Source organism: Lactuca sativa, chromosome 4 (genome assembly GCF_002870075.4).
Source record: "Lactuca sativa cultivar Salinas chromosome 4, Lsat_Salinas_v11, whole genome shotgun sequence".
Lineage (NCBI taxonomy): Eukaryota > Viridiplantae > Streptophyta > Magnoliopsida > Asterales > Asteraceae > Lactuca > Lactuca sativa.
In genome coordinates, this window is record NC_056626.2 from 67,214,863 (window position 1) to 67,286,951 (window position 72,089).

Genomic DNA, 72,089 nt, shown 5'->3' on the forward strand with positions numbered 1-72,089 from the left:
TCAAAAAGTTAAAGCTGTTATATTAGGTAGCAGAGTGCAATCGCCTTCTGCATCGATGATGTAACAGTCTGCTTTGCTTTCTGCATAGGTTTGAAGATTCATTCTCTATAAGGTAATAATTTTTTTTGCAATATGTGTGTGGTTCATTTGTTTCTATCATCTATGTTTATTATTCGGTTTCATCCATATTCTTCAACAAATTCTATCCAAATTTGAAATTTCTTAACTAAATAAATCCCAATTTACATCATAAATAAATGATATGAGACCCAAATCTTCAATATCTTCAACGAAGACTCCAAGAATCAAAAGATAAACGCCATGCAACGATGTGTAATCATCCACTATATTGTCTTCATAACGTTCTTATATCATCGGTATTTTATTTCATCGATTTCAGGTTTATTTAGTAAAGGCGGCAGACGGTGTTGTATAATTCTATTGTTGTGAAGGTATCAATTTTCCTGCTATGCTCTATTATTTTTGGTGCCTTTCTCTATCATTTTTACTGCTATGTTGTTTTATTATTTTGCGACCAAAATAAATGGTAGCTTTCAGAGTGTATAAACTCGCACCAATCAATTTAGCATTTTGTGTACGTATATACAATTCTTTGGCCATTTACTAAAATTGATTGAAATCTACATTTAGTCCCTGCAATTGTTTATGGTTTTTTTTTTCTCTATATATACTTAACATGTTTATTAAAAGTCCTCATGACATTTTACTACTTTAAAGATATAGTGTTATTAGTTTATAGACTAATATGTAAATTACCATTCCACATTTTTATTTTCTTCAAGGGGTTTATCTTGATTGTTGCATACACAACTTTGGCCTAAACAACATTGATCAAACAGAGGTACGCATCTAGGTTTTTTAATTTGTTTAAGAGGTTTAAAAATAAGATACGCATCTAGGTTTTTTAATTTGTTTAAGAGGTTTAAAAATAAGAATCTTACTTTATGTAATTTACTATTTTACATTTTCTTGTCGTATAAATTTATTTATAATTAAGGAAAAAAAGAAGCCCACAATACAAAAAATGACTCAATCTTATCATGGAAACAAACATAGGAATAGACACCGTCAGATAAGGAAATAATATGAAAATTTGATTTTCCATATTATTCTCATTTTTTGAATTTTAAATTCCAATCTTATAAAAAATTGTGATATATTGTGAGGCTTTTAGAATTTGTTTTGATTATTTCCCTATGCAAAATAAAATCTATGTGATCACTTTGTGTTTGTTTATGTAATCGTATTTCTGTAGTGGCTAACCTTGAAATTGAGATATTTATGTGCATTAAATTTTATGAAATATAATATGGACCTATTAATTTGGTATTGACTTGCATTTTTTATTCTCATGAATAACCAACTGATTGAATTTCCTATACGCTTAGAAAGGATTTTGCTTCATTGGCGAAGAGAAACAGTACAACCAACAAAGAGTACGCACCCTTCATCATTTTTTTTGGTTTCAGGGCCATTTAATTTAGAGATTAACATAAGCATGAATTTTCTTACAAATACGATACAAAAATCAAAAGTAGGATAACATATCAAATGGTCCATGCTTATAGGTTGTTATTACCAATCTTGAGGCCAGTTCAAAGAGTGCAAAGAAATGGTCCGATGAATATCAATTTCATTAATTGATTTATCTTTTTATTTCAAAATAATCAAATTAAAACTCATTAGTTTATTTTGTTTATTTATTTAAATTTAAAAGATAAAAAATCAATTTTAATAATTCATTATTTTTCTTATTTTCTTATAAATCCAAAATTCTTAAATATTTAGACATTTATATTTATTTTTTTAGTTAACCTATATAATATATTGGTCTTATACCTAGTTGTATAATATATTAACAATAAAAGCAACAAAAAGATCATTAACAAATATTAAAGTACTTTCCATGTGGGAAATAAGAGTTTCATGATACATTTTAAATTTGCTTAAATGCAAATTGGATTAAAAATATTTCTATTTATATTTTGTCTTTATTTTTCAATGTTTGATCATCAAACAGTTCAATTCATAAAAGGCGAGTGATGCAACATATCACATATATAAACATATAACCTAAATGAACTAGTACCATGGATCAATTGTTCGTCATATATATGATTCCATAAAAATCTGTTAGCTAAGCTAATATGATAGTTAATCAGATTTAACTACCAAGGGTAGTTTTGTCATTTTCTTATTCTTAGTTTGTTACAAGTTAGTTAGACACTCTTGATACGTAATGTTATTTATTATACATATGTGTAATAGTTTAGTAGCAGTTCAGAAGAGTAATAAGAAAGAAGTTTCTTCTCAATCATTCTTTCTTCTCGAATTGATCTTTTGAACATGCACATGGTATCAAATTTGATCCTTTTCTTCCGCATCTCTTTCAAATTTCCAATTGTTTGATTCAATTGATCGATTATTTCTTCATTCTATCATGTCTTCATTTGAAATTTCCCAAAATTCATCCAATTCTATTGACATTTCTAATCCATATCATCTTGGATCTTCGGATAATTCAAGCTCTGTTTTAGTTTCCAATGTTTTCTCTAGTGTTGGCTTCTCAGTGTGGAAACAATCTATGATCATTGCTTTATCAGCCAAGAACATGCTTGGAATCGTCGATGGTTCAATTTCTCAGCCATTTTCTACATCCTCTACATACGCTAACTGGTATCGTGTTAATTTCATGGTCACCAGTAAGATTCTCAATTCTCTACATCGCAATATCGCTGAAAGTGTTTTGTTTCTTTAATCTGCTCACGAAATTTGGAAAGAATTAACTCAACGATTTGAACAATCCGATGGTGCTCTCATTTATCAGTTCCAACAACAACTTTACTCTTTATCTCAGGGATCGGATGACTTTTCAACCTACTTCACTAAACTCACGAAGATTTGGGATGAACTTCGTATAGTTCAAGGAATTCCAGAGTGTATATGTGCTGCTTCTGCAGGAATTCTCAAATATTTGGATGATCAACGTCTAATTCAACTCTTGATGGGATTAAATGATAGCTATAATGTGCTTCGAGGTCAGATCTTAATGATGAAGCCTTTACCTTCTTTTTCAACTGTCTATTCAATGATAATTCAAGAGGAACGCCAAAGAGACATTAATATGTCATCTGCTGTTAGTGTAGATGCTATTGTAATGAATGTTTTAACTAATCATTCATCTAATTCTTCAAAGAAATCTCTTGTTTGTGCTCATTGCAAGAAGAATGGCCATTCCAAATCTCAGTCTATCGCTTAATTGGTTTCCCATCCAACTTCAAGTTTACTAAGCCACGAAAGGAAGAGCCAAAGTCATCTGTACAACTTGCCACTGCTGAACCTATTTCTTCTCTTTCTCAAGAACAATATCAACAGCTAATTCAACGACTCAGTCAAACAAGTGTTCAACCATCTGTTTCTTGTTTTGTTAATTCATCTGTGACAGAAGGTGCCATGAATAATGATGGTAAACCCTTCTCTTTTGCACATTTTGCTTCTAATGTGTATAATCTTCTGCATATATTCAACTACATTTATCTTTTATCATTGATATTGGAGCCAAAGATCATATGTGCTCTAACAGTGATCTTTTCTTATCCATGTCTAAATTTCTACAACCTCATTCAATTGGGCTGCCTAATGGTCATCATCTCTCCATTTCTCATTATGGTGATTTCAAAATTCATGAATCTATTGTATTGCAGAATGTATTATCCGTCCCTTCATTTCAATACAATCCTGTTTCTGTTACAAAACTCACTTCCTAATTACAAACCTTTTTTTTTGTTTACTGATGAGCATTGTCTCATGCAAGACCCTTCATCGAAGAGTAGCATTTCTCTTGGAATTCTGGGGAAAAGAATCAATGATCTCTATGTTTTTTATTTTCATCATCTTACACAAAATCTTTCTTATTGTCTTTCTGTTTCCAGTCTGTTTCACAAACCAGTGTCTCATGTATTCAGTTCTTATTCCAATAATATGTTGTGGCATAATAGATTTGGACATGTACCTTTGTTGAAACTCAAATCTCTATTGTCTCTTCCTTCACATACTGATGATGTTTCTATTGAACATTGTTTGAGTTGTGCTCAAGCTAAGCAATCTCGATTACCTTTCCCACATAGTGTTTCTACTTCTAAAGCTCCGTTTGATTTAATACATGTGGATATATGGGGACCTTATAAACATTACACTCATGATGGCTATAAGTATTTTTTAACCATTGTTGATGATTTCACTCGTCATACATGGGTTCATTTACTTAATCAAAAGAGTTATTCTTTTAATTTGCTTCAAGCTTTCATTCGAATGATTAAAACTCAATTTCATGTTGTGGTTAAGTGTGTTCGCACTGATAATGCAATGAAGCTTGGTTCTAGTAATGTTGGGCAATTATTTTTTCAAGAACAGGGCATACTGCATCAAAAGTCTACTGCTTATACACCTCAACAAACTGGATTGGTTGAGAGAAAGCATAGACACATTTTGGAAGTGGCACGATATTATATTTCCAATTAGGTGTTAGGACTGCTTTTTGGGGCGAATGTGTGAAAACTGCAGTATACTTGATTAATCGCACACCATCTAGTGTTCTTCATAACAAGACTCCATTTGAACTCTTGTTTAATACTACACCTTCATGGGAATTTCTTAAAACCTTTGGATGCTTGTGTTTTACCTCATCAATTCCAGCTGGACGTGACAAATTTACAAGTAAAGCTCATCCACGTGTCTTTATAGGCTATCCTTTTGGTCGAAAAGCCTATAAATTACTCAATCTCATCAACAAAACAATCATCATTTCCCAAGATTTAACATTTTTTGAGACTATTTTTCCACTTCATAATCTCAAAAATTCCTCATTTAAACATAATCCACCATCCTACATTGTAACACCAAGAATTTTAAAGATAATTTTTCGCATTTAATAAAAACAAACTTCATTTAATATTCATAAAAACATCATTGTTTATAATTTATTTCACAACATATATAAAACCCCAAGATCCCATAATATAAAATCCCGCATGTGTGCACTGATCAGGCCGGCACCTTCCCGCGATCCTCACTAGTTCCTGAAACAAATAACACCAACACTATAAGCATAAAGCTTAGTGAGTTCCCCAAAATACCATAATACACATATTAGCCACTCGAGGCTATAACTCTGTGGGTCCGTGCACCCATACTCTGTGAACCCTCAGGTTCTAACTCTGGGACCCTTTCGGTTCCAACTCTATAAGCATGCGCAACATAAATCACATTGAAGAATGCAATGCAACACATAGCATACACATAATATACACATACTCTATCACATAACTCTGATTACCTACTCAAGGTAAAGTATAGTGAGAAGACTCACCTCGCGTGTCTCGATATCTCACAACCTGGAAATCCCTCGTGCCCGATTCTCCGAGTTCTAATCCTCCTATAATATCATAATGTCCCTAGTTACTACTTTATATCTCTAATATTGACTATCCCTAAGAAGTCAACACTGGTCCACTCTGGTCAACGGTCAACGGTCAACTTTGACCGGACTCGGCGAGTGCTAGGGCGACTCGGCGAGTCTAGACGTCCTCACCAATTCTCTAAATTTCCCTTTCTACTCGTCGAGTATCTCTCCTGACTTGACGAGTTCCTCCTGGAAGAATCGCGGGGCCACCCCGACTCAACTCGCCGAGTCTGAAGAACAACTCGACGAGTCCCAATTAATCTTCAAGCTACTCGCCGAGTCTGTTCATCGGACTCGGCGAGTCCATGCCATGCAACCGCTCAAACTGCTTCCTAAGGTCAGAACTGCTCCGACAACTCACAGGTCTGGCCTTCCTAAACTGGTTCATCACGTAAAGGCCTCATTTCGGTGCTCATAATACACCCCAAGACTCATAATTTACATTTTGACCTAAGGCATAAGGATTCCAATCCAAAACCTCCATTGATTCACGAATTGCTCAGGCATGGGACATTCTGGACTTCCAAGGATCCCAATACAGGGTTCCAATCGTTTAGGGGACCAAGGTATCACTCAATCTAGCCACAAAAGGGTTCAATAAACCCTAAATCCATATACACATCAATCATAGAAGGATGAAGTTCGAAATATTACCTGAATAGTGTGTTCTCTGTGTCCCCAATTCCTAGAACGTGGCTTCCCTTGCTGATCCCTCAACCAAGTCTTCTCTTCCTTGCAAAACAACACTTCCAAATCAACAATGGTCTTCCACCTTGCTCCAGATGCTCACAAACGACTTAGGTTTTCTCTCAGAGGACTAGGGTGAATAATGACGGCCATAAAGTCCCTCATATATGTCCCAAACCTAAACGGTTAGGGTTTTCGCTAAACAGCGCAGACTCGCCGAGTCCATATCCGGACTCGTCGAGTCCAGTCGTGAACCCGCGACCAGATCCGCGATCCTACTCGGCGAGTCTAGGCTCCAACTCGCCGAGTCCCCTCTTAAAACACCCAAAACATAATTATAACGATACCTGGAATTCCGGGCTGTTACATACATGCCTATGAATGAACCAGACAAATTTTCTTCTCCAACATCTTCTGTTGATCATGGTAGTAATGCTCTAGCTCCAAGAAGAACCACTCGAATTCGCGGACCACCATCTTATTTGCAAGATTACATTTGCAATAATGTTATTTACAATGTTGATCATGCTTTTTGTGCTCATACAATTACCAATTATTGTATTAATCCACAAATTCCAAAAATACCCTTTTGTCCCATTTCTCTTAAAACATCCTATGCTTTTCATACTTCAACTATTGATCCTAAACTAGCTTTTTACCATTAAGCTAAAGGGATTCCTCATTGGGAAACTGCAATGAAACTTGAGTTAGATGCTTTGCAAGCTAATCGCACATGGGAAGTTGTTAAGCTACCAAAGGGAAAAAGGCCAATTGCTTGTAGATGGATTTATAAAGTGAAGTACCGTGCTAATGATTCTATTGAAAGACACAAATCCAGATTAGTTGCTAAAGGTTTTACACAGAAAGAAGGTATAGGCTACCATGAAACCTTTTCTCATGTAGTCAAATTTACAACAGTTCCGAGTCTTATTGCTTTAGTTGTCAAGAATAAATGGGACATACATCAATTTGATGTTAATAATGAATTTTTGCATGGAGAGCTACATGAAGAAGTTTACATGAAGCTTCCACCTGGTTATGAAGCTTCATCTCCTTCTCTTGTATGTCGCTTAAAGAAGTCACTTTATTTAAAACAGGCCAGCCGACAATGGTATTCTAAACTATCTTCTGTTATTTGGGTGCAAGGTTTTTCTCATTCTCACAATGATCATTCTCTTTTTCTAAAGAAAACTGTTTCCTCCATTTTCATTGTTGCCATTTATGTTGATGACATATTAGTTACTAGAAATAACATTGAGGAAATTCAAAGTTTAAAAACTTTTCTCGATCAACAATTCAAAATCAAGGATTTGGGTCTTATTCATTATTTTTTGGGGATAGAGTTCGACAAGGTTGACACAGGAATGGTGGTACATTAAACAAAATTTATCAATCAATTGTTAGCATATTATGATATGCTTGATTCTACACCCAAATTAACTCCTTTACCACTTAGTATTAAATTGCTTCCTGTTATGAATGATCCTCTTCCTGATGCAACTGTCTATAGATAATTGGTGGGGAAACTTAATTTTTTGCTTCATACACACCCTGATCTTGATTTTAATCAATACCTTAGTCAATTCAACAAAACTCCATGCCAAGAACATTATCAAGCTGCATTACATGTTCTTCAATATTTGAAAGGCACCATTGATTAAGCACTTAACTTTAACAATATGCCTTCTTATCAAATCGAAGCTTATTGTGATTATGATTGGGTAGCTTGTCCTGTTACTCGAAGGTCTGTAAGTGGATATTTTATAATGTTTAGCTGCTCACCTTTTCATGGAAGTCTAAAAAGCAAGTCACCATTTAATTGTCATCAGCTGAAGCAGAATATCGCTCAATGCGCAGAGTTACATCAGAACTTGCATGGATTAGTCGACTTTATGAAGAATTGGAGGTTCCAAATATCACTCCCATTCCTCTAAAGTGTGATAATATGGCTTCTATATACATCACTTCTATTCCTGTTTATCATGAAAGAACTAAACAAATCGAAATAGATTTCCATTTTGTTCGTGAAAAAGTACAATCTGGTCTTATCATCTTGTCTCATGTTTCTACAAATGATCAATAGGCTGACATTCTCACCTAATCTCTTCCTGGACACAAATACATTGATGCTACATCCAAGCTTGGTTTTGCTCAACGGGATCCAAGCTTGCGGGGGCTGTTAGCTAAGCTAATATGATAGTTAATCAGTTTTAACTACCAAGGGTAGTTTTGTCATTTTCATATTCTTATTATGTTACAAGTTAGTTAGACACTCTTGATACATAATGTTATTTATTATACATATGTGTAAAAGTTTAGTAGCAGTTCAGAAGAGTAATAAGAAAGAAGTTTCTTCTCAATCATTCTTTCTTCTCGAATTGATCTTTTGAACACGAACAAAATCTTGATATTTAATCTTACACGTGCTTTTGAAAAAATATTTGGTCATATTATATAATTGACAAAACTACAAATTTGGTCCCTGTTGTATTCAAAAAACTTTGGATGCGGTCCAAAAAGTTTTCAACTTGCATGGAAGGTCCAAAATTAAGGGTTTTCTGGGTTTTTGGTCCAAAAAAAGTTAGGAAGACGGTTATGCCCTTTTGATTTCTTTTTTCCTTTTTCTATAAGTATTTTAATTTTATTTTGATTTAAAAAAATCCACCCCACCCCCACCGTTCTCTCTCTTTCTCTCTGACTCCTCTCTCTCTCTCTCTCTCTCTCTCTCTCTCTCTCTCTCTCTCTCTCTTTCTCTTTCTCTTTCTTTTTCCATCTTCTTCTTCCTCATTTATCGAATTCGGGAAAAAAACCCAAATTTTTTGCTACTTGGCTACCAGATTATACAGACTGGTTTGTTAGAATCTCGATCAACGACATGAATGAAATCATCATAATGTGTAACAGGTTACAGTATCAGAATGTTGATCTTAAATGCCCATGTTGTTACAAGAAGGTCAAGAAATCCTCTATAATTCTCTCGTGAGTTAATTCCACCTTGCATCTCCTTAAGTATACACAACATCTTGTTTGATTAGTTTCTATATTTTTGTTGGATTTATGTCTAAGTCCATAACTATAATTGGTAAGACTTGACCCGACCCGGCATGGTCCATTTGGGTTACATGGCATCATGCATTTGGATAGACTATAATGAGAGAAATAACACTTAATTTGTTAATATATTATAAGTTCTAATATATTAATAAGATTATTTAATTAGTATTGATTAAGAATTAATCTAGGATTAATTAAGTGATCAAAAGAAGACTAATTAAATATATGGGTTGATTGTGTAAATCATCCATACTTGTATAGTGGGCTAAGACTCCATGGATTATCAAGTTGGGCTAAAACCCATAAGATGCTCCATGGATGCTCCATGGTATATTTGAACCCATGGATCCAAGGAAATAGAAAGCCATGACAATTAGGATTCACCCTAATTGTCACTAACTATATAAGCATCTTATTGTTGACAAAATCGGTCACTACGTGTGAGAGAAAGGGCTAGCCGATTTTCATGAAGTGTGGATTTCTCTCTAATCTTTTCCAAGTGTATTTGGTGTTGTGTGAACCATTTGAGGTGTCACACTTGGGGCACTAGGCACTCAAGCTTCATGAAGACATTCTACATCAAAGAGGTATGTTATTTTAACTTGATATATTCATAATTCATATGAATCAATGTTATTATGCTAGTTAGGATGAATACCTTGGAAAGTTCATATGTGCATGTATAATAGAGAAAACATAGATCCAAGGTATTTAGGGTTGCATGTACACTTAGGAGTGTTAGAATACTCAAAACCCAACAGTGGTATCAAAGCCTAGGCTTGTTTTCTTGTTATACTTGCAAAATTGGCTAGGGATGAGCATGAGTCGGTTTGGGTCGGTTTTTGGCTAAAACCAAACCAAACCGTAGAAAGTCGGTTTTTCGGTTTTTAAAACCATATAGGTTCGGTTTTTGCATGGGTCGGTTTTTCGGTTTTCCGGGTTGGGTTTATGGGTTTTTGGTTTTAAACCGTGGGTTTATGAGCTCCTATTTTTTTTTCTAGTTTTTTGGTTCAAACCTAGTGAAAATACGTCGCGATAAATAGTATTGTATCTACTTTAAATATACTAAAATAAAGAGTATGAATTCAAGTATTATAAAAGCATAAAAGTGTTCAAAAGATCAAAGTTTAACACCAGTAACAGTTTGTTGAAAATAAACATAAAGTATTAAAGAGATAAAGTCTAAAGTCTAAAACTAAAAGCTTAAATCATAATATAAATAATGTATATGTGGGTCGGTTCGGTTTTTATGGGCGGTTTTATACGTCAAAACCGAACCAAACCGTTATTTTTCGGTTTTTATAAAATTCAAACCTAAACCGTCGGTTATTGCTTTGGTTTCGGTTATGTCGGTTTTTTTCGGTTTTTCGGTTTTCGATTCGGTTTTTGCTCATCCCTAAAATTGGCTTTCAAATCGAATTTTGGTGCTGTCTGCACAACAGAATCGCCAAGTCCAAGGCTAAAATCATCCAACTCGCCGAGTTGGTTCATGCACTCGACGAGTTGGACCCCCAGACATCATATATTCAACTGTTTTGGCTAGAAATGGACTAGGAACATTACCCTAAGATGTTTTTGGACTTATAAACTTGTTGTTGATGAGGTAATGTTCATGCTAATCCAATTACAAAGATAATTGTCAATTGATTCATGTTTTGTATTAGTTTAAAAGTTATGTTAATTACATGAAAAAGTTTGATGTGAATTATCTTTGTTCATATGAGTTGCTTAGATTAATAGATAAGTTAATTGATTATGTGTTTTCAATCCATTTTAATCTAAGAGATGATTCTAAAATGTGTTTGTGTAAATTGTCCTCAAGTTACATGAAAGATCACATTCAAGTTTCTTAAAACTCATAAAAGATGGCAAAGGTTACAAAATGAAGCGTCTTGTCCTCATTAAATGATTTTATGACTCCATAACTTGTCCTCAAGTTATGGAGGTTCAAGAGTCACTTCATTAAGTAATAAAATGTGTAACCTTAATTAATTCCATAAGTTACAAAATAAAGAAAAGTTACAGTCTTTAATAGTTTAAAGTCTTCCATAACTTGTCCTCAAGTTATGGAACTTGAAGAGTTTTTTAATTAAAACTACTTTAAACTCATAAGTTATGGAATTAATTAGTTTTGAATAGTTTCAAAACTTGCCCTCAAGTTTTGGAATTTGAAAGTTTTCTCTTATGAATACTTTAATTCCAAGTTAAGCCCTAAGAATTTTAAAAGTTAAAATTCAACCCTTATACTTTATAATATTATAAGTTAATAATATATATATATATATATATATATATATATATATATATATATAAGAGCAAGTCAGTATTACCGTTAGTAGGTCTCATTCACAAAGCCGGTCTATAAGGGGGTATAAGGTTGTTGCCTATAAAATGGCAGCTTAATGGGTGTCCACTCTCACCCACCGCTTCTTTGACTGGTGGAGGGTCGTTAGCCGAACGGGTAGGACAAGGACTAGAATTCTCCCTTCATTAAAAGTATTAATGATAAATACTAAGTAACTAAACCTTTCATAAATACCCAATCTTAGTTACTTAGGAAAATGTGAATAAGGTGCTAATCCATGAAATTACACTTTGCACTTTGTTTAAGTCGGTTAGTGGAGCATGTGTGGTTAACCGACACACTAACCTGGACTTAACAAGGTAGGCAAAAGGTAACTTAATGTTTATCATAGTATCGATTGAGCGTGTGTGGTTAACCGACACATCGATTAAGGGGTAAACACTTAAGAGTACCAAGTAATTTGCATGGTTACTTCACACCTTGTTTTGTGATCCTCGGCATCCCAGTCACAAAACCTGAAGGGCACACTCGAGATTGAAACATGCCATTGAAAAGTTCAATGAATCTTAAAGATCTAGGAGTTTCAAAACCAATTAAAACCTAATAATACATTTCGTTTATCTTGGTGGAAATTGGTGAATCGTCATTCACCTACCTTCAAATATTTTATAGCTTGGATTACGACATCCCTCTTCTAAGTTATTGTAACATCCAAAATTTCAAAACAATTAAAACTTTTCAAAATCACCCATTTTATTAACATTGTTACAAAAAGGTTTTCAATACATTCTTTAACAGAGTAATTTCCCAGGTTCATAACATAAAACACCAACGCGAGGAACGGTACGATCACGCCTTTGCCTTGCCACAGATTCTTGAGAACCTGAAACATAAAACCACAACTGTAAGCCCGAAAGCTTAGTGAGATACCCCCAGAATACCAACCGCATATATGCCTTCCGGCCCATAACATATCGCCTTCCGGCCCATAACATATCGCCTTCCGGCCCATAACATATCGCCTTCCGGCCCATAAGCATAAAATGCATATATAACATAACAAATAATCATATCGCAGTTCAAAGACAACAATCGATCAACAGATCACATATCATAGCATTACTCTAAACAAGATACCGATCTAGCCGGTCACTAGCATAACACTACCCTACGAATCAGTCAACATACTAAATGCATACATACGCCTTTCCAGGCCATGACCTTCCGGTCCACATAGCAATGCCTTCCGGCCCATAACATGTAATGCCTTCCGGCCTATATCATAACAATGACAACTACCCGGATTTCCATCCGACAAACAGGGTCGGCCTTGGTGCCATAAACCCTAGCGATATAGTGAGGATAACTCACCTCGAAACTGCCGACTGAACAGATAGCTCAAGCTGCTCCGATCACTGATACGATCTCCACCTCTGGACAGTCACCAATGCACTGAACTCGAACAATGACAACAATTACCAAAATACCCCTGGAACCACTGGTAAATCCTTGGTCAAAGACAAGGTCAAGGTCAACCCCTGACTGACCCTACTCGCCGAGTCAACCCTATGACTCGTCGAGTCCCCATATTCAGAACTTCACTCAACCCGCGATCTAACTCGCCGAGTCACCCCAAGACTCGCCGAGTTCAACGACTCTGAGTCCACTCGCCCTTAACTCACCGTTCCTTAAGACACCCTTTCTACACGTCGAGTATCCCCTTTTACTCGACGAGTTCCTCCTGGAAGAATCGCAGGGCCACCCCGACTCAACTCGCCGAGTCTGAAGAACAACTCGACGAGTCCTAGTTAATCTTCAAGCTACTCGCCGAGTCTGAAGAACAACTCGGCGAGTCCAGGCCATGCAGGCGAGCAACTGCTTCCTAAATTACGTATGGTCCCGAGATATACAATCATGGGACTTTCTGGACTTCTAAACATCTTATTACTGGGGTATAAACGTCTGGGTAATAACATAATAACCCATCTAATCACTAAGTGGGTTTCATAAACCCTAGATTCGTATACACATCAAAATAACAGAAATGGTCCGAGTATTACCTGAAAACGCACTCTATGTGTCCCCCAAACCTCAGGACTCGATCCTCTTTGATATTCCTTTGGCCAAATTCTTCTTCTTCTTGCCTAATAAGTTCCTCCAAGTTCCAATAGCTTTCTCTCCTGCTCTAGACGTCCACAACGATTAGGGTTCTTCTCAATCGACCAAAAGACGGACCATGACGGCCTAAGAGGCGTTATATATGATCCAAAACCGAACGGTTAGGGTTTCTGCTGAACAGCGTCGACTCGCCGAGTCCATATCTGGACTCGTCGAGTCCAGTCGCGAACCCGCGACCAAGTCTGCGATCCTACTCGGCGAGTCTAGGATCCAACTCGCCGAGTCCCCTCTTAAATCACCCCCAAAAACATAATTATTATAATACTTGAAATTCCGGGCTGTTACAATTCTCCCCCACTAGGATTAGACTTCGCCCTCGAAGTCTCACTCTGGAAATAGTTCCAGATGCTGCTCCCGCATCTCACGTTCCGGCTCCCAAGTCATTTCCGATCCCTTCCGATGTTGCCACTGAACCAATACCAGAGGTACCTCCTTGTTCCTCAGAACCTTGATCTTCCGATCCCTGATGGCCACTGGTCTCTCAGCATAATTCAGGCTCGCATGCGACACATGAAAAATGTCGTGGGTTTGTCTAAAATCCGTGGGCAACTCCGAACGATAGACCACCCGGCCTACCCCCGCAATCACATGAAAAGGTCCAATATACCGAGGCCCCAACTTGCCCCTCTTCCTGAATCGAATCACTCCTCTCCAAGGAGAGGCCTGCAGGAATACGAAGTCACCGACCTGAAACTCAAGCTCGGGCCGGCGTCTGTCTGCATAACTTTCCTGTCGGCTTTGGGCGGTCAATAACCTCTGTCTAATCTGCTGAATCTGCTCTGTCGACTGAAGCACGATCTATGTACTGCACATCACTCTCTGTAACCGAAAATTACCCATGATGCAACTCTGCTCTAAATCTCGACGATCACTCGACCCATAAGGGTTAGGAAACCATGAACCACCGGATCCCCGATCCAAAGCCCACTTTGTCCATTCCGAACCGACTGAGAGGTCCATTCTCACTCTCAGAGCAACCCTCACAAGTTCTCCTCTTGCCATCACATACACATACTGAACTAGCCCCAACACCCGCAGGTTGGAAGGCCCGATACACTGATGATATCCTCGAACATCTTCCAAGATGAACCACTACATCCACCCTACACTCTGATCAGAATCACACTGAGAATTCAAGATTCTCTCTTCCCCTGCATCCCTTCTGAGTCTCGTCAGGCATCCCAAACCGGATGGGTTCCTACTTCGCTGCCGCGAACACGATGCTCATAACCATACTCGAAATACTCTAGCCATAACTCTGCTCTGCAGCTTTCACTTTCGTGAACTTGCACCCCCTTCGGAGTTACACACCTTCCTCTTTTCCTTTTCCAAGGAACCCTCTTGGCCATAATGCCACTCCAACCGGTGCTACGGTGCTTGCCCCAAGCGACACCACCCTTTTTGCGTAACCGCTATTCACATACCCTGGTTCTCATTGCAGGGGCTCTCAATCCCATGCACTCTCTCCACTCATCAAAATCACTGCCTCAGCTAAACAAGATCACTAACCCGGGGCCAGACCTTCCAATGCAATCACACTGCAACATACACGATCCGCAATCTCAAACTGATCCAGCAATACCAACAGAGTCTCCAGCATGACTGGACCGACTCTCATAACACATACTAGCCACTCGAGGCTATATCTCTGTGGGTCCGTACACCCAACTCTGCGAACCCTCAGGTTCTAACTCTGGGAACCTTCCGGTTCCAGCTCTAGAAACATGCACAACATAATCCCGTGGGATTAATGCAGTACAACCCATCACGTACCTCAAACATACCAATACTCTGATCGCATAACCCCGGTTACTTACTCAAGCTTGATCCCGGCCTTCTCTCAGGCCTCCACAATCAAATACCCTAGGTCTGTATCCCGCCCCGCATACCCGACACTCGCTCTTGTCGGCCTATACTTTGCGCTGACAAACACTGCTGAATCCCAACAGCTAAGCACCCTCACATACTCATCGATCTCCCGGAGAATTCTCCAATTCTCCCCCACTAAGGCACTGACTAACTGTCACCGATCGTCATTAACGACCTTTCAGAACAACCTTGCACAAAGAGAACATTTACGCACTGACTGCTTCCCACAAGCATAAGCAACCCTCAACAAAACACATCTCCTCCCTGATCAAACCACTCAAAGAATCCGGTCTTTCAATTATCCACTCTACGACTGCAGATGCTACCCGACATTCAACCCAGTGCCGCATCTCCACTAACAACCCTCACGAACGATAACCAACGGAATTCCCAACAATAACCCGTAACCAAACCCACAACCTGCCAAAGGATGAATACCACATCGAAAACCGTACAAGGCTACCGGCACCAAAACACCAAACTATAACCATACCAAACCATCAGGGAACAACGAATGCCAAAGCGAAAACCTGAAGCACCAATCCATAACCATGCCAAACCCCCGAAACAACGAATACCGCATCGAAATCCACACAAGATACCCGCATAAACAATACGCCACAATCAATGCAAGCCAATCAAGACATCAAGAAAGCATCATACCAGCAGCTGCCTCCGGCACTGCTCCGTTTCCCTCTGCCGCAAGCCGATAAGCACGACCCTGAGCCCTTGGGGCTCTGCTCCATCCTGTCCTCCTCTTGAACTCCTCAAGGTGGTTGATGCTAGAGCCTGCACCGGTCCTACAGAAAGCTGTGGACAGTTGACCCTCAAATGTCCAACCTGCCGACACTGATAACAAATCCTCAAATCCCGAATTGGCACTGACTGCCGACAATCCCGTGCACCGTGCCCCTCCTTTCCGCATTTGCGGCATGCACCACCGAACCAACAAGCTCCGGTGTAACCCCTCCCACACTTCCCACAAGTGTGGCCGCTCCGATCCCCCCATTCTAACATCTACGGTCCTGGACCGTTTCGGCGCCGACTGCGACTGCATCGGAGCCTGCCTCAGCTCACGCAACTGCAACTCAACCTCTAACTCACGCTACATGATGGCCTCCTGCAACTCCAACAAGGTCTCACACCTCTGCGCAGACACGAACTGTCTGATATCCCTCTTGAGCATACTCAGATATCAGGACATCTGAGCCTGCTCCGAAGCGAACTCAGGGCAAAACATCGCTCTCTCAATAAACATCCTAGTGATCTCAGTCACCGACTCCAAATCCTGCTTCAGCTCAAAGAACTCCCGAGCCAATCTCTCCTTTTCATCCCGCGGAACATAGCGAGTACTGAACATCTCTCTGAATTGATCCCATGAAACCGCAGTCCTCTGCGCATCGGGAAAATGACCTCGTAGTCAATCTCCACCAATCCTTCGCTCCTAGCCTCAAAAGGGTTCAGAGCACATCTCACCCTCTGATCAGCAGGGCATAAACTCGTGGAGAAATACCCCTCCACGTCTGATAACCATCTCATAGCAACAATCGGGTCCTGAACTCCATCGAATGTGGGAGGCTTCGTATAATAGAAGTCCCGATACTGGAAACCACGACTAGCTCCTCCCCTTGCCGCTGCTACAGCCGCTGTAGCCACCGCGGCATCCATCTCTGTGAGAGCCGCATATCGCTCATCGAAATGCTCAATCATGGCGGTCTTGATCGACCCAATCAACTCCGGCAACTCAGTCCGGAACAATACAGCAACCCCATCACGCAGGATCTCACGAATCCTCGCATCCTGCTCACTCGTGCTCATCCGACTGATAACCTTCGACGGCACCGATCCACCCAGAACTCGCTCTCCAGCTCCCGATCCCGATCCGGATCCACTATCATCATGCTTCGAGATCTCCATACCAAAGACACCATACCAATCTCAGACACTTCCCACAATCCTGGGATCCAACTCTCGCAGCCCTACCCTAGAGACCATGGTTTCCCTGATACGCGTATGGGTCCTGTGCTTTCAGTAGTACGGGCCCATACTACCTTCCACACCTACCCATATTTGTATGAAGTACTACCACAATACCCTAGGGAACATGCATAACAACTATCAACCCTCACCACTAGGGGAACACTGAGAACATCCCATAGGGGACCCTAGGCTACAGGCATCACATATCAGGCAACATTATCATGAATTCCTGAAGATCCCTAGCCTAACTCTAGCATGCTGTTCTATCGAGATCAATAAACAAATATCATGTATGGTATCTTGGGGTTACTTACTGGCTCTGGCTGATCGTACCTCCGCGTCCTCCTTTTACTTAATTTGAAAACCAATTTAATTTCTCATTTTAATTTTTTTTTTTTTTAAATCCTCCTCGATTTGAGACTGGAGTCACACGAATGTTTCCCCAATTCACTCAAACCAAGGCTCTGATACCAACTTGTAACATCCAAAATTTCAAAACAATTAAAACTTTTCAAAATCACCCATTTTATTAACATTGTTACAAAAAGGTTTTCAATACATTCTTTAACAGAGTAATTTCCCAGGTTCATAACATAAAACACCAACGCGAGGAACGGTACGATCACGCCTTTGCCTTGCCACAGATTCTTGAGAACCTGAAACATAAAACCACAACTGTAAGCCCGAAAGCTTAGTGAGATACCCCCAGAATACCAACCGCATATATGCCTTCCGGCCCATAACATATCGCCTTCCGGCCCATAACATATCGCCTTCCGGCCCATAAGCATAAAATGCATATATAACATAACAAATAATCATATCGCAGTTCAAAGACAACAATCGATCAACAGATCACATATCATAGCATTACTCTAAACAAGATACCGATCTAGCCGGTCACTAGCATAACACTACCCTACGAATCAGTCAACATACTAAATGCATACATACGCCTTTCCAGGCCATGACCTTCCGGTCCACATAGCAATGCCTTCCGGCCCATAACATGTAATGCCTTCCGGCCTATATCATAACAATGACAACTACCCGGATTTCCATCCGACAAACAGGGTCGGCCTTGGTGCCATAAACCCTAGCGATATAGTGAGGATAACTCACCTCGAAACTGCCGACTGAACAGATAGCTCAAGCTGCTCCGATCACTGATACGATCTCCACCTCTGGACAGTCACCAATGCACTGAACTCGAACAATGACAACAATTACCAAAATACCCCTGGAACCACTGGTAAATCCTTGGTCAAAGACAAGGTCAAGGTCAACCCCTGACTGACCCTACTCGCCGAGTCAACCCTATGACTCGTCGAGTCCCCATATTCAGAACTTCACTCAACCCGCGATCTAACTCGCCGAGTCACCCCAAGACTCGCCGAGTTCAACGACTCTGAGTCCACTCGCCCTTAACTCACCGTTCCTTAAGACACCCTTTCTACACGTCGAGTATCCCCTTTTACTCGACGAGTTCCTCCTGGAAGAATCGCAGGGCCACCCCGACTCAACTCGCCGAGTCTGAAGAACAACTCGACGAGTCCTAGTTAATCTTCAAGCTACTCGCCGAGTCTGAAGAACAACTCGGCGAGTCCAGGCCATGCAGGCGAGCAACTGCTTCCTAAATTACGTATGGTCCCGAGATATACAATCATGGGACTTTCTGGACTTCTAAACATCTTATTACTGGGGTATAAACGTCTGGGTAATAACATAATAACCCATCTAATCACTAAGTGGGTTTCATAAACCCTAGATTCGTATACACATCAAAATAACAGAAATGGTCCGAGTATTACCTGAAAACGCACTCTATGTGTCCCCCAAACCTCAGGACTCGATCCTCTTTGATATTCCTTTGGCCAAATTCTTCTTCTTCTTGCCTAATAAGTTCCTCCAAGTTCCAATAGCTTTCTCTCCTGCTCTAGACGTCCACAACGATTAGGGTTCTTCTCAATCGACCAAAAGACGGACCATGACGGCCTAAGAGGCGTTATATATGATCCAAAACCGAACGGTTAGGGTTTCTGCTGAACAGCGTCGACTCGCCGAGTCCATATCTGGACTCGTCGAGTCCAGTCGCGAACCCGCGACCAAGTCTGCGATCCTACTCGGCGAGTCTAGGATCCAACTCGCCGAGTCCCCTCTTAAATCACCCCCAAAAACATAATTATTATAATACTTGAAATTCCGGGCTGTTACAATTCTCCCCCACTAGGATTAGACTTCGCCCTCGAAGTCTCACTCTGGAAATAGTTCCAGATGCTGCTCCCGCATCTCACGTTCCGGCTCCCAAGTCATTTCCGATCCCTTCCGATGTTGCCACTGAACCAATACCAGAGGTACCTCCTTGTTCCTCAGAACCTTGATCTTCCGATCCCTGATGGCCACTGGTCTCTCAGCATAATTCAGGCTCGCATGCGACACATGAAAAATGTCGTGGGTTTGTCTAAAATCCGTGGGCAACTCCGAACGATAGACCACCCGGCCTACCCCCGCAATCACATGAAAAGGTCCAATATACCGAGGCCCCAACTTGCCCCTCTTCCTGAATCGAATCACTCCTCTCCAAGGAGAGGCCTGCAGGAATACGAAGTCACCGACCTGAAACTCAAGCTCGGGCCGGCGTCTGTCTGCATAACTTTCCTGTCGGCTTTGGGCGGTCAATAACCTCTGTCTAATCTGTTGAATCTGCTCTGTCGACTGAAGCACGATCTATGTACTGCACATCACTCTCTGTAACCGAAAATTACCCATGATGCAACTCTGCTCTAAATCTCGACGATCACTCGACCCATAAGGGTTAGGAAACCATGAACCACCGGATCCCCGATCCAAAGCCCACTTTGTCCATTCCGAACCGACTGAGAGGTCCATTCTCACTCTCAGAGCAACCCTCACAAGTTCTCCTCTTGCCATCACATACACATACTGAACTAGCCCCAACACCCGCAGGTTGGAAGGCCCGATACACTGATGATATCCTCGAACATCTTCCAAGATGAACCACTACATCCACCCTACACTCTGATCAGAATCACACTGAGAATTCAAGATTCTCTCTTCCCCTGCATCCCTTCTGAGTCTCGTCAGGCATCCCAAACCGGATGGGTTCCTACTTCGCTGCCGCGAACACGATGCTCATAACCATACTCGAAATACTCTAGCCATAACTCTGCTCTGCAGCTTTCACTTTCGTGAACTTGCACCCCCTTCGGAGTTACACACCTTCCTCTTTTCCTTTTCCAAGGAACCCTCTTGGCCATAATGCCACTCCAACCGGTGCTACGGTGCTTGCCCCAAGCGACACCACCCTTTTTGCGTAACCGCTATTCACATACCCTGGTTCTCATTGCAGGGGCTCTCAATCCCATGCACTCTCTCCACTCATCAAAATCACTGCCTCAGCTAAACAAGATCACTAACCCGGGGCCAGACCTTCCAATGCAATCACACTGCAACATACACGATCCGCAATCTCAAACTGATCCAGCAATACCAACAGAGTCTCCAGCATGACTGGACCGACTCTCATAACACATACTAGCCACTCGAGGCTATATCTCTGTGGGTCCGTACACCCAACTCTGCGAACCCTCAGGTTCTAACTCTGGGAACCTTCCGGTTCCAGCTCTAGAAACATGCACAACATAATCCCGTGGGATTAATGCAGTACAACCCATCACGTACCTCAAACATACCAATACTCTGATCGCATAACCCCGGTTACTTACTCAAGCTTGATCCCGGCCTTCTCTCAGGCCTCCACAATCAAATACCCTAGGTCTGTATCCCGCCCCGCATACCCGACACTCGCTCTTGTCGGCCTATACTTTGCGCTGACAAACACTGCTGAATCCCAACAGCTAAGCACCCTCACATACTCATCGATCTCCCGGAGAATTCTCCAATTCTCCCCCACTAAGGCACTGACTAACTGTCACCGATCGTCATTAACGACCTTTCAGAACAACCTTGCACAAAGAGAACATTTACGCACTGACTGCTTCCCACAAGCATAAGCAACCCTCAACAAAACACATCTCCTCCCTGATCAAACCACTCAAAGAATCCGGTCTTTCAATTATCCACTCTACGACTGCAGATGCTACCCGACATTCAACCCAGTGCCGCATCTCCACTAACAACCCTCACGAACGATAACCAACGGAATTCCCAACAATAACCCGTAACCAAACCCACAACCTGCCAAAGGATGAATACCACATCGAAAACCGTACAAGGCTACCGGCACCAAAACACCAAACTATAACCATACCAAACCATCAGGGAACAACGAATGCCAAAGCGAAAACCTGAAGCACCAATCCATAACCATGCCAAACCCCCGAAACAACGAATACCGCATCGAAATCCACACAAGATACCCGCATAAACAATACGCCACAATCAATGCAAGCCAATCAAGACATCAAGAAAGCATCATACCAGCAGCTGCCTCCGGTACTGCTCCGTTTCCCTCTGCCGCAAGCCGATAAGCACGACCCTGAGCCCTTGGGGCTCTGCTCCATCCTGTCCTCCTCTTGAACTCCTCAAGGTGGTTGATGCTAGAGCCTGCACCGGTCCTACAGAAAGCTGTGGACAGTTGACCCTCAAATGTCCAACCTGCCGACACTGATAACAAATCCTCAAATCCCGAATTGGCACTGACTGCCGACAATCCCGTGCACCGTGCCCCTCCTTTCCGCATTTGCGGCATGCACCACCGAACCAACAAGCTCCGGTGTAACCCCTCCCACACTTCCCACAAGTGTGGCCGCTCCGATCCCCCCATTCTAACATCTACGGTCCTGGACCGTTTCGGCGCCGACTGCGACTGCATCGGAGCCTGCCTCAGCTCACGCAACTGCAACTCAACCTCTAACTCACGCTACATGATGGCCTCCTGCAACTCCAACAAGGTCTCACACCTCTGCGCAGACACGAACTGTCTGATATCCCTCTTGAGCATACTCAGATATCAGGACATCTGAGCCTGCTCCGAAGCGAACTCAGGGCAAAACATCGCTCTCTCAATAAACATCCTAGTGATCTCAGTCACCGACTCCAAATCCTGCTTCAGCTCAAAGAACTCCCGAGCCAATCTCTCCTTTTCATCCCGCGGAACATAGCGAGTACTGAACATCTCTCTGAATTGATCCCATGAAACCGCAGTCCTCTGCGCATCGGGAAAATGACCTCGTAGTCAATCTCCACCAATCCTTCGCTCCTAGCCTCAAAAGGGTTCAGAGCACATCTCACCCTCTGATCAGCAGGGCATAAACTCGTGGAGAAATACCCCTCCACGTCTGATAACCATCTCATAGCAACAATCGGGTCCTGAACTCCATCGAATGTGGGAGGCTTCGTATAATAGAAGTCCCGATACTGGAAACCACGACTAGCTCCTCCCCTTGCCGCTGCTACAGCCGCTGTAGCCACCGCGGCATCCATCTCTGTGAGAGCCGCATATCGCTCATCGAAATGCTCAATCATGGCGGTCTTGATCGACCCAATCAACTCCGGCAACTCAGCCCGGAACAATACAGCAACCCCATCACGCAGGATCTCACGAATCCTCGCATCCTGCTCACTCGTGCTCATCCGACTGATAACCTTCGACGGCACCGATCCACCCAGAACTCGCTCTCCAGCTCCCGATCCCGATCCGGATCCACTATCATCATGCTTCGAGATCTCCATACCAAAGACACCATACCAATCTCAGACACTTCCCACAATCCTGGGATCCAACTCTCGCAGCCCTACCCTAGAGACCATGGTTTCCCTGATACGCGTATGGGTCCTGTGCTTTCAGTAGTACGGGCACATACTACCTTCCACACCTACCCATATTTGTATGAAGTACTACCACAATACCCTAGGGAACATGCATCACAACTATCAACCCTCACCACTAGGGGAACACTGAGAACATCCCATAGGGGACCCTAGGCTACAGGCATCACATATCAGGCAACATTATCATGAATTCCTGAAGATCCCTAGCCTAACTCTAGCATGCTGTTCTATCGAGATCAATAAACAAATATCATGTATGGTATCTTGGGGTTACTTACTGGCTCTGGCTGATCGTACCTCCGCGTCCTCCTTTTACTTAATTTGAAAACCAATTTAATTTCTCATTTTAATTTTTTTTTTTTTTAAATCCTCCTCGATTTGAGACTGGAGTCACACGAATGTTTCCCCAATTCACTCAAACCAAGGCTCTGATACCAACTTGTAACATCCAAAATTTCAAAACAATTAAAACTTTTCAAAATCACCCATTTTATTAACATTGTTACAAAAAGGTTTTCAATACATTCTTTAACAGAGTAATTTCCCAGGTTCATAACATAAAACACCAACGCGAGGAACGGTACGATCACGCCTTTGCCTTGCCACAGACTCTTGAGAACCTGAAACATAAAACCACAACTGTAAGCCCGAAAGCTTAGTGAGATACCCCCAGAATACCAACCACATATACGCCTTCCGGCCCATAACATATCGCCTTCTGGCCCATAACATATTGCCTTCCGGCCCATAACATATTGCCTTCCGGCCCATAAGCATAAAATGCCTATATAACATAACAAATAATCATATCGCAGTTCAAAGACAACAATCGATCAACAGATCACATATCATAGCATTACTCTAAACAAGATACCGATCTAGCCGGTCACTAGCATAACACTACCCTACGAATCAGTCAACATACTAAATGCATACATACGCCTTTCCAGGCCATGACCTTCCGGTCCACATAGCAATGCCTTCCGGCCCATAACATGTAATGCCTTCCGGCCTATATCATAACAATGACAACTACCCGGATTTCCATCCGACAAACAGGGTCGGCCTTGGTGCCATAAACCCTAGCGATATAGTGAGGATAACTCACCTCGAAACTGCCGACTGAACAGATAGCTCAAGCTGCTCCGATCACTGATACGATCTCCACCTCTGGACAGTCACCAATGCACTGAACTCGAACAATGACAACAATTACCAAAATACCCCTGGAACCACTGGTAAATCCTTGGTCAAAGACAAGGTCAAGGTCAACCCCTGACTGACCCTACTCGCCGAGTCAACCCTATGACTCGTCGAGTCCCCATATTCAGAACTTCACTCAACCCGCGATCTAACTCGCCGAGTCACCCCAAGACTCGCCGAGTTCAACGACTCTGAGTCCACTCGCCCTTAACTCACCGTTCCTTAAGACACCCTTTCTACACGTCGAGTATCCCCTTTTACTCGACGAGTTCCTCCTGGAAGAATCGCAGGGCCACCCCGACTCAACTCGCCGAGTCTGAAGAACAACTCGACGAGTCCTAGTTAATCTTCAAGCTACTCGCCGAGTCTGAAGAACAACTCGGCGAGTCCAGGCCATGCAGGCGAGCAACTGCTTCCTAAATTACGTATGGTCCCGAGATATACAATCATGGGACTTTCTGGACTTCTAAACATCTTATTACTGGGGTATAAACGTCTGGGTAATAACATAATAACCCATCTAATCACTAAGTGGGTTTCATAAACCCTAGATTCGTATACACATCAAAATAACAGAAATGGTCCAAGTATTACCTGAAAACGCACTCTCTGTGTCCCCCAAACCTCAGGACTCGATCCTCTTTGATATTCCTTTGGCCAAATTCTTCTTCTTCTTGCCTAATAAGTTCCTCCAAGTTCCAATAGCTTTCTCTCCTGCTCTAGATGTCCACAACGATTAGGGTTCTTCTCAATCGACCAAAAGACGGACCATGACGGCCTAAGAGGCGTTATATACGATCCAAAACCGAACGGTTAGGGTTTCTGCTGAACAGCGTCGACTCGCCGAGTCCATATCTGGACTCGTCGAGTCCAGTCGCGAACCCGCGACCAAGTCTGCGATCCTACTCGGCGAGTCTAGGCTCCAACTCGCCGAGTCCCCTCTTAAATCACCCCCAAAAACATAATTATTACAATACTTGAAATTCCGGGCTGTTACAGTTATAAAATAGTTTGTTGGGTCCTAACCTTAATATTTCATATTGGATGTCATATTAAGGACTTTAGATCAACTATCTTTGATATCTCCCAAAAGATGTCTAAGTTCAGACATCTGTGATCTTCCTAAATCTCTTGGAACTTCACTTCCTCCACCTCCTCTAATTATTCTCCTTAACCCACAAGTTCAAGGTCACTCAAGCCCTATTGGAAAGCAAAGGTCTATGTGTGATCACATCTTGGAGATGTAGTCATATATTGACAAGTCGGGATAGTTGGGTGTCAAAGTCTAGAGGAAGTTGATGATCAATCACTTTCTAAGTCACATAGTGAGTTCCTTTGGGACACCTATGAAATAGAATATGGCAAGACCCTTAATGATCTTATCTATTTGCTAAGATCAACTTCATAAAACTTTATGGACATTGACAATGATGACATTGGATATCTAGTAATGCTCTCTCTTCCCAATGGAAAGGTATCGGCCATAGTCAACTCGGTTGACCAAATGGTAAAGAGAGAGGCTAAGTCTGAGATAGTCCCATTATTAAGGGTTCATTGCCAAAGGAAGGGGCATTGGTTGCGAAGCTGCCAAATTTACCTAAGGATGTTAAAGTCAATAAGTTTGACTCTACTTCAGGTAAAATCCGTTGTCTAACTCTGTTAAGCTCCTATTTGGAGATTCTTATTACATAATGTGACTGAGTCACATGGTGATGCTATAAGAATCAAAGAAAAGAGAGAAAGCTTAAAGCAAGTATATGCTGCTTCTGATCGCAAAGATGGACTTCGATCGCATCAGAATTTTGAAGCTGTTACTTAGGAGTTATGACACATTGCTTAGGAATATATAACAACAAGGTTTTCATATGGATTCTAAGGATAGTTTTTCAGCAAAGTTTTTAAAATAAAAGGAAAATTTTTAATTTTATTTATTTTTTAAAATATCCTTACAATGGCATTTGTGAAAAATTTTGTTGCTTATAAGATTCCATTAAGAGCAAGAGTGGAAATATGAATTTGATTCTTTTATTTGTGGTAGTGTCTAAATTTACCAAATAAGAAAAGATTCTCATCACCCAAGTTTCAATTGGACCGAAACTTGGAATCATGCAAGTTGTATAGTATGAAGAATGAGAACTTTCAAGCATTGGAAAAATTAAGACTAATTACTTGTTCACATGGATGTATGGGTCAAGTAAAGGACTAAGGGATCGGGTACACACTCTTGTGCACTGGTCAGAGTCCACCACAAAAGATCGATAAGACTATTCGTCATTATTTACTAAGGTTTAGTAAATATGGTTATACTTACAAGCTTAAGTATAAGTTCTGAAACATTGGAAAAGATCCAATGTATGGCAGAGCAAATAAGAAAAATCAAATTAGGCAGAAGGATAAAAGTTTCTCAAATCTGAAAAGATGGGAGAGTACTTTAGTATCAGTTTTTTATGATCATCTTAATGATTAAGAAACCATATCACAATTAGTTCTATAAGGAAATCTTAGTGCATTCTTATGGCTAAGAAGAGGAATCTTGAATTGTTGGAATGGTTAAATCAAGAAGATGAGTCATACTTTGTTCCAATACAAGTCTTAGAGTCATACTCCAAGATTGTAACTTGAGTGACATGTCTTAAAGAAGGTTTAAAACACTTGTCAAATGTAAGAGTAAAAGTTTTCTACTCTTGTACATTTGAAATTGGTAGGTTGTGATGTTTTGGATAAAACAAAGACCAACTAAGGCCAATTGTGTGAAGTGTTTGTCTTGATTAGAATCCACACTATCTCTTGAATATTTGACAAGAGAGTCTTATATGTCAAGAGGATAGTGGGAGTCTTAAAGGTCTTGAAAGTCTAAAGAACTAATCAAGAATAAAACCTGAAGTTCTTCACTAGCACACGACTTAAGGTTTTTTGTAACATCCCAAGTCAGAATCAAGAGTTCCAGGGAGTAAAGTGTAAATTAAGTCAGGGACTCGACGAGTAGGTCCTCTTACTCGCCGAGTCAGAGCGGGATTTTGTCACAGGTTAAGTGGCCAATTCGACGAGTCGGCAAATGGACTCGACGAGTTGGTGTTGAAGGGAGAAAACCCTAATTCTGGGAGTTGTGCCCTATATAATGCACATTATAGCCACCCTCAGCCTCTTTATTGCCTACTTGAGTTCCATAAACCCTAATTAGAGTGTGTGAGCCTCCATTGTTAAAGTTTGAGCTTGGAAGAAAAATTTAGGAGGAGAAAGTTAGAAGATCAAGAGGCTAGCATCGGGAGATCATTGTAGATCCGAAATCTACTCCTTCTTGGGCACATTTCTGAGGTAACAAGTCGTTACCTTGAGTTTTCTCCTTCTAGATCCATTCTTGGTTGTTGTTTTGGGAATTTTAGCTTGATTGGAATCCATTTCGGGTTTAGAGGTTAGATCTGAAGTTGCAACATCAGATCTAGGTTAATAGTGAGCCATGGAAGCTTAAAGCATCAGCCATGGGGCTTGATTTAGAGTATCTTTGTCCCAAAACCTCCTTGTAGCTTGTTTGGAGCTTGTTGAGACTTGCATGCATGTAAAGTTGGAAACTTTACGTGTGAATCTGGCCCTAGGATTCCATAATCTATGTATTGGAAGAAATGAAATGGCCTGAAATCGTCTGAACGAAGATGTCACGTCTGTACTCGGCGAGTTGGAAGAACAACTTGGCGAGTTTGTTGAAGATTGCCTTGGACTCGGCGAGTCTGTTCTTGGACTCGGCGAGTCTGGTCGTGGAACCCTAACCTTTTCTGGTTAAGCCTCCAATTGGTGAGTCGAGGGACGACTCGGTGAGTTAATCAGGATGAGACTTTGAGATTGTTGGACTCGACGAGTCTTCGGGTGACTCGGCGAGTTGAGTCGTATTATGGGAGTTTCTGAGTAAAGGAACTCGACGAGTCAACGGGTTGACTCGGCGAGTAGGGTCAACCAGGAAGGTTCACTTTGACTGAGGACTTTAACTTTGACCAAGGGTTGACCAGTTTGACTTCTAATGGTATTTTGGTAATTATTGGTAATTATTGGATTTGGTTTATTGGTAGTGTTCAATGGTGGAGTTTGTGTCGGTGGTCAGAGCAACGTGATCTTACCTCTTCAGTCAGCTATAGCAGGTGAGTTATCCTCACTATATCAACAGGGTCTAAGGCACCAAGGTCGGCCCTTTATCGGATGAAAATCTGAGTAGTTGTTTTTATGTTATTGTTTTGCTATGTCTGCATCCTGGTAGTTAGGATGGTATGTGTTAGAGACATGGTTAAGGTCGGTATCCTGGTATATAGGATGATGCTATGCTAGTGACCGGTTAGGTCAGTATCCTGGTTAGGATGTTGCTATGTTATGTGTTATGCTGGATCGGTTTGATTAGTTGCGAGATGTTATATGATTATATGTTTATGTGCACATGGTTGTTGGACCGGGGTTGGGTTGAGGCAGGTCCTGCTTTGTGCTGTAGGCCAACATACCCAGGGCGGACCGGTTATAACGAAGGCCTGGCGAGCGGTCCGGATAGGCTGAAGGCCCCAAGAGGGCGGACCAGACGTGCCAAGGCTCGGAGAGTGGACCAGACAGACAGAAGGCCCGGTGCGGGCAGACCAGTCATACTGTAGACTCAAAGAGTGGACCAGGTGGACTGAAGGCCTGGTGCAGGCGGACCAATCATACTGTAGACTCGGAGAGAGAGAGAGAGAGAGAGAGAGAAAGAGAGAGAGAGTGGACCGGGTGGACTGAAGGCCTGGTGCAGGCAGACCAGTCACACTGTAGACTTGATATGCATGGTTGTTCTCTTTATGATATGATATGATATGTCTGTGGTATTGTGGTTGGTATTTTGAGGGTAACTCACTAAGCTTTCGGGCATACAGTTTCATTGTATTGTTTCAGGTACTTTAGGAGACCGTGGCAAGGCGAAGGCGTGATCATACCGCTCCTCAGTTTTATGTTGATGTCCTAGGATACTCTGATAATAAATGAACTGAAAACCTTTTTGTAATAACTTAATGGATATGGGTTGTTTTTGAAAAGTTTAAATTGGTTGTAAATTTTTGGATGTTACATTTATAACCTATCGTGTTGACATATTCTGTGCTCATTCCAGTTAAAGTTAGATTTGCATATGAGTTCTTAGAGTTCTCAATTAGTTGCACAACAACTTGGAAGCAATGGAAGGCCCTTGAGCTGCCAGATGGCAAGAAATTAAGATTGAGTTTAGTCCATATGAGTTTGAATTTGTCATTATCCTTGTCTTGTAACTATGGTTTTGACAATTCACATGGATAAGAACACATACACTATTAAATCTAAGTGTCATAAGGTTTCTCTCCGGTTCATGAAAATGATGGTGAGGAAACACTTTCACTAAGTAGATTTTAGCTAGATAGCAATTGTGATATTTGCATTCTCAAAGTCGTTAGTGGAGCGTGTGTGGTTAACCGACACACTAATGGACTTGTGAGAAGTGGCAAAGGTCTAAACAATCAAGACTATGATTACGACATCTCTTTTCATAGTTCTTGAAATTGTTTAGACACACATGTGAGCTATGTAAGATAAGGTGTATGATATTGATAAAGTTTTATCAAAGTAATCTAGTATCAAAAATCTGAACTTTGGTAAGAAAGTCAATAAAGTATTGATTTCTAGAAGTCCAACTAATTTATGAGTACATATCAAAGCTAGTGGGAGCATAAGTGTTATGATAATAATCATCATGTTAGTGGGAGCATGATAATTATTATAAAGGTTGCAAGTTAGCAATGTTAATTATAGAAAACAAAAGGTTTTAATTGGGAAAGAGTTGTTTTGCTATAATAGCAAAACAACTCTTTCCCAATTGAAACCTTTTGTTTTCTATAACTAACATTGCTAACTTGCAACCTTGATCATAATTATCATGCTCCCACTAACATGATGATTATTAGCATAACACTTATGCTCCCACTAGCTTTGACATGTACTCAGAAATCAGCTGGACTTCTAGAAATCAATATTGTATTGACTATTTTACCAAAGTTCAGATTTCTAATACTACATTGCTTTGATTGAGGTTTTAATCGTATTTAGTCAAGTATATATATATATATATATATATATATATATATATATATATTAATGTTATGTTGGAATGGCTCAACATAAGAAAATTCTATATATGGATCCATTATTTGCGTTCTAAAATTCGATTTTGATTACGGCATCCCTTTTCATAATCTGAATTATGAGAACTTGGCAAATTGAAATGGAAATATTATAGCAAAATACTGGTTTAGTCTTTATGTGAGACATCATGAATCGTGTCCCATATGCTTCGGATATAGGATTGATTACATGTGCTATATTCATCATTTCTAAAATTTTCCAAATGCCTGGGGCATTAAGAAGGGAAAAGTTCTAGAACTGGATATGACTAAAAGGATTAAACAACTGTTGAGGACAATCTAAGGTTTACCAAAGATTGGTTGCTCAAGTACAGTTGGAAGTATAGTGTTAATTGTTGGAATGACCATATTGGTATATTTTGAAAAAAGGCAACTCTTGTTCAAAAGTGACAGTCAAAAGGGGAATATGGAAATAATCCCATAGGTGGAAGTTGTTCAATAAATATGTATAAGATTAGGAAACTTAATGCAAGAAGGATGTTTCCAAGGAGTTGATCTCCTTAGGAATACTCTGTAATGTTTGTTGTCAAGTCTTTGTGACTTTTTGCATAATCATTACAAAAGGATCAATGCATATAAGTTTAGAATTTAACAGATTTCAATAAATGGCATGAATTTGGAATTCTTGCATATAAGTTTAGAACAGACTTTTTTTCCCTTGTTTTGGGATGATATAAATAAGAGATCAAGTGTTTGATGAGGACAAAAATAAGGTTATGATCACAGTTGTATGCTACGATCTTGAGAAGATCAGAGACAAGCTTTGTTGCAAAGGTGAGAAGGCAATCCAAAGCATTGAGAGCGTTGAGAACAAACCGGATCACCATAAAAACTTAAGTTCGTCGATAAACCGAAACCCCCAGAACCTGAGAAGCTGACGGTGATCGAGAAAAAAAACAGAACCCAAGCCCCCTCCAGTTGTAGTTCTGGTGTCGGTGCCGCCACCGATTGAAAAGCCTAAGGTGGATCCTCTCAAACCCGATCCCCCAAAAGCCGATCCCCCAAAACTTGATCCACCAAAACAGGATCCACCAAAAAAAACAAGATCCAATACCAGCTCTGATGCCACCTGTTGTTGTCCTACAGCCGGAGTTGGTGCAGATGCTTGAACCGATGCATGGATTGTTGGTGTAATCCAGAAAGTTTGGGGACCATTTATGTTTATTTCCATTTGTGTTCATTTCAGTTTATTCACGTAGGAAGCTGTCAAAGGCCATGTTGGCCATTTTCCCTTTTCTTTAGGAAGTAGTAATCAAGTGGTTTTATGTTTCCACATTTCTAGCTGAATAGTAGGTTAAGTAGCATGTAACATTCCAGTTTTAGAATAGAAGATAATCGGAAAATTGCCTCAAAATATACTCTTCATCTTTGCTCTGTTCTTGTTGTGTAAAATAGGGGCCAGCAACAATACTTGGTATTAGAGCGAATCTGGTATATGCCCAAGTATCAACCATGAGTGACGTTGTGACTGTAAAGAGACCGGACGAGTGAACTCTATGGTTGCAATGTCTCTCTCTCTATCGATGACGCAATCCCCTCTTCACTCTCTTCATTCTTTCCGTCGTGTCTCGCCGTCACCATTGCCACCATGCGGCTGTTCCGTATTGCTGGTGTTCTCCGGCCGCCGCCTGCCACCACGAGGGTGACTGTGTTGGGTACATGTTTCAGTGGACCTCATGTAGGTATGTGTGTTGCTCTTGCTAGTCGAAGGCGTGTGTGTGCGTTTCGTTGGCCGGAAAACATGGGAAACCACCATGGCAGCCAACCATGGTGGTTGTCACCTTGTTGCCGCCATCAGCCACCATGTTGGGTGGCTTTGCGTGTGAAGTTTTATACGTATGGATGTTTTTCTGCATTGGTTGATGTAATGGAAGCTTGTGGTCAGATTCTAACTTGAAAACTGCCACCACCGCCATGAGGTGGTGGTTGCCGCATTGAACTACTGTTCCCCACCACCGCCCAGGGTGGTAATGGGTGGTGTTCGACTTATTAAACACCAATTAACCTAAAATTTTAACCTTGGGTCTAGTTGGCATGTGCTTGGGTTGGAAACCCTAATTTCTAACGACCCATTCCCGGTATGATGATTCCTTGGTATTTATTTTGAAATTTTGTAAAGGGACTCGGCGAGTTCATAGCCTGACTCGCCGAGTAGGGACGGGATTTCGAGCACGTGTTAGCTGGCGACTCGGCGAGTCTGTCCGTCTGGGAGAAACCCTAAATCCCCGGGTTGCCCACTATTTAAGCCACCTTATAGCCTCGAATCTCGCCTCCTTCACCCTCTAAAGCTGTGAGAAAAACCCTAATTCGTTCTTGAGTGTTCTAAGTGATTTTGTGTGCTAATTGTGAAGGCTTGAAGAAGGAGAAGAAGAAAGGAGCAAGGAGAAGGATTGTGGAGCAGAGATTCAAGGGGAAAGCAAGAACTCTTTGAGGTATTTTTCGGATCTCCTTCCTTTTATGCTTTAAAACCCTTCCTAGATCTTGTGAATGCCTTTCTCAAGCCTTATGTTGTCATGGAAGCTCTTTTATGCCGAGATAACCTTAGATCTGTTCATTTAGGAGTTGTAGATCCCAGATCTGTTGCCTTTATGGAGTTATTTTGCATATTAACCCTAGATCTACCCCTTTTAAGCATCTTTTAGCCTTTATTCCCTTGTTCATGTGTTTGTACACGTAAAGTTGGAAACTTTACGTGGTAAATCAGCCTAATGGACTCAGATCTATCATTTGTATGTATTGGATTCGAGCAGAATCGAGTGTAGAATAGTTGCATGGCGGTGACTCGGCGAGTCGGATGAACAACTCGGCCAGTCAAGTCGCGAGTCCCCGATTCCTTCATTTTGAGCGTTGTCGAGTGGGCTCAGTGAGTGGTGGAGTGGACTCAGTGAGTTCGAGGGTAGACTCAGTGATGGAGGGACTCGGCGAGTTGTTCATACAACTCGGCGAGTCCAAGGCAATCTTCTTAAGCTCAAGAACAACTCGTCGAGTTGTTTATAGGACTCGGCGAGTCGGATGAAGATTGTCTGAGTTCTTGGATCGGGAGAGTACTCGTCGAGTCGATGCCATACTCGACGAGTAGCAGCGAGTTGAGTCGAAGAGTGAGAATAGAGACTCGGCGAGTTGGCGGACCAACTCGGCGAGTCAGGTCAACTATGGGTTGACTTTGACCGCGAGTTAACTTTGTCTGAGAGTTGACTTTGACCAAGGGTAAAAGAGTCATTTTACCCAGTGCAGTGTTTAGTATTTGATTGAGTGTGTTTATGGACTTGTAGCCGGGGAGAGACCGGAGCAGCAGCAGCCAGCTTCCCGAGCCATACACTCAACAGCCAGTTCACGAGGTGAGTTTCCCTTCAGTAGGAACGGGTCTACGGCCACAATGCCGGCCCGTGAATTTATCAGTAGTTCCGATCTTTAGTTTGATGTAGTAGCTAGATTGCTTGACGTCTTTGTGATTCAAGCATATTTGTGTTATGTGTTCCGGACTTCGGTCCGATGCAGTATGTGTGAATATAATAGTTGTTATGTGTTATGCTATGCCATGATCAGTCAGTTCCGGACTTCGGTCCGATGCAGTTTGTTCCGGACTACGGTCCGATGCAGTTAGTTCCGGACTTCGGTCCGATGCAGTCAGTTCCGGATTTCGGTCCGATGCAGTTAGTTCCTGACTTCGGTCCGATGTAGTAGTTCCGGACTCTGGTCCGATGCGGGGGACAAGGTCCCAGTCAGTTCCGGACTTCGGTCCGATGCAGCTAGTTCCAGACTTCGGTCTGATGCAGTGGGCAAGGCCCAGTATGTGCTTTATATGTATTGTATGGTATGTGGTAGTTTGGGGGAGCTCACTAAGCTTCGTGCTTACAGTTTTAGTTTTGGTTTCAGGTACTTCCGCTAGTAGAGGGAAGAGCTCGGGATGATGGCATCGCACACACCACAGCTTCAGCTTTTATCCTGGGAGTTGATTTAGTTCTTGATTTTTATATGACATGGATATGATACAGTTTTTCCGCACAGTGTTTTATTATTATTTTGAGATACACCATGTATGGTTTTATGATATGACACTCAGATTATGGTTTTTGGTTATGTTGAAAAACGAAATTTTTGGCTTGTATTTTTGGGTCGTTTCATAATTAGGGTTTAGAAAACCCTAACCTTGGAAACTTTAGTTTGAGACTTGTCAGGACCCACGTTTGGATTGTTGGATTGGGGTTATGAATTATACCTGACCATATTGTATGATTGACCTGGTAGAGTGATGGACTTAATGGATTAAGTCCTTAATGGGTTAAGTGTTCTTACTTAACCCTAATCGCCATTTCATGTGAAAACCCTAATCGTGTTTGGGCTTCGAGTTGGGCCTTTCTTTTGGGCTTATGTATTTGGGTTCTTGATGGGCCATCTAAGAACAAGTGTATGTACTCGGAAAATTGGATGGGCTTTAGGGTAAGGGCCGTGTAAGGGGTTTGGGCCCAATTTGGAAATTTGGGCCATATTTGGGCATTGGTTGATTATTTGGCTTTTGGGCCTTCAGAGTGTGAGTTTGGGCCTTGGTCTTGGACCAAGCTAGGTTAAGGGTAAAATGGTCTTTTTAAACCAAGTATTTTGGAACCTAATTGTTAATTGGGTGTTGTTTTGATGATTGACAGTGCGGGGATCTGTCAGCCAGCAGCCAGGGATCATCTGTGTGATTCTGCAGTGCGAGGTGAGTCTTCTCACTGTATTTAGCCGGTCGAAGGCACCAATGCCGGCATATGGTTTGTTATGCTTAGTATGCTTGTTGTCCACATGACTCTTGCATGTGTTATGTATTTTATGTTTACCGAGTGCGGCTCGATGCGAGGCGGGGCCTAATGAATATATTGTATGCTAGTTATCTATATATATTTTTATGATTACCGGGTACAACCCAATGTCGGGCGGGGCCCAAAGATTAGTCTGTATGCTATTTATCTATGTGATTATGGCATGTTGTGTGTGTATATGTTTATACCGAGAGGGGCCTGATGCCAAGCGGGACCTGATGACTGACAGATCTGTAGATCGAGCAGGGCTCGATGTCGGGCAGGGACCATTATATGTTTTGTTATGTAAGGTATGTGGTATCTTGGGGAACTCACTAAGCTTTATGCTTACGGTTTTCAATTTATGTTTCAGGTACTTGAGTTTTCAAAAGGAAGAGTTCGGGATGATTGCAGAGCACACACCATATGTTTTCGTATTATGTGTTTTACTCTGAATTGATAATGTTTTGATAGTTCTGGATCATTTTGGTTTCATGGAAATGATATGTATTAAAAATTTACAAATTCAAGAACGAAATTTTATGTTATTATTTTTTAGGGGCGTTAAAAAGATGGTTTCAAACAAATGCTAAAAGATATTTATTGTCCGGTTAATGCTCGATGTCATAATTATATGAAGTTTTGTGTTGATATGAATACCCTTTGGTTAGGTCTGAATTGGGAAACACCTACCCGATGGAACTCCACTTGCAACATGTTTGAATGTGCCTTACGCCAAAATGATAATTAATGTTTCTTGACAATCTTGTGGAATGTAATCGAGTTATAGCTTATCCAGAGTCAAGTTAGGATACTATCAAACTTGTTACATAAATGCTTGGAGTTTTTAAAAAAGCAACTACTTTTTTATCGGGGGTTTATTATCCTACAAAATGTTTAGTTTTAAACCAAATATTTTTAAGGTGTTTGAAAATAAATGTGTTTGAAATGAAAGTCACAATGTTTGCTAATACGGCCGATGAAAGCAAAGTTGAAAAATATTTTGAAACTATGCATCCTGTTATAGCTTGTATCGTCGCTTTGAATTCGTCTCTAAATGTTAGGGGGTTGAGAATTTACTTGAAAATATTGGTTACGGTTTGAGTTTATTGGATGATGACATAGATTTTGCATCAAAAGGAGTTTCAAAATTTAACAAAGTTTTCCAAAGTTTGTTTGAAGTTTATTTAAAAAAGTATGGTTCAACAAACATTCATGACATGATGCGAAATATGCAGGCATCCGATCCACTTCTCACGAAAATAACGAAACACTTCAACTTTATAATCCTTTGAGGAATGAAAATTCCAAATAAGCTCGGAAGGCACATTAGTTCCGATATTTTCTGTAACGACGTGAATTTTAAAAACAATTTTTCCAATTTTCAAACACAATAAAACTCATATAACATTCTCAAAAAACCATGTTCATTAGATGTCATCACAATAAAACATATCCCAAAATCTCAAAAACATAATCTCCTGCCAGTGTGTACAAATCATACCGGTGCCTTCCCGCGATCCTCGCTAGTACCTGAAACACATATCACATAACACGGTAAGCATAAATCTTAGTGAGTTCCCCAAAATACCACATACAACACATACGCCACTCGAGGCTCTAGTACGACCCTCCGGTCGATGTGTCTCAGCGGGACCCTCCAGTCTCGTAGCTCGTTGGTGTTGGATTAGTGTCTAAGTCCATAACTATTTTGGTATGTACTTGACCCGATGGTGCATGGTCCTTTTGGGTTGCCTTCACCAAAGCAACTTAATAGGATGAATTATGGAGAGAAAGGATTAAATATGATTTATTAATATAATATGGGAATGATATATTAAAGGAGAAATCATATTGTTTAATTAATATTAGTCAATAATTAATTAGTAATTAGTTTTGTGACTAAATGAGATTAATTAAACTTAAGGGACTGGAATTGTAATTATAAGATAATTGCAATTTGGGCCATGGATTGTCTTAAATCAAGAGGTGGACGAATTCTTATGGGAAGCCCATAAGGACATCGTCCAAGGGCTTGATTAAAGGAGTTTATGGGTTGCTTAGGGCTTAAGCAACCAAATTAGGGTTTCCTTGTTAGATAACCCTAATAGCCTCACTATAAATATAACCCTTAAGGCTCAAAAACATGGGGAACTTCTTTTCTAGGGTTAGAACACATTTTGGGCAGCCTCCATCCTCTCTCCTCTTCATCCTCTTGCTTATGGTGTTTGTGAGCCATTAGAGGAGTGACACTTGTGACTCTAAGCCTTCCAAAGTCAATTCAAGGAGAAATTGGGATTGTTATTGCTACATAACAATCAAGGTACTATCTTAAACCTAATTATATGTTAATATTGATTTCCATATGCTAGAATTAGGGTTTATAGTCTTGGATTCAAAGTATGTACAATAGAGAAACCTAGATCCAAGCATTAGGGTTTGTATGAGCACATAGGATGTCTTATGACCAAAACCCATCAGTGGTATCAGAGCCTAGACTGGTTTCAATTGTATTGATGCATTGCATATCTGGAAAATTCGTTTTTTGGGTTTATGGAGGCTGGACTCGCCGAGTCCATAGCTGAACTCGCTGAGTCCATAGCTGAACTCGCCGAGTCCAAGGTGACTCGACGAGTCAACTCGTCAGATGGAGGTTATCTCGGGATTTCTTGCTGTTTTTGCATTGGGATAGTTACCTTATCATGTTAGATCAATATTAATCCGATTATATGATATATTTGACTATAATTTTGATCTAATTGAAGATATTTATCAATTAATAAGATAATTGTTTCCTTATAAGATAATTGATTAATTATTTTGACTAAATTGATAAATTGTTTTGCAAGAAATCATTAAACAAATCAAATATGGATAATTATGTGATTAAATGTTAATTTAAATTATTTGTTATTTGATCCTTGTTGTTATGAAAAGTTTCATATTTTTCCCCTTTAGGTTTTATAGTTTAAATTTGAACCCAAAAGTTTTGAAATTTAAATAGTTAAAACCCTTATGTTTTGAAAAAGGTTTCAAAACTTGCCCTCAAGTTTTGGAATTTAAATTTTGATTAATAGTTTAATTTTGATGTGTATTTAAATTCTAAACTCTAATGTTTTAAATGTTTCAAAACTTGCCCTCAAGTTTTGGAATTTAAAAGTTGATTAAAAGTTTAATTAGGAATGTTAAATTCTAAAAACCCTAGTATTGTTTGAAAAGTTCAAATCACACCCTTATGGTTTTATTAATTAGTTAAGGAGTATAATTAAAAGAGGTTTAATAAATCCATAAAAGTTTTGGTTTACAATTTAATTGAATTAAAGGTATAATTGTTAAATTTGACCACCTAATATTTTAAAAGTATAAAATACACCCTATACTATATATAACATTAAAAGTCTAACATTATATATATGTATGAGTAAAAGTCAGTCTTACCGTTAGTAGGCCTCATTCACGAAGCTGGTCTATGAGGGGTGTTTAAGGAAATTGCCTATAAAATGGCGATTGAATGGGTATCCACTCTTACCCACCGCACTCTTGACTAGTGGAGGGTCGTTAGCCGAACGGGTAGGATAGGACGAAATCTTCCATTATAAGTATAATGAATTATCAAAGTAACTAAATGTTTTTATAAAATTCTCAATCTTAGTTACTTAGGCAAAAGTGAATTGATGCAATTCCATGAAATTACACTTTGTGCCCTTGTGAAGACGTTAGTGGAGCGTGTGTGGTTTACCTGCACACTAAATGGTTCTAAGCAAAGGTAGCAAAGGGTGACTCAATGTTTGTCATAGTTCGGTGGAGTGTGTGTGGTTTACCGGCACATCGAATAGGTGACTGTAACATGTGAGGGCACCATGTAAGTTTGCATGGTTATTCACACCCGCTTTGTGATCCTCGACATCCCAGTCACAAACAAGAGGGGCATATCGAGATTTAAACATGCCATTGAAAGTTCAATGAATCTCAAAGGATCTAGGAGTTTTCATAGATTTAAAACCTAAATTTCTTTTTCGTTTTTCATGGTGGAAATTAGTGAATCGTCATTCACTTACCTTCAAATATTCTGCAATTAGGGTTACGGCATCCCTCTCCCGAGTTGTAGAATATTGTGTTGGGTCCTAGCCTTAGTATCTCATTTGGGTGATTTACTAAGGACTCAATCTATCAACTAACTTGAATTCATTTTCTCCCATTTTGTAGATGTCAAAGTTTGACAACTATGGTCTTCCCAAATCCCGTGGAACAAGCTTTCCACATGAAGATGATATTCCACGATTCAATCGAGGAACAAGAGATCATACTTCACTTCCTCCTCCTCCTCAAATTATTCTCCCTAACGCACAAGTTCAAAGGCTTGAAAAGTTCAAGATCACTCAAGCCCTTTTGGCAAGTAAACATAAAGAAGGAAAGTCGGTGTGTGCACACGTCCTAGGGATGAAGTCACAAATTGATAGGTTAAGAATGTTGGGATCCGTTGTCTGTGAGGAAATGGCTGTTGATTGGGTTCTTCAGTCACTTCCTAACTCATATAGTGAGTTCGTAAGAGAGTACTATATGATGAACCGCGACGTGACCCTTATAGATCTCACCTATATTCTTATTGCTGTTGAATCAGCAATGGTTTGGCGCAATAGAAAAGCAAAGTTGATTGGTGAATCTACCTTCAAGACCTCTATGGATATAGACAATGGCAACGAAAGACATGATATGATCGAAAAGTTTGATCATAAGAGAAAGGCAATGTCTGAAGTAGTTCCATGTCATGTTCCAAAAGAGTCAATTTGCTTTTATTGCCAAGAGAAAGGGCATTGGAGACAAAGCTGCCCCATTTACCTAAGAGATCTAAGAGATGGGAAAGTCGAAACGTATGGCTCTAATATAGGTAAAATCTATTAACTAACTCTTTTAAGCTTCTATGTGATAAGATTACAATTGATGTTTTGTAGGATCGAAGAAAAGAAAGGAAGCCTAAGGGAAGAAGTGAGCAGAATCTAACCATGAAGGAATGGATTTCGATCGCATTTCTCGAAGATTAGATTTTTGAGCTACTACTTAGAGTTAGAATTAGATTGCTAAGAAAAATGTATTAGCATAGTTTTTCAATGAATTGCATTGTAAGGACAAAATGTTTCTGCAATAAAATAAATTTTGATTTTATATTATTTATTTATCCTTGCAATGGCGTATATGAAAAATTGATGTTTGAATGTTTCTATTATTAGCAATAATGGATTTGGTTCTTTTTATGTTATTTATGAAAAGTCGAGAATTTACCAAATATGGAGAGTTTCTCATCGCCCAAGTTTCAATTGGATAGAAATTTGGAATCATGCAACTTGGTTGCACGATGAATGAGAAATTTCATATTTGGAAATTAAACTAATTCGTTGACAAAGTGTCAAGTGAAGGACTTGGAGATCGAATACACAAAGTTGCGTGTTGATCAAGTCCACCATAAGAGTAACAAAGATATTCGTCATGACTTACTAAAGGTTTAGTAAATATTATTATACTTACAAGATTAAGTGTAATTCTGAATTGATTAAAGGGTTTAGATCAATAGCAGAACGAATAAGAAGAATCAAGTAGGCAGAATGATAAAAGTTTCTCCATTCTAAGAAGATGGGAGAGTACCTTTTATGCTTTATGATAGGTCTTAATGATTAAGAACCATATCTCAATTGATCCTCTAAGTGAGTCTTAGTACAATTGTATGTCTAAGAAAAGGAATCAAGAATTGAAGAAATGGTTAAATCAAGAAGTCAATCATACTTCGTTCTAAAACAAGTCTTAAAGTTAAGACTATAACATTAAGTGATAAGTATTAAGAAGGTTTATAACATTCATCAAATGGTGAAAGTTGTGATGTCTTGGATAAGACAAAGACCAACTAGAACCAATTTATGAAATGTTTTGATAAAAACTACGCTAACTCTTGAATATTTGTTTGTCAAGAAATGGTTATTGACAAGAAAATCTTATATGTCAAGGAGCCAGTGGGAGTCTTAATGGTCTTGAAAGGTTTCAAGAACAAATCAAATAAACCTTATCGATCATCAATAGCACACGAGTTGAGGTTTACAACCTATCGTGATGACATTATTTTGTTTCTGTGTCAATCCAATCGAGTTAATTATGCATGTGAGTTCTATGAGTTCTCATTTTGAACGCATAAAAGGCAAAGCACCTTGATCAATGGAAAGTACATTGATAAGAAAAGGTGAGTTGCTTAACTACTTGGAAGACATGGTGGGCAGCTGTGCTACCATAAAGGCAAGAAATCGAGATCAAGAAAGTTCAATCCATCTGAGTTTGAATTTGTCGTAAACTTTGGTTTTGACAAATTCACATGGATAGGAACAGATACACCGTTTAAATATAAGTGTCATAAGATTTCCTCCTTCATGAAAATGATTGTGAGGAAATGCTTTCACTAAGAAAGATTTTAAGAAGATAGTGATTGTAAAATTGCATTCTCGAATTCGATTATGGTTACGGTATCCCTTTCCATAATTTGAATTGTGAGGTTTGGCAATTGTTTACACACACATATGAACCATCTAAGGAAAAGGTGTATAAGTTCAAGAAGCCTTGATAAAAGATTATCAAAGCACTAAGTATTAGAAACATGAACTTAAGAAATTCAATAAGCATTGTTTTTCTGAAAGCTAAGCTGTTTATGAATACATGTCAAAGCTAGTGGGAGCATAAGTGTTATGTTTATAATAATAATCATGATAGTGGGAGCATAAATGTTATGATTGTATGATTATTAAGGCAGGTATTGCAAGTTGGCAATATTAATTATAGAAAACAAGAGTCATACTTTGCAAAGTTGTAAGGGTTGTAAAGTTGTTTTGCTATAATTAAGGGAGAGAATATTATGCTTCATTTCAAATCTAAAGGATTAGGTTGAGAAATGTTAATAAAATTAGTCAAAGTTACATAGTGTGTTCTTAAAATTTCGATTATGATTACGGCATTCCTCTTCACAATTCGAATTTTGAGAACATAGCAAATAAAACATTATGCGTCGTGTCCCATACGTTTCGGGCATAGGATCGATTGCAAATGCTTTAATGTTTGACCATTCTAAAATTTTCCAAATGTCTAGCGCATTTAGAGTTAAAAGGGACTAGAATTGATTTTGACTAAAACAATTAAACAACTATCAAAGGACAATCCAAAGTTCAATGAGGATTGGTCGCTTGTGAGTAATTGGAAGTATAGTATTGGAAAATATGGAAATGTTTCCATATTGGATGGACCATATTGACGTTATTATGAATAGATAAGATTCTATTAAGAATAAGTTGTCATATGGAAATTATGGAAATGTGTCCATATTAGGAATTGAAAATCTATGACTAGATTAGAAACTTTTATGCAAAAGGATGTTCAAAGGAATGTACTTTGAGTGAGAGACATCATATCTAAGGAATTGTCTTATTTCCGATAGAAGACTTTTTAATATCATTGGCAATAGTCTTTGTGACTTTGGTGCAGTGATATTACGAAAGGATCATTGCATAAAATGTTAGAATCTAGCATATTCTATAAGTAGCAAGAATTTGATATTCTTACACTTATGAAAAGGATTTGGAGTTGTGAAATGAGAATGATTGGAAATGTGCTCAATTTGGTCTATTTCAGAAAAGTAAGAACCATAGGTAAACATTGTGTGCATGTTAAGAGCATGGGACAAGTGTAATAATTCAAGTAAGAAGTTGATTACCCGAAACGACAAATAATGAGTAATCGATATGGTGATAAATAAAAGGTGTTTTATTTATACTCAAAGGTTTGAGGCCATATGGGATTAGTATTATTCTTGTGTTTCACATTTGCATGTTTTGACTTCAAGAATAATTGAATTTATTAAGAATAATCGAATTATTCGAACGGGCCACAGTCGTTCATATGTTGGAAGTAGATATGAATGAAGACTGTCGTGAATTGGTATGTGGATTGTCTAAAAGAGTATTAGACATAAGCAAATGTTTGCTGCAACGTTCATGAGTGCTTATGAATATGAATTTGAGCATTGGATTAAACCCACGCTCACTTGGATCACTCCATGAATTGTATCACGAGTGATTGGTGAGACGATAACATCTTATATTCTTGAAACCGAGATGTGTGAGTTGTATCTTGCAAATCGGTTGCACATTGATAATATGTAAACGCACTAGTAACTTGGTGTTATAAAACATATTGTTGTGTGTTATTCGGTGAGTAAGTGCAAGCAAGCATTGTATCAAAGTTTATCTGTTCCTTTTATCCAAGGTAGGATAAAAGCGATATCTTTGGGCCCTTCGATGATTTAGTGATGACAAACGTAAATGCTCGGCCGGGCTAGGGCTAATTTGATTTGTTCAATTAGTCTGTCGTCATAAATCGGAAATCGAGATATAGTACAAAGAGAATGATTTGAAATCATATCTCATATGATATCTAGAATGGAGGAATATATGATCCCTTATCTAAGGACACGCGTATCTGATAGGACCAGAGTTGACAGCGGCTTTGGAAAGCTACGATTGCAGATCAGGATCTGAAGTCATACGCAGAATAGTTATTAGACTTATCCAAGTGGGAGACTGTTGGATTAGTGTCTAAGTCCATAACTATTTTGGTATGTACTTGACCCGATGGTGCATGGTCCTTTTGGGTTGCCTTCACCAATGCAACTTGATAGGATGAATTATGGAGAGAAAGGATTAAATATGATTTATTAATATAATATGGGAATGATATATTAAAGGAGAAATCATATTGTTTAATTAATATTAGTCAATAATTAATTAGTAATTAGTTTTGTGACTAAAAGAGATTAATTAAACTTAAGGGACTGGAATTGTAATTATAAGATAATTGCAATTTGGGCCATGGATTGTCTTAAATCAAGAGGTGGACGAATTCTTATGGGAAGCCCATAAGGAAATCGTCCAAGGGCTTGATTAAAGGAGTATATGGGTTGCTTAGGGCTTAAGCAACCAAATTAGGGTTTCCTTGTTAGATAACCCTAATAGCCTCACTATAAATATAACCCTTAAGGCTCAAAAACGTGGGGAACTTCTTTTCTAGGGTTAGAACACGTTTTGGGCAGCCTCCATCCTCTCTCCTCTTCATCCTCTTGCTTATGGTGTTTGTGAGCCATTAGAGGAGTGACACTTGTGACTCTAAGCCTTCCAAAGTCAATTCAAGGAGAAATTGGGATTGTTATTGCTACATAACAATCAAGGTACTATCTTAAACCTAATTATATCTTAATATTGATTTCCATATGCTAGAATTAGGGTTTATAGTCTTGGATTCAAAGTATGTACAATAGAGAAACCTAAATCCAAGCATTAGGGTTTGTATGAGCACATAGGATGTCTTATGACCAAAACCCATCAGTTGGACCCTCTGCTCCGGTCATAGCTCGTTGGACCCTTCAGTCCGGTTTGTATCATTGGACCCTCCGGTCCGGTCTATACAACACATAACATACATATATCAAAATGCACATAATCTCATACATACACATAGCACACAAGACCCTCCGGTCTACACATAGATACCACTCTAGGCAATGTATAGTGAGAAGACTCACCTCGTATGATGTCTTGTAAACTCTCGTGCTCGATATCCCCGATCTAGCCCCCGCCTCTAATCACATAAGTAATTTATCTATAATTAACAACTATTCTCAGGCTAGACTAATCCCTTCCTATAATCTCCCAGAAGGGAAAAAGACCATTTCCCCCCTCCAATGGTCCAGTTATCCAAATGCTGACCAACCCTAGAAGTCAACGAAAATCAACTCCAGTCAACGGTCCAACTCTGACCAGACTCGCCGAGTGCACCCGTGCGACTCATCAAGTCCCATCGATTTTTAGTGGACTCAGGAAAACCCAGATCGTCGAGTTAACCCCTAACTCGTTGAGCTATCGCATGATTCAACTTATTGGGACAAACCCTAAGCTACTCGCCGAGTCGGCTCATCACTCGGCGAGTCTGTTAAGACTCTTATTGCATTCAGACGATTTTAAGGTGGAATACTTCCTCAAACTCCATATCCATACTCTAAGGGCTCATTTACCATGTAAAGTTATAAACTTTACGTCCATGCATGGCATTTTGGGCATGAAATGCCAGGAACATGATCTTAATGGGGTTTTCACTCATAAATACCAACAAGGCTGAATAAAGCAGGAATCTTTGGGTGATAAAGACCTCTTAAGGTCCATATCCGGAGTTCAAGCCTCCTCATGAACCCCAAATCCTCAAAGTCCCAAAATGAAAAGAAAAGAAGCCCTAATTTCAAAATGAGAGATCTACTCAAATAAAAGGGAAAGGTTCGAACTTGATACCTCCAATAGAAGCTCTTGGATGAATAAGTAGTAGATCTATCAACCTCTTCTCAATCCTAGCTTGGAATCTTCCTTCCTTCACCAAAAATGCACTCAAAACTCTCAAGTAAGGCTCAAGACTCTCTCACAAGCTCAAGGGGCGATTAGGGTTTCTTCTCTGGGAGGTGTGGCCGCAAATGAGGCTATAAGTGCCTTTAAATAGGGTCCAAACCCAGGGATCGAGGGTTTCCTCTTGCAGTGCCTACTCGGCGAGTCTACTCTTGGACTCGTCGAGTAGTTCATTAAATTCACGTGGCCACCCCATTGCTACTCGACGATTTATGGCACCAACTCGTCGAGTAGATCAATAAATCATTAAATATATATATATATATATATATATATATATATATATATATATATATATATATATATATATATATATATATATATCTGGGAATCCGGATGTTACATTTTCACACAAATGAGTGTGAAAGAGTTTGATATTTTGATATTTTGGCTTGGTGGAAAGAAAATGAAACCCAATTTCTGATTATAGCCGCTATGGCTCGTGATCTACTAAGCTCCCAAGATTCTACGGTAGCTTCGCAATCAACTTTTTTCTGTTAATTAATGGCAGTGGCAAGTTATATCACCAAGAACAACAAAACTCACTCATTTGTCTGTGGAAGTGTGCATTTGCTTGAAATGCTACCTTGATGGCGTGTAACGGATACAAGACATTCAACTACTAGAGGGTAAAGCATTGCATGTGAACAACAAGTACATGATGAATAAGTTGTGATGGGATCGTCGGTGTCACTCACCCTACAAGAGATCGAGTATGAAAGTGCATTACGCAACGACATGACAGATGAAGACTAAATCCAAATAACAATGACTACGACTATGAACTACGAATACGACGACAACCACGTTTTATGTTTTGTGTTTGAAGATGTATTAGTTTAATGTTTTATGTATTTCCGATATGAAATCCAAAAAAATAAAAAATGAAATAAAAAAATAACCCATGAAAATTGCTCCAAAAATGTGTCTAAAAAAATGAAATAAAAAAATAACCCATGAAAATTGCTCCAAAAATGTGTCTAAATTCAATATTAATCCACACACAACATACTAATACTACCTACTGTTTAGTGGGTTTATTATTTTTTTTTAAGTGTCAATTTTTTTTTAAGAAAATAACAATCTTACAATTATTCGATACATATATCAGCCATATAAAAGCCCCCAAAAAAAACAAGATCGCAAAAAATCAATTAAATTCGTCGGTTTTTTTAACCAGTTTGCGGATCCGGTTTGAACGATCTTGAACAAAACCGAACCGACTTATATAGGATTGGATTATTTTGGTGGTGAACCGATTTGAAACCGAACCAGTTTATGGGTGAATGGGTATTGACCTTGTTGACTAGAACCAAACCGTTTAAAAACAAAAAAAACAAAAACTGTTTGTGCCCCTCTAGCCGCACCCTTAAAACCTTTTGGGTCAGTTGTTCACGTCTGTGGCCGGATAAGGAGCCCAACTTCTTTTCAGTTCCAAGACAATTTAGGGCCTATTGAGTCTCGCCCCCTGAGGTCCTGACAGATTGAGATAGGATTTTACAGTCAACAATAGCGAAGCGAACAAGGAGATATCGACATATCGTCCTCCGATTTTCGGATAATCATTACCATAATCACTTGCTTGGCAAACTAGGAAACTTGCAATCATTATGGAAACAACAGTGATCTTGGAGCTGTACTTCCACCGATTAATTCTAAAACCTATAAACTCAAACTCAAGCCGATTCTTCTACCGAAATCGTCTAACGCCAACGATAAGGTTTTTTTTTGTCAAATACTTTTACTTCCAGTTCTATTATTTCAATCTCGCGTGTTTGATTACTTGATTATCTATGTTTTAATGATTTATGTTCACGCAATTCAATACTCGTTTACAATTCCTCTTGAAGTAATGATTTTCTGCTTTTGTTACTGAGCACATCAGAGTTTAAATGTTTACTGTTTCTTGAAGTATTCAACTATACAAATTCGCACCTACTGTATTTTCTCATATTTTTCTTTGCGTTTATATGCATTATTTTCATTAATGGTTTTGTGTAAAAGTCGTAGCCAATTTTTGAGAAGAATTTGATTTTTTGCACCTTATTGTAGTTGAGTAATCGACTTACCTATTTACTCTTCTTTTGCAGGTGCAATAATGGTTAAAAAAAGGAGTAGTACTGGAAAGCAACAAAATGATGATGTACCCTGGTCAGATCTTAACAATGATGTCCTTCTTTTAATTATGATGCGTGGAGTTGTTGATTTTCTTGTATTCAGTGGAGTTTGCAAGTCATGGAGGTCACTCGCACTCTCCAACTGGAAGAGATTTATGGTGTCCAAACCACCAATGTTCGCGCGTATATCTCCTTCATCAATGTCCATGTGCATCTCTCCTATTTTCTCTTATAAGAAAACCTTGTGCATCACAGACTTTGAAGGAAGAAAGTTCAAAACCATCCTTCCCCATTGTGTTGGCAGGAAGTGTGTTGGATTAACTTGTGGTTATTTGATCTTGTTTGGGAAGAAAACCAAAGACTTTTGGCTTGTGAATCCTATCACAAAGCATCAACTTTGTTTCCCTCGTGTCCCTTCTACTGTCTGTGTTTATCCATGTTTAAGACTCAGGGCTATCTTTTTCTTTTCACCTTCAATATCCTGGTGGGTGTTGGTTATGGTAATTAGATTCACCAATGCAGTATGGTTTTCAATAGCGGGTGAAGGAGCATGGAATCATGTCTCCTCTCCTTTACTTATCCGTGATATTCATGTTTTCAAGGGAAAGATATATACCCTAAACAATAGTGAAATTGTAAGAGGTGGATATCAGTTATGTGAATTAAGACTCAATCCACATCCCAAATTGGTGTTACTAGAAACCAAGAATTTTCTAAAGCGAAGATCTCTTCCGATGTTTGTAAGTTCGGGTGAAAATCTTTATGTGTTGGACTATTCAGGAAATGGGTACTCTTTTCACGAACTAGATTTTGGTCAAATGAAATGGGTGTTATGTGAAAATACAAAAGAAGAATATGGATTCTTTTATAGCTCGAAGCATATTACTGCTTTTAAAGCCGAGTCGAGGGCTAACCCGTGGTTAGAGTATGGGAGACATGTTGGTAGTGGGAATGGTTGTAAAGCAAGGTTCTTTGCTGAAAAGATGTGGTATTTCCCCCATGATTGTGTCAATGTTAATCTCATACACAAGTGATGACTTGTTAGCATATGTTGAAAGATTTTCAAGACATTGAGAAGCACTATTGGTTGATTTAATTTAATGACCCGTAATTATTATTTGTATGTGTTTCCTTTTAATGATTAATATTTTTTTAACACATGATTCTTTGTTAAATAAAATATTAAAAAATCAAAAGAATGAAGTTTTCTGTAGGATTATATTTTTTGTGTCATTCATCTTATATTGTCTCTTATTTTGATTGACCTTATGTTAGCTTCATGTTGTGGATTATTTTTGTTTCATACTTGAGTTGGTCACTTTTAGAAGTGGTAGGGTTTTTTAAATATTTGCACCATGTGTAGAACAAAATATTAAACTATGTGTACATTTTATAATATATTAACAATAAAAGCTACAAAAAGATCATAGCAAATATATAAGTATGTTCAATGTGGACAATAAGAGTTTTATGAAACATTTTGAATTTGCTTTAAACCAAATTGATTTAAAAATATTTATATGTTTATCTCGAATTTATTTTTCAAAAGTTGTCTTCAAATAAGGTAAGTAACGCAACCTCTCGCTTATTTTTCAAAGTTTCTTTCTACCCCTGCATACCTCTTAAAAATCAACCTGTGTCCCAGACTCCTAGTGTTACACTAGCCCAAATGTCTTGGGATTGATCCATCCCGAACTATGTGAAATGTAGGGCCCAAGACATGAGAAGCCCATGTGTTTTCATAGATACCGGTCATTAACCTTTGGACATGAAAATCAACTACATATATATGAACCCCGTCTTGTTTCTGAAAGAAGTTAAGACAAAACTGCAAATTTGGTCCCTATGGTATTCAAAAAACTTTGGATACGATCCAAAAAGTTTTTAACTTGTACGAAAGGTCCAAAATCAAAGTTCTACTGGGTTTTTGGTCCAAAAAAACTTACAAAGAGACGGTTATGCCCTTTTGATTTCTTTTTTCCTTTTTCTATAAGTATTTTAATGATATTTGATTTAAAAAGAATAAATTTTTTTTCACCCCTACCCCCACTGTACTCTCTCTCTCTCTCTCTCTCTCTCTCTCTCTCTCTCTCTCTCTCTCCTTATTTATTGAATTACGAAAAAAAAACCCAAATTTTTTGCTACTTGGTTACCAGATTATACGCACAAGGAGACCCCAAAAACCCAGGTTCTTCAATTTTTTTTGCTCAACTTCAAAAACTCATTTCTTTTCTTCAAGATCAAACACACAGTCACACACATAAACTCGACCTTTGAATCTCTAGCTTCAGTTCAATTTTTTGTCCCCATATCTCTATCTCTCTCGCACATGTTTCTCCCTAGCCCTAGATCAATTTTCCCTCTTCCTTGATGTTGTAATCGCAGGTGAGTGGTGTTCCCTCATTTTCAGTTCCAACTCACTAACACGTATTCATCCGTATGCTGTAACGTCCCAAAAACACAGTCTGAAAATTTCGTTTAATTTAATAATAAAAACCATAGTCGATAAACCTCATGTAAAAAATCATAAGCTATGTATCTCAAAACATTGTTACAACTGTCAAGCATATCATAGTTTAAACATCCTAGGCTGAAACAAATGGTGTGTGCACCGCAATATTCCCGAGCTCCTCTTTTGAAAACTGAGTACCTGAAACCAAAACTGAAAACTGTAAGCACGAAGCTTAGTGAGTCTCCCCAAACTACCACATACCACACAATAACACATAAGCACATACTGGGCCTCGCCCACTGCATCGGACTGGAGTTCCGAACTAACCAGGGCCTTGCCCTCTGCATCGGACCGAGGTCCGAAAACTGCATCGGAACGAAGTCCAAAACTAACCAGGGCCTTGCCCTCTGCATCGGACCGAAGTCCGGAACTAACCATGGCCTTGCCCTCTGCATCGGACCAAAGTCCGGAACTAATCAGGGCATTGCCCTCTGCATCATACCGAAGTCCGGAAACTGACTAAACATAGCATAGCATAATCATAACATATAACATGAACACATATACTGCATACTGCATCGGACTAAAGTCCGAAACACATAACACAAGGACATGCTTGAATCACGAAGACATCAAGCACACTGAACTACTGCATCGGACCGAAGTCTGGAACTGCTAACATCTAACATGTAAGCTAAACCACATATCATATAGCATATAACATATAACATGTAAACTAAACCACTGCATCGGGCCCCGCCCGGCATCGGACTAGAGTCTGGTACTACTAATATCTAAACGGGTCGGCATTGTGGCCTTAGAACCGTTCCTACTGGAGGAGGACTCACCTCACACTGCTGAAGCCCCAAAGACACAATCCCACACTGCTGAAGTCCCACAGACTAAACCCCAGCTGCTGGATGACAGATTCCCGATCTGTCAATATCAAAACATCACCCAATTAATAATTGGGTTCCACTACAAAACTACACATACATACTTTGGATAATTACTACATTACCCCTAGCTAGGCTTTCCCAAGCCCAAGGTCCAATCCATAAGCCCAAAGTCAACTAGGGATCAAAGAAATTAGGCCCAACCTCTACATGGACTTCCCTTAAGGCCCACTTGTTCAGTCCAGTCCAACATGTCTCATTCTAAGGGCCCAATATCATACAACCATCTAGGCCCAAACTATAGTCCATTTATGGCCCAATTTTCCAAATTGGGCCCAATCCTTCATATGGGCCTTACCTTAAAGCCCAACTAATTACTCTAGTCCACTTGATTAACCTTGGATGGCCCAATAATAAATCAATTACCAAAGCCCAATCGAAAGGCCCAACTCAAAGCCCAAGTGAAACTAGGGTTTCACATAAAATGACGATTAGGGTTAAGTGTTTCTTACTTAATCCCTTAAGGACTTAATCCATTAAGTCCAATATTACTTAGATTAATCTTTGTCAATAATTATTATTTAATATTCCAAGTTATTAAATAATTCTAGTGTGCATCCCGATTAATTCTCAAAATTAGAGTTTAATTGGCATTAGTGTTTTCCAACCCAAAGACTAGCCCATTTATTAACTTGTTGGGTTTCTAGGTCAATTAGGGTTTTATTGGGCCTACTAGGCCCACTAGAATGTCATTAAGCCCATTAGGGTTTTATTAGGGCCCATTAAGGTTTTATTAAGCCCATTAAGTCTTATTAGTCCCATTAGGGCTTCCTTGGGCCCATTAGGGTTTCAAACCCTCCAAACGAATCAACACAATCGAGACAAAGCACACCGCCACCCGACACGGCAGTCGGTGGCGGCAGCCACCACCCTAAGGTGGTGGTTTTCGGTTTTCTTTCATTAATCAAAATTTTACAATTACAAAGAAATTAACAAAATAAACACACACTCACACACTAAACTAATCACACCCATAACCACCATAAGGTGGTCGGCGACAGCAGATGGAGGTTGGATATCGATAGCCACCATGGTCGGCTGCCATAGTGGCTCTCTTGTTCTCCGGCCAACAATGCACGACAGTCACTGAAACATTGACACCTCCACGGGTTGGAACACGCACTTCAGCTAATCTTCAATCGTTGAGGAAGACGGCAACGGGGGGTGACGCTATGAACGGAAAAGAAACATCAGTAACAGTGGTGCCGGCAACACAAGCTGTATAACGCGAGCTGAGGCACTCAACGAAAGAAACAGGGAAGAGGAGGTTGATTCCTTGCCGGAAAATGATAACAGCGATCGCGCCATCTAGCTATGACGACCCTCTGCGTTGCGCACGACGTCCGACAGTCGTGGTGGCGCTCTTCAGCGAGGTGGCGAGCGAGCGGAAAGGTGCTTGGACTCGACTGGAAGCGGATTTGCTCTTTCAACTCTCACAGCCCCATCGTCCCAAAAACTCCGACTCCTAAGACTCTCCCTTGCCGGCAGCAAGCATGGTAGAAGTCCGATGGCCGCTGTAACCGCCCGTTGATCGGAAACGGATTGGTGGCGGCTGATGAACCGATGATGGCAGCTGCACTCTCTTTGTTAGGGTTAGGGTTCGCTTTAGTTCAAAAGTTTAAAGTTGGAGGGTTTTCAATATGATATTGTAGCGTCAATTCAAGGAAAACTATTACATGGTGGCCTTCTAAATATCCAAATTGGTCTCTAATGTCTTCATTCTCTACTCTTACTTAAATATATGTTAAAATCGTAGGCTGACAATGTGAAGGTCTGGTGAGTTATATTAGGATTCAATAATTTTCTAAAAGTCAAAGGGATTGACACAATGCTTGACCAATAAGAATCCACAAATTTATTTTAAACGTCATCTTGAAATATTCCTAAAATCATTACAAAAATCTTAGGCTAGAGGATGTGGACTTCGGATAGCTCGTCATCGAACTCGGCAAACACCGCGCCGACCCCTTGGCTTGCCGAGCTCGACTTAGTAACTCGGCTGGATAGAGGGTGTAACACCCCCAACTCTTAGGTATAAACTTTTCAGTCTTTTATTTATGTTGAAAGGTCTACTCGACGAGTTGGATGTCCTGACTCGTCAAGTCGGAGCGAATTTGGTGGCAGATTTTAAGTGGCCAACTCGACGAGTTGGAGGACCCAACTCGATGAGTTGGAGCTGGCGTTTGAAACCCTAATTTCCAGGGTTTTGCACCTTATTTAAAGGATCATTAGCCTCCCTTATAGCCTCCCTTGAGCTCAGAAACCCTAAAACGTATTCACTCTCCATATTTGTGTGTTGTTAAGCTTAGAAGGTGAATCTTGGTGAGAAAAGCTTGAAGGCCAAGGAGTTTGGAGCAAGGAAAAGTTGTGGATCTGAAGTCTACTCCATCTTAGCATCATTTGAAGGTAAAAATTCGTTACCTTGACTTTCTTTTAGCTAGATCCTCTCCATGATTGAGAATATAACCATTTTTAGCATGATGGTGATTCATTTCGGGCGTTGGGCCAGATCTAAAGTTGCAACTTCAGATCTAGGCTCATCTTGATCCCTATAGCCATAAAGCTTCAGTCTTTAGCAAGATAAAGGCCCTTCCTTACCTAGAAACTCTTCTTTAGCTGGATTTTGACCCTTAGCACCTTGCATGCACGTAAAGCTTGCAACTTTACGTGGGAAGTAGGCCCTAAGTGTTGGATTAGTGTCTAAGCCCGTAACTATATTTGGTATGTACTTGACCCAGTTGTGCATAGTCCTTTTGGGTTGCCTTCACCAAAGTAACTTGATAGGATGATTTATCAAGAGAGAGAGGTTATTATGGTTTATTAATATATTATATGAATAATATATTAAAGGAGAAATCATATTGTTTAATTAAGATTAAACATGAGTTAATTGAGAATTAATTTCGTGGCTAAAAGTCATTAATTAAATAAAGGGGACTAGAACTGTCAATTGTGTGATAGTTGGATATTGGGCTGATGGACTCCATAGAAGTTGGAGTGGATGAAATCTATGGGGAAACCCATTAGAATTCATCCAAGGCTTCTAATGTGGGAGTCCATTAGCTGCTTAGGGCCTAAGCAGCCAGATTAGGGTTTCCTAGTTAAAAAACCTAATAGCCTCACTATATAAGGAACCCATAAGGCCCCAAAAACGTGTGGAAGTAATCCCTAAGGATTCTTGGACGTTTTGGTGACCTCTTCTCCTCTCATAAGTCATTCTCTTGCTTGTGGTGTTTGTAAGCCATTAGAGGAGTGAACTTTTTTTTGGAAAGGGAACTTCCCTAACGAGGGTTTCCGGGCCGCTTACGCGCACTGACTAATCCCCCGGTGCAAACATGATACATTGTCTCATGCACTGGAGTCACTGCAGGCGAACCTCCATGGCCACAAGGGCTGAGTAGTGCCAGGATTTGAACATGGGTCAATAGGTTATCCACCATATCTTCCACATGCCTTACCAAGTCACCACAACCCAAGTGGTTTAGAGGAGTGAACTTTGTGACTCTAAGATCCAAGACAAGAAGATTCAAGCCATTCTAGTAGAGGTAATCATCTAGATCTGTTTTATATGACAATTTTGAAATATGTATGCTAGACCTAGGGTTCATAAGTCTTGGTGAATTGCATGTACAATAGAGAAACCTAGATCCAAGCTTTAGGGTTTTTATGAGCACATAAGATGTTCTTTTGTATAAAACTGATCAGTGGTATCAGAGCCTTGATTGGTTTCTATTTTATTGATGCCTTGTATGTTCATCTTGCTGAAAATCGTTTTTCTGCCCTTTGCGCGACCTGACTCGGCGAGTCAGTGGATGAACTCGGTGAGTCAGCCTGACTCGGCAAGTCCAGTCCCTGATCGGCGAGTCTAGGGGTCAGACAGAGGATATTTTAGGATTTTTTCGGATTTTGGCTGATTTTGATGATAGATAATTACCATAAACATTTTTTATTGATAAAATCCAAATTTTATTGATATTATGTGATTATCCTTGCCAAAATATAAGATAATTGTCATTTAATTGAATTATTATTTTCTTATTTGATAAAATTTGATTATTCATATACATGTATTAAAGGGCATCGTCCTTATCACTAGTGACTTTTGACTCATTCATAATTTAGCCACAACATTTTTCAAGATTGTGTATTTAGTTCCTCGGCTGTGTTGATTTCAAGTCACCGTCTTTCTCCACCAATCATATCGTTAATTCCCCTCCTTCCTTGTTATTCCTAATGTTCGATTAAATTCTGGAATACGCTCAACCCTTAAAAAATACACAATGTCTTCCTCCTTCCTTCTCTCTCTACCCAGATATCAGTCTTTTCAACATACGAGCTGGTGAAACGAGCGGTGAAAGTTGTGTACGAAAAGGGAATCGTGCATGTTTCCAGCGACTTTAGAATTCGAAAATCTGAATTAGTTCTAGAATTCGGTTTCATGGGATGTACAAGATGGTGTTGTGGATCGGATGGGAGAATAGATCCATTTGAGTACAAAAACCAACCTTCATGAAAATGATGAACCGATTTTAAAGAATTGTGTTATGTTTTTTTGAATAAGGAGAGCTGGTCTGTTTTCAAAATTTCCTGCGCCACGGGTGAGTATGTTGTACGAAATATATATTAATATGGTTTTGTTTTGAAACTTTTTTAAGGTATATATGTGTTTGTGTTATATTTGCTCTTATTTCTTGCCCACCAACTGTTTGACAAAAGTTGACTTTGCTTATCGTCAATAGTATGTTCCCTTAATGGTTGAATTGCGGGTAAAAATGTGGATATTGACAATAGCAATATTTGAAGTGCACTTGAGATTAGGGTTGAAAGGCTTTGAAAGAGTAACCTTTGTTGTTAATATCCAATCAATGTTTTGAAGAAGGAAAAGTGAAAGATTCTTCAAAGAGTATACAAAGGTATGATTAGTCGATTTTTTTTTCTTTTTCTGTGTGTCTACAGTATATATGCGTTTGTTCATTACCTATAAAGATATGGCGTGTGTATTTTGCTATCTTTTGATTCAAAAAACATAGTTATCAGATTATCTTTAGTTTTTTCACATCTGATTTTATATATTAGGACAATACTTCCATCATTTGCGCTAGGTGCTTTGAAAATGGAGCTAACTGGAAGAACAAGTATGTTGATGCTTACAAGTTCATTGACTCCAATCCTGACAATAACAACAATTTTATATGATAATCAACATTAGACATTGATTTCATTGTTTCCATTCGGTTACAAATTGTGATTTTTTTTTCAATTATTAGGTATTTGTTAGATTAGATCTTCTGGATCTGTTCTTTGAATGTTTTTATGAATTTGATGAGTTCTCATCACTACTATCACATATGTCTCCTATTGACTTTAAAACCGTCTTTGCAACTTTCGATTTCTTCAAGATAAAATAATTAAAGATTTTGTTTTGATAAACATAATGTTATGGAATCTATGTGTTTTAGTGTGTGTAGTCATGCATTTTATATGTTTTTGTCTGTTTTTTTGTGGAATCGGAGGATTTATATGTATATGTTTTTGTTTTTGTTGTTCTAGGATGTTGATGAGGACATAACTTAATAACCTAAACCCATCCCCCCTAAGAAAATGTCATATTTACCCTTGCCTGCTTGCATTCTGTTGTCGGTATTAACGAACCCAGATATCAGTTTTTACTTTGGAGCATACATTACTGATAAACATGGATTATGTTTCTTCTTTTTACATTTCCAGGGACTAAATCTCAAGCATTTTTGTTTTGGTCTCTTGGCATGAAGAAGATCACCTTGATTTTCCCAAAACAAGTAAGAGTTTTAGTTTTGGATACTATGAATATCGTTAGAGTTGTGTGTTTGAGACTTTGAGTCCTTTCAGGCATTTGGTTTAACGTTTTGATCACATTACGTGTGAATTCAACCTCTATTTGTGTTTGTAATTGTAGCTGGTACTTACTTTTTCATTTAATCATATGTTAAATCAATGTAATAGCAGCAAGGAGTCAAGACAGTTACTGGAATATTGCAAGAATTAAAAAAAACAGAGGAATTATATGGGATTAACACAGTAGAAAGATCAATATATATGCTTTTCATCCATTCATTCCAATTCAGTTTTTAAGATCTAAGGGGTAAATATGTAATTTTATTTGATCTTACAGTAGTACATAGGGCCAATGGCAATGGCATTATCGGAAATCTTGGTTAGTGTGTTTGGTAAAAAGAAAAATTGTCAATATATACAAAAAGTTTTTATTTTGTTTTCTTGGATTAATTTTCTCCCACTTTGTTTTAAAGAAAATGATCGATAGATATGAGTTACTAATATTTAATAAGGTTGGGTTTGTTTAAAGAGGTTATGAGTAAAATTATAGGGGTTATGAGTAAAATTATATATATGAGTTAATAATATTTAATAAGGTTGGGTTTGCTTAAAGAGGTTATGAGTAAAATTATATTAGTATTATTGGTTAAATTTTGAAAAACTCATATCTAGGGTTTTCCTTTATGTAAATTGAAAATCTTGAGTTTGTGTTTTTCTTATTTTCGGTGCTAGAGTTGGTGGAAGTTTTGTGTAGCGGTTGAACATGAAGGTTGTTTGATTTGGGGCTATGTTTTTTCCTAGTGGACGAACGATTGGGACGAGATGAAGAATATACACCGTTGTTTTGTGTTCATCGAAATTGTGGTGGTCGGGATATCAGTAAATGAATGGTGGTTATCGTTGTTTATTTGAGAAGACAAAGGGGTGGGGTGGGCCCCTGTTTTTATTAATTATATTAAATTATTTTCTTTAATTTTATAAATAATAAAGTAATGCTCTCGATTATCGCTAGACATTTATTATAAAAATAAGTATTTACATCGATCAACAATTGTAAACTTCTTGCGATCAAATGAAGAAAAATCATTTAATCATGTATGTGTTTGTATAAAAGTGATTTGTATCATATTATATGTATATAATATTTGTGTGTGGAAACTTATTTTATGACCTAATAAATAGGGCTAAATAAATGATAAAAATTAAAATATTATTTAGAATAAATAATCTATACAAAATGTACTCAAGGACTAAGAACCATTCAATGTTTTTTCTTGTGTACATAAATTACTAGCTTTGTAACGACTTTAAAAGTTAAAGGTATGATTTTTTCATTATTAAAGTGTTTTTAACACATTTGACTAATATACAAACAATATGTCCTCAGTTAAAAAATTATTGTTCATGATACAAGAAATACTATGTTTTTTTGTTGTTCAACTTTTGTTGCTAACATACAACACAAAAAGAAAAAAAAAACGTCTCGTAGTTAACTACGAGATCACCTTCTAGTTTAAATTATTTGATGAATTATCTTGCAAATAATTGAATTATGTCAATTTTAGAGAATCACCAATTATTTGATTAATTGTTATTATTTGCAATTTGATCTAGAATGTTCTTGATAATGTTTTGAAAAGTTTCAAAACTTGCTCTTAAGTTTTGGAATTAAAATTTTTTGATTAAAAGTTAATTTTGAAATATTTAAATTCTAAACCCTAATGTTTTGAAAAGGTTTCAAAACTTGTCCTCAAATTTTGGAATTTAAAATTTTGATTAAAAGTTTAATTTTTGAAATATTAAATTTTAAAACCCTAGTTTTTGAAAAGTTAAAATTACACCCTTATGGTTTTATTAAGTTAATTAAATGTATAATTAAAAGATAGTTAATAAATCCATAATGATATGGTTTATATTTAATTAAACTAAAAGGCATAATTTATTAAATTAGACCACCTAGTATTTTAAAAGTGTAAAATATACCTTTATAATATATAGAATTAAAAGTTTAATATTATATATGTATAAGTAAAGAGTCGGTCTTACTGTTAGTAGGCCTCATTTACAAAGCTAGTCTCTAAGGGGTGTTTAAGGAAATTGCCTATAAAATGGCGATTGAATAGGTATCCGCTCTTACCCACCGCACTCTTGACTAGTGGAAGGTTGTTAGCCGAACGGGTAGGATAGGACACAACCTTCCATTATAAGTATAATGAACTACGAAGTAACTAAATACTTTTATAAATTCACAAATCTTAGTTACTTTAAGAGAAATGTGGAATTGGTGCAAATCCATGAAATTGCACATTGCACCCTTATTGGTCGATAAGTGGAACGTGTGTGGTTAACCGGCACACTAATGTGGGACCAATGAAGGATGGAAATGGGTAGCTTGATGTTTATCATAGATCAATGGAGCGTGTATGGTTAACTGGCACATTGATTAGGTGATTCTTAGCATCGAGAGTACCAAGCTAATTTGCATAGTTATCCACAACTTGTTTGTGATCCTCAGCATCCCAGTCACAAATCAAGGGCACAATCGAGATTTAAATATGCCATTGAAAATTTCAATGAATCTCAAAAGATCTAGGAATTTCAACTCATTTAAAACTTAAATTTCCTTTTTCATGGTGGAAATTGGTAAATAGTCATTTACCTACCTTCAAATTGTAACGCCTGTGTTTCCGGGCTTGCCATTTTTAGCAATGTAATAGTCTAGGTTAACCTTTGTAACCCGTTTAGAAATAATAGAAGTATATTATTTGAGTATTATGTGTTTTGTGCTTAATTGCTTAATTATGTGGTTTGATTAATTAAGAATAAAAATCAGCGTCAAAATTAAAGTGTAAAATAAACTTGATATCTTTGGATAATGTTGTAGTAGTTGAAACGAGGTTTCCGAATATATAAAGAACGCCCAAATCTGACTTCGTATGAGGAAGTTACGATTTTTTGAAGTTTCGACTTAGCCGTATACAGCCCGAAATACTCGATTTAAGATCGAGCGGTTTTTAGCCGAAGCAAGCTAAACAAGAATCGAAGGTCTCGTTGTTGGTATCGAAGCGATGAAAAGTTAGGCGAGAACGGACGTCAAACGAAGAAGTTATGAATTTATAACGAAATTTTCTGTCCCGACCTATTAAAAATAAATAATAAAAATAAAGTCAAAATTAGCCGACGGAGTCTAAACAAAAGTTGTAGAGCGTAGTCTCACCTACGCGTGGATATAAAGAACGTCGAAAACGGAGTTCGTATGAAGAAGATATGAATTTTGAAGTTTATTAAATAATTAATAATTAAATTTAATTATTAAACCCGGTATTATCCGAAGGGGAGTCACCGGGCATATCCGAAGTACGCCCAGTGTACTGCTGTACGCCCTGCGTACAGCGAAGCATGACGACCTTCGCACTCGAGTTCTTCGGATGACGAACGCCATGACGATTTCGGACGAGTACGCCTCGCGTACAGGCGTACGCCCCACGTACTCCGAGGCTCCAGCCTCCTATAAATAGGATGCGAGGGTTCCGGGCTTATTTGCTCATTTCTCCTCGTTTTTGTGCCGAAGCTCTGCGCGTAAACCCCCGAAGCCATCCCGACACCCCGGATCTCATATCCAAGTTAAGAAGGAAGTTTTACGATCCCGAGATCCCGAAAAGTGCGATTCCCGAGCCGAAGCTCTGCCCGCGAGAAGTTCGATTTTTGTAGAGATCTTCCAGATCTGCTGAGGATTACTACTTCTATAAGTCGTAGTGCTGTCCGATCATCTTCTGATCAAGTGAGTGTATACTACCTTTCACAAACACGATAATAATACAAGTATGGTTTGAGTGTATTAAGTATATTGGTGTTTATATGTGTGAGTGTGTAGTTACTTTCTTCTAACGCATGATTATGAAGTATTTTATATGAAATACGTGTTATGTGTATAATTTTGTTGTTATGTGTGTGAATGTATATTCACTTTCTTCTATCTCATAGATCTGATTTATTCTCTATGAAATATGTGTTATGTGGGTGTGCCTCATCTGTTATGTGGAATATATATTGAATGAAAATGCTATACAGGTTTTAAACTATGTATAAAAATATATATTTTTATCTACTAATATGTTGGGTAGAACATGGGTAGATAGTTGGTGTGAAATAAACAGATGAGAGGCCTCGATGTTGTTGTTGTTGATCTAGTTATTCAGCAGAGTATGGATAACGACCACAGACTCTTTCTAGACAGTCCAGTGGAACGCCAGCAGGTTCATAACCTGTAGGTGTTGTGAACGATGTGTTCGCCGGTGTACTCTATTCCCCTCATGGTTGTCTTTAGGATATCTATTGTTGAGGAAACCCCTTAGCAACGATGTTCGTCCCGATGAAAATCCTAGATTAGGTCCCTTGAGATAGATGTTGTTTTAGGGACGTAAAGTGAGGATAACGGGAATGGGTAATCGGGATAGTGATTGGTTGGTGAAATTAAATATAATTTACTTATTGTGGATTGTTGAAATTAAATATAATTATTGTGGGTTGAAAACCCTATATGCTCACCAGGCTCCCAAGCCTGACCCACTCAGTTTATTCGTATTACAGGAAGTGGCGCAAGGGCGTAAGATGGATGAATCATCGAGTTGTTTTGTTTGCAAGTCTGTATATGTATATATTTGTTGAATGACTTGTAATGTTATCGTTTATGCTTTATGGTCTGTATCGGAACATGACATCCCGAGTTTTGATTATATAATGAAAATGCATCTCTTGATGAAATGCTTTGATAAATATTATTTTATCATGTTTTGTTTTGGGAACAAATTCCGCAATACTTTTAAATCAAAAGGATTTACTCTGAAATTATTTTAAAAAGCATAAATGAAATCGGTCTTTTCTGGCCGTGATTTTGGGGATGTCATAGTTGGTATCAGAGCATTAGTTTAAGCGAACTAGGAATTTGTAGGATTTCTAGACTAAAACTTAGTATGCTAAGTGGAGATTGTGAGATGTGTGTCTGATAAATTTTAGACACGAGCACTAGTTTATTTTAGGAAAGTTGCCTAAAATGCTTTTATGTGCTAAATGTTATATGTTTCCATACATGATATTAATTGTTCGGATCTACGGTTTGTTGCCAACCGGATCTGAAGGTTTATGTGTTTAGGATTCTAAGCGTATGTATATGATATTAGAACTAGCATGTAATCGTTTGGAGTAATAAGGATGATTTGAATATCTATCGTGAATGAAGATCTAAATTTCACCTTATTCGGTGTGTAGATCAAAAATGGTGAGAACAAGGAGTGGCGTTGGAAACGCGGATGAAAATAGGAATCAACCGCCAGTGATTGAGCAAATACCTGTTGTAGCAGCAGCACCAGAACCAATAACAATGGCTGGGGTGCAAGCCATGATTCGGGCTATGTTAGCCGAACAAAGGGATGAGATGCGACATATGTTGCATGATAATAGGGATGAACCTATCCTACCTATTGAGGAACCCGAATTAATTCCCGAGCAATCGGAGGAAGGGAACAATAGTCGCATTATGAGTCAAGTTGGGACTCAAGGAGAACGAAGGAACGATCCGGAAAGGAGAAACAACAAGGATGAGCGAATGTACAAGAACTTCTTGGGCGCCAAGCCGCCAAGTCTTTCTGGGAGCCCAAAGCCTGTTGAGATAATGGATTGGATCTCCGAAATGGAGATGGTATTTGAAAGTTGCGACTGTAGCAACAAACAGAAGACTGTCTTTGCAGTCAGACAACTGAAGACTGGAGTCTTGAGTTGGTGGAAGTTGTTGGCAGATACTATGCCACGAGGAGAAGCCCTGAAAATGTCATGGGAGGAGTTCTTGGAACAACTAAGGGTGCAGTATTGTTCAGAGATAGATCTGATTGATCTAAACAATGAGTTCCAAAACTTGAAGAAGGGGAGGATGAGCATAGACGACTATGCTACTGCATTCACTAAGAAAATGAAGTTATTTTCGTACCTAGTGCCAACGGAACTCTCCAAGATTGAGAGGTTTGCTAATGGACTGCCTGCCGACTTTGGTCCAACAGTCAAAATGGCAACTACTCTGAAAACGGCTGTTCGTGCAGCTAAGAATGTGGAGGCCCAGCAGAAGGAAAAGGGTCTGGAAAGGATAGATGTTGGTGAAAAGAGGAAGTTCGATGGAACTTCAGGGTCCAATAAGAAAAAAAAGTTCTCGAAGTCTGGTTCGAGGGGAAGTGGAGGCGAAGCGAAATGGTGCGACAAATGTAAGAAGAAGCATCATGGAAAATGTGAGGTAGTGGCCACATGCTACAAGTGTGGAAAGCCATGTCACTATGCCAATGAATGTACCCTCACTAAGAAAGTTTGCTATGGTTGTGGTGAGGAGGGACACATGTCGAGGGACTGCCAAAGAAAAAGGAGGCAGCTAGACCCAACATTCCGCCAAAGCCAAAGGCGAGAGCATTCCAGATGACACTGGAAGCTGCTAAAGATGAAGCTGATGTCGCTTCAGGTACCTTTCTCATTAACGAATTGCCTGCCCAAATTTTATTTGATTCTGGAGCCAACTACTCCTTTATATCGCATGAATTTGGTAGAAAACTAGCTTTGCCTGTTGATAGACTAGATAATGCCTTATTAGTCGAAGTTGCTAGTGGCAAGTTTGTACCTGTTAGCTATCACATGAAAAACATCTTAATTGATTTAAATGGGAACAAGTTCCACGAGGAATTATTGCCTATCGAACTTAATGGTTTCGACATCGTGTTGGGAATGGATTGGCTTAGCGCCAATGATGCCGAAATTTTATGCAAGAAGAAGATAGTTAAAGTAAACCCGCCTGGGAAAGTTTCGTTTATGGTGTATGGGGACAAACGCAGAGTGAATTCTGGAATCATTTCCCTAATGAAAGCCAGAAAGTGTTTGACCAAGGGATGTACATCATATTTAGCATTCGTGATTGATGCTAAGAAGGAAAAGAAGGTGATGCAGAGTATTCCAGTGGTGTGTGATTATCCGGAAGTATTTCCCGAAGATCTTCCTGGATTACCACCTAATAGACAAGTGGAGTTCAGAATTGACTTGTTACCAGGAACAACGCCAATTGCAAAAGCACCTTATCGATTAGCACCGACGGAGATGAAGGAGCTAATGATGCAACTTCAGGAGTTATTGGACAAAGGTTTCATAAGACCTAGTTCATCACCCTGGGGAGCTCCAGTGTTATTCGTAAAGAAGAAAGATGGAAGCATGAGGATGTGCATTGATTACCGAGAGTTGAATAAGGCAACAATAAAGAATAGATATCTGTTGCCAAGGATTGATGACCTATTCGATCAACTACAAGGTTCAAGTTATTTCTCAAAGATCGACCTGAGGTCAGGATATCATCAGCTGAAAGTAAGAGAGCAGGATATAGAGAAGACTGCATTCAGAACACGATATGGACACTACGAGTTTTTGGTTATGTCGTTTGGACTAACCAATGCTCCAGCAGCATTCATGGATTTAATGAACAGAGTTTGCAATCCGTTCCTTGATAAATCTGTGATAGTGTTCATAGATGACATTCTGATTTATTCAAAAAGCCAAGAAGAGCATGGCAGACACTTGCGAGAAGTGTTGGAAGTCTTGAAGAAGGAGAAGTTGTATGCGAAGTTCTCCAAATGTGATTTTTGGATTCGTGAAGTCCAATTCTTGGGTCACGTGGTCAACCAAGAAGGGATAATGGTTGATCCAGCAAAGATTGAAGCTGTAATGAAGTGGGAACAACCAAAAAGTCCCACGGAGATCCGAAGCTTTTTAGGATTAGCCGGATATTACCAAAGGTTTATCCAAGGCTTTTCTTCAATCGCTAGTCCATTAACAGCTTTGACCCACAAAGGAGCTACTTATGCTTGGAGTGATAAGCATAAAGAAGCATTCGAGAAGCTAAAGAAAAAACTATGCGAGACACCGATACTTTCTTTACCCGATGGAGTTGAAGACTTCGCTGTTTATAGCGATGCGTCTGGGTTTGGATTGGGTTGTGTTTTGACCCAAAGAGAAAAGGTGATAGCATATGCGTCTCGACAGCTGAAAGAGCATGAAAAGAATTACCCGAATCATGATTTGGAGTTGGCAGCGGTAGTTTTCGCTCTGAAGATATGGAGGCATTACCTTTATGGCACTAAGTGCAAAATTTTCACTGATCATAAGAGTCTCCAATATCTCTTTGGTCAGAAGGAATTGAATATGAGGCAACGATGCTGGCTAGAATTACTTAAAGACTACGACTGCGAGATACTTTACCTCCCTGGTAAGGCTAATGTTGTTGCTGATGCTCTCAGTCGGAAAGTCAATCTTGAAAGGAAAAGGCCAAGAGCGTTGAGAATTGAAGTTGTATCGACCATTGTGGAAAGTATAAAGAAAGCTCGAGAGGAAGCTTCTAAAAAGAATGACCGAAAGGAGGAACGTTTGGGAAAAACGTTGGTGTTTGATACAAATGGTCATGGACTGAAGGTATTCCAAGATCGTATTTGGGTACCTAAGTCAGGAGGAATTAGGGATCTTCTGATGGAAGAAGCTCACAAAACCATGTACTCGATTCATCCTGGTAGCACTAAAATGTATAGGGACCTGAAACCCTACTACTGGTGGCCGACGATGAAGCTTGATGTTGCAAAGTATGTGGTTGAGTGTGTGACTTGTGCGAGAGTAAAGACACAACATCAGAAACCGTACGGGAGTTTAGAACCATTGCCTATGCCTATGGGTAAGTGGGAAGACATTGCTATGGATTTTGTCACTAAACTGCCCAGAACAAAGAATGGTCACGACATGATTTGGGTGGTCGTTGATCGATTCACTAAGAGTGCGCATTTCATAGCAGCCAAGGAGAAATGGTCTATGGAAAAGCTTGCGAATTCTTACGTGAAGGAAATTGTGAGGCTTCACGGTGTTCCGTTAACAATTGTGTCGGATCGTGATAGCCGTTTCACCTCGAGGTTTTGGAAAAGTCTACAAGAGGAATTGGGTACCAAGTTATGTTTAAGTACAGCTTACCATCCGCAGACTGATGGTCAGAGTGAAAGAACAATACAAACACTTGAAGATATGTTGAGAGCATGTACCTTGGAATTCCTAGGTAATTGGGATGAACATTTACCATTGGTAGAATTTTCCTACAATAATAGTTTCCACCCAAGCATTAAGATGGCACCTTACCAAGCTTTGTATGGACAGAAGTGTCGTACGCCGTCTTGTTGGCTTGAGGCTGGGGAAAAGCAGTTTATGGGACCGGAGATGGTTCATCAAACTGCTGAAAAGTTGAAAATAATTAGGGAAAGAATGTTAGCAGCTCAAGATCGTCAAAAGAGCTATGCTGACAAGAAGCGAAGACCGATGACTTTTGAGGTTTGGGATTTGGTTTTGCTTAAAGTCTCGCCGTGGAAGGGACTTATAAGATTTGGTAAAAGGGGAAAGTTGAGTCCAAGGTATATTGGACCGTTTAAAGTTCTTCAGAAGATTGGGAACCAAGCTTACAAGCTCGAACTACCAGAAGAACTGAATGGAATTCACAACAATTTTCATGTGTGTTATTTGAGGAAGTTCACGGGAGAAGTTCCCAACATGATTCCACTTTCAGAGTTGAGAATCGATGAGAACTAAATGTTGATTGAAGAACCAGAGGCAATTGTTGACCGAAAGACTAAGAAGTTGCGACGCAAAATGGTTGAGTTAGTGCTTGTCCGATGGAAACACACGAATGGGCCGAATCTCACCTGGGAAATGGAGAGTGACATGATGGGTCGCTATCCGCATTTGTTTGTTGATGTGTGATTCCGGGGACGGAATCATTCTAAGGTGGAGAAAATTGTAACGCCTGTGTTTCCAGGCTTGCCATTTTTAGCAATGTAATAGTCTAGGTTAACCTTTGTAACCCGTTTTGAAATAATAGAAGTATATTATTTGAGTATTATGTGTTTTGTGCTTAATTGCTTAATTATGTGGTTTGATTAATTAAGAATAAAAATCAGCGTCAAAATTAAAGTGTAAAATAAACTTGATATCTTTGGATAATGTTGTAGTAGTTGAAACGAGGTTTCCGAATATATAAAGAACGCCCAAATCTGACTTCGTATGAGGAAGTTACGATTTTCTAAAGTTTCGACTTAGCGGTTGATATGGGCATATTTACTTATATAATTCATACATTATCTTAATACTTTATGTTGTTTTTGTCGCATTTAATGAAAAAAAGGTGCTTAATTAGTTTAGAATTTCATTTTTCAACAATAAAGACATGCTCGAATGGAAAATGAAGCGGAATTGGCGATTGGACGCTTGGATCTTGGATTTTGAAGAAAGAAGGATGTTGCTGGACAGCTTGACCCCTCGTCAGTGTTTTGTCCATATCTCATGAACCGTAACTCTGATTGACGAGATTCAAAATGTTCTGAAAAGTAGACACAATTTCGGACGACTTTCGTGTTTTGAGAAAATGCTGATTCGAAATGTACTAGGCGAGTAGGGTCAATTACTCGGCGAGTTGTATCGAACTTTCGCGATTCTGGACGCGCTGACTTGCCGTACATGGGTTTTAAGTGACGGACTCGCCGAGTAGGTCACTGGACTCGCCGAGTAGCCTCTGTTTTGTGAAAAATCTATATAAAGGGACTTTCAGATCGATACCCTAGGATGGAGAGAAACCCTAGGAGTCTGAGAAACGATTGGAAGTGCTGCTAGGTCGTGAGAAATTGAAGAATCAACCCTACATTCAATTGTGAAGAGAATCAAGAGAATTTTGGTTTATTCTTAGTAAAATTTTGATTTGAATCATGTTTACATACTTTGATTTCGTTTTTGAGTTTATGTTTACTGCAATCATGAGCTAAAAACTTATTCTTCTGTTAGGGTAGACAATTTTGTGAACATGGATTGATTATTTGAGTATGATTAATTTTAATTGGTAATTATGTTTTGTTAAGCTTGTTAAAGAACCTTATGTGTTGACAATAACTATTCTTCTGTTAATAAATTAGTAATTAAGTTGTATGAACATCTCTTAGTTATTAATTTCATATGATTTATTGTGACCACATAGTTGTATGTCTAGGAATAACGAATGTGAAACTAGAATTAACTAGAAGATAGGTAAGTTAATGTGTGAGCTTGTTTGATGAACATCAGCAAGAGGTTAATTGAAGGGCCAATTTAATTAACCATTACAAGTCTTGTTTAACCCGAATCAATAACTAGGAAATCCGTTAATTTAGACAACTGGCCACTACTTGAGTTAATTTGTTTCCTAAGCATTAGTAATATCGAACGTGAAACTAATCATCTTAGTCGGTAGCCAATGAAGAATTAATCTGATAAATAGAAATCATCCATGGGAACAAGTGAGTCGAACCAAAACAGAAGTCCTCTTTATTATTGAATTTAGTTGCTTTTATTTGCTTAGCTCTTAGTTTCTTAGTTTATGTTTTAGTTAATTGTTTAAGTTTCTAGTCTTGCAAAACTAGAGAAAACCCATTTTCTATTACTTGTTTTATTTAGATAATATTAGCATTTATTTTAATTGTTTACCGTTCCCTGAGTTCGATACCCTACTTACCTGAACTAAACTGCTAATCGATAGGTACACTGCCTTTCGTGTGTTTGTCTTTGTGTTTAAGTTAGTAGGATTAAAACTAGTTGGTTTTACACGCATCAAGTTTTTGGCGCCGTTGCCGAGGAACGGTTCTAAATAGTTAATTTTATTTGCTAATTGTTATTATTTTTATTTGTTGATTATTTTTTTATTTAGTTTAATTTTTATTTTTATTTTAATTTTAATTTATTATGTATTTTCCAAATCTCGATGCTTTTGATGCTTTTCTTGAGGAAGTAATACAGGAAATGGAGCAAGAAGATGATGAGTATGACTCAGATGATGATTTGAAGAAATTTGGAAGATGGTTAGATAACTTCTTGACTAACGAAGAAGAGCAATCTGAGTTACAAGAGCTAAAGTTACAAGATGAAGAATTTAATCCAGAAAAAGATTTGGAGGAGCTGAAAAGGTTGTTAGCAGAGAGGTCAGATGAAGAACAAGAACAACCTGAATTGCAGGAACCAAGCTGTGGTTTGACCATTACCGACATGGTCCCCTGTTCTTCCGGTTTGTGTTTCGAAGCATGGGGTGACGATTCCAACTTTGGAGAAAATTCTAAATCACGATCCATTTATGATTAGTATCCAACCGGTTCCAACCCTTGTCAATATTCTTGGGTTTTATGAATTCAAGCTCGTTTGGCCAATTTTTAGAAGAAAATAGCCAAATTTTACAAATTGGTCCAAAGAAAATACTTAATGCAATGGATGGAATGACATTGATTTTATTGGGAGTTTATTAAGTTGGGAGTCCAGCTCAAGACTCGCACAAAAAGAAGCGCTTGCGGGAGACAACCCGTCATTAGAGTTTGTTTTCTTTTTCTTTTTAAACTTCTAGTTTATTAGGGTAATTTAGGAATTTAATTTTGATGTTTGTTTTCCTTTTTCTAATACTTATGTGTTGTTTTGATCTTTTCAGTTTGAAGCTTAGGATTGCATGTGAGGGTCTAGAGTCAAGGCTGACGAAGCGAGAAATCGAGTCTAGGCGAGAGAGGAAACGAAGTTTTGAGTCAAGCTATGAGTCCAATTAATAGAAGGGTTATAGAGTGTTTATTCCCTGAAGAAAAATGAGGGAAATTATTAGTTTATATAACCCCCATACATCAGAAACGGACTTGGACAGAATAAAATTTTTGTCACACAGCGGTCTACTTGCCGAGTGCATCTTATGGACTCGTCGAGTCCATGTGAAAATTCACGATTCTTCTGCCATTTACGCTTCAACTCAGCGAGTCTACATACTTACTCGACGAGTCGCTCATTCTTCTTACTTTTGAGTTGAAGATTTGATGACATTCGATATGAGCATTGGTTCTATTCTTTGAAGATCATTTTCCGAGCATTTCCAAGAGTTTTTCCCTTATATTTGGAGCTTTTATAAAGACTGTACCACACGAGATTTTGACACCCAAGACATGGATGAGTTGTTCCCATGTCTAAAGTCAATTGAAGATGGAGCTGAAGAGAAGAGATATCAACCTCGCCACTACTATCCTAGGGGAGTTTGTTCCAATTCTCTCTTTATTTTATTGTTCTTTATCATGCATAATATGCAATGGGGACATTGCATAAATTAAGTGTGGGGTAGGGGGTTGGTTAAATTGGTTAAATTAGTTAAATTTCGAAAATCTTGAAATTTTAGTTAATTTTGAAATTTTTGAATTAAAATTGCTAGGGCTAATTTAGAAAATTTTGGTAAAGCAATTAGGGTTCATGCTAGTATTATGTTTGATGATTTTATGAAGATCCAAATGTTTAGTTGAGCCTATATACGTTCTAGTGCATTTGTGGCTTCCTTATTCTAGTGAAATCATGAGACAAAAACACGACCTCGCTTAGTTTGAGGGATGCAATATGTTTAGCATCGTGTACCAGAAATGTATCCAGAAAAATTATTATCTTTAGCCAATTATAAAGGTTGAAGTTGAGCGCCCCTGCTTAAGCATGTAGGGTTTTTGAGTGGAAAAAGTGAGTTACATGTTAAAAAAAAAAAAAAGAGAAGGAATTACAAGAAAAAGTTTGAAGAATTTTTGGAGCATCAAAGTTAAAGTATGAAGTTCAAAGATCAAAAATTCTGAAGAAATTCAAAAGTTGAAGATACCCAGAAATTAAAGATCAAATGTCAAAGAAGCGAAGAATTCCAAAAGAGCTCCATAGTGGTATCATAAATTGTAATTTTCTAGATTATGTATGCTTGGGTTGCTCAACCAAAAATACCTTGAGGTTAGGAGGTTTTCTGAGGATGGATTCGGAGGGATGCATAAAATGAGCGTTGTTCAAAAGAAGTGGGCGAGTGTTTATGAGGATTGTGAGTATTTAGAATTGAGGGGGTCCTTAGGAAAAATTTTAGACACAAATGCATGCGTTGCGGTCTTGGCATAACGGCTAGGTTCGATTGGGATTGTCTTACGTAATATTAGTGTACTAAAATTCAGTTTTACTTGGGGGCAAGCAAAAGTCAAGTGTGGGGTATTTTTTGATATGGGCATATTTATTTATATAATTCATACATTATCTTAATACTTTATGTTGTTTTTGTCTCATTTAATGAAAAAAAGTGCTTAATTAGTTTAGAATTTCATTTTTCATCAATAAAGACATGCTCGAATGGAAAATGAAGCGGAATTGGCGATTGGACGCTTGGATCTTGGATTTTGAAGAAAGAAGGATGTTGCTGGACAGCTTGACCCCTCGTCAGTGTTTTGTCCATATCTCATGAACCGTAACTCCGATTGATGAGATTCAAAATGTTCTGAAAAGTAGACACAATTTCGGACGACTTTCGTGTTTTTAGAAAATGCTGATTCGAAATGTACTAGGCGAGTAGGGTCAATTACTCGGCGAGTTGTATCGAACTTTCGCGATTCTGGACGCGCTGACTTGCCGTACACGGGTTTTAAGTGACGGACTCGCCGAGTAGGTCACTGGACTCGCCGAGTAGCCTCTGTTTTGTGAAAAATCTATATAAAGGGACTTTCAGATCGATACCCTAGGATGGAGAGAAACCCTAGGAGTCTGAGAAACGATTGGAAGTGCTGCTAGGTCGTGAGAAATTGAAGAATCAACCCTACATTCAATTGTGAAGAGAATCAAGAGAATTTTGGTTTATTCTTAGTAAATTTTTGATTTGAAT

The 72,089-nt window shown here is 39.0% G+C and overlaps 2 protein-coding genes across 2 annotated transcripts; both read left to right on the plus strand.

The window, feature by feature from the left end:
* The first annotated feature begins 2,461 nt into the window (after window positions 1-2,461).
* On the plus strand, window positions 2,462-3,280 carry LOC111879955 (uncharacterized). Its single transcript, XM_023876382.1, has 2 exons — window positions 2,462-2,723; window positions 2,802-3,280. The coding sequence occupies exons 1-2, from the start codon at window positions 2,462-2,464 to the stop codon at window positions 3,278-3,280; spliced, it is 741 nt and encodes a 246-aa protein (XP_023732150.1).
* A 44,114-nt stretch (window positions 3,281-47,394) lies between these two features.
* LOC111879983 (uncharacterized) lies at window positions 47,395-49,331 on the plus strand. Its single transcript, XM_023876404.3, has 2 exons — window positions 47,395-47,715; window positions 48,086-49,331. The coding sequence occupies exon 2, from the start codon at window positions 48,094-48,096 to the stop codon at window positions 49,144-49,146; it is 1,053 nt and encodes a 350-aa protein (XP_023732172.1). The 5' UTR covers window positions 47,395-47,715; window positions 48,086-48,093; the 3' UTR covers window positions 49,147-49,331.
* Window positions 49,332-72,089: the final 22,758 nt, after the last annotated feature.

Excerpts from the sequence above, each read along its gene's own strand:
- LOC111879955 (XM_023876382.1), top strand. The coding sequence starts at position 2,462 with ATGTCTTCATTTGAAATTTCCCAAAATTCATCCAATTCTATTGACATT. Across the intron at positions 2,724-2,801 it reads TGTTAATTTCATGGTCACCA|AATTAACTCAACGATTTGAA; the intron begins GTAAGATTCTCA and ends AAATTTGGAAAG.
- LOC111879983 (XM_023876404.3), top strand. The coding sequence starts at position 48,094 with ATGGTTAAAAAAAGGAGTAGTACTGGAAAGCAACAAAATGATGATGTA.